At 38.1% G+C, this 71412-nt stretch overlaps 3 protein-coding genes across 3 annotated transcripts; 2 read left to right on the top strand and 1 right to left on the bottom strand.

Annotated features, from left to right (window-relative positions):
• The first annotated feature begins 10247 nt into the window (after window positions 1-10247).
• Window positions 10248-20782, top strand: LOC129266581 (serine/threonine-protein kinase SIK2-like). Its single transcript, XM_064104185.1, has 4 exons — window positions 10248-10562; window positions 13861-13984; window positions 14513-14730; window positions 15288-20782. The coding sequence occupies exons 1-4, from the start codon at window positions 10248-10250 to the stop codon at window positions 17049-17051; spliced, it is 2421 nt and encodes an 806-aa protein (XP_063960255.1). The 3' UTR covers window positions 17052-20782.
• A 4087-nt stretch (window positions 20783-24869) lies between these two features.
• On the bottom strand, window positions 24870-35750 carry LOC129266161 (large ribosomal subunit protein mL41-like). The gene is made up of 4 exons (XM_064103882.1): window positions 35557-35750; window positions 31871-31906; window positions 30373-30437; window positions 24870-28267 (listed from the first exon to the last, which is right to left on the bottom strand). Exons 1-4 carry the CDS (start codon window positions 35654-35656, stop codon window positions 28100-28102), a joined length of 369 nt encoding a protein of 122 aa, XP_063959952.1. The 5' UTR covers window positions 35657-35750; the 3' UTR covers window positions 24870-28099.
• Window positions 35751-46180: 10430 nt separating this feature from the next.
• On the top strand, window positions 46181-70636 carry LOC135155260 (zonadhesin-like). Its single transcript, XM_064104184.1, has 21 exons — window positions 46181-46217; window positions 47144-47377; window positions 49136-49240; window positions 51131-51289; window positions 52005-52220; window positions 52857-53243; window positions 54033-54361; window positions 54804-54959; window positions 57048-57204; window positions 59021-59209; window positions 60315-60517; window positions 61423-61603; window positions 61828-62150; window positions 62443-62598; window positions 63167-63314; window positions 64338-64520; window positions 65147-65346; window positions 65719-65896; window positions 66771-66788; window positions 68322-68509; window positions 69112-70636. Exons 1-21 carry the CDS (start codon window positions 46181-46183, stop codon window positions 69295-69297), a joined length of 3933 nt encoding a protein of 1310 aa, XP_063960254.1. The 3' UTR covers window positions 69298-70636.
• The last annotated feature ends 776 nt before the right edge of the window (window positions 70637-71412 follow it).

Raw genomic sequence — 71412 nt, 5'->3', positions numbered from 1 at the left:
TAATGACCCCTAGTCTTCTTAACCTTTGAATAAATTCATTTAGGGAGACATATTTAATTCCTGCCCTCTAAGGTTTGTTTTCAAATATATGTTATTTTGGGGGTAAATGGGGCTAAGAGGGAGGGAGGGCTGTAAAAGCCTACAAGCTTAAGTGCGGATTTGATCAACATGAATCAGAAATAAAATATCATTTAATTTATTTTTTTCATTCTGACAGGTATACAAATTTGTGATTTAGAATGTAATTTTAGGCTTATGATTCTCATTTTAACTTTAACGAGAAAGAGAGAGAGAGAGAGAGGGGGGGGCTGGGCATTTAGAAGCATATAGACTGAGCAAGAGATGGGAATAAAAAAAGAAGTGCAAAAGACAAACGAATATTGCTTGTAGACAAAACACATTCATACACATAGTCATTTATCCATGTTAAATTTACATGATTCTCTATGACATCTAAGGTCGATCAATGAATATTTTTTCTTATTGTACATGGAATCGTCACCCCGTCACGTGGCCATCTTCTTTCACTGCTTGACAATTTGTGCGATGTGTCGTCGAGGATTGTCCGTTTTCCGGGAAAGCAAAGATTGATTGTGATCGAGGGCAAGGATACCTGGAGAGAGATGAAAAAAAAAATGTTCTCACTTGAAGAGGCTCTTCAGGTTGATTAAATTCTGAGTTTGACGATGCTCCGTAATTTTCCCCAGCTCTTATATTGTCTATTGATTTAGTCAAAATAGGGCATTGTAATATTTGCTCCCTTAAAGCTGTAGCATGGTTAAGCGCAACAAGTTAATGCATCTGTTGACAAAAAAAATATCACAATTACTTTTCATGGTCAGATAAATTGTGAATGTTGTCTAATATCATATAAGACACCAAAAGGAGTGAAAATGAGAAAGTACTATTTTTGGATGGTAATTGACTCATGGCCTACATGTTCAGGAATAGAGTGATCCATGCACAAATCTTGAAAGGGAATTGCAGAGTTCAAACACAATGCTTACAAGCAAAAAGAAAAAAACACACTTATACCCCTTTCATAAACCCAATAAAACCTATCCTCCAATTAGCCGCCTAAGAGTAATACGGTAATTCAATAAAAATTGCGTTCACAAACTCCGAAAATTATCCGCATTATTTTTACGAGCGCCATCCTGAAAAAGGCGGATAATCGTCATGACAACTGGACACGCCCCCTCCGATGCCGTTGTGTTGGAAAAGGGTGACCTTGTGACCGCACCATGGCAATTATCCACATTATTTGGAAATACGTTCATAAACTCAAAATCTTGTCCCGATGCCGCTATTATGCGGATAATAGCAGCATCAGAATAATGCGGATAACTCTTGTCCTCCTCTGATTTTACGACCAAATTATGCTGCTATTAGCCGCATAATTGGGTTTTATTGGGTTTATGAAAGGGGTATTATATTACCTACACATTACCCTTCTTTTTGCACAATTTTAAGGATAAATTTACATTGATCACAAATTTGATGAAATTAGGGCATGCTCAAAATATTGTGTACAGGTTGAAGGATGTTAACCTCATTTATTCTATATATTGTATAATTGGTGTTCATGTAAATTTCAGGCAGGTTTCAGGTTGGTGTACATGTACATGTAAATGTAGGCCTATAGTTGGAAATCTTCTTGGGGGGGGGGATTCCTGCTGCAAATTATGTAGGGACAAACAGTGTATTCACAGTTTATCAAAGTGTGTTCTCTGTGTGTTCACAGTTTGTGTGAACACAGTGTGTTCTCAGTGTGTTTACAGTGTGTTCCCAGAGTGCTCTCAGTGTGTTCACAGAGTGCACTCCGTGTGTTCACAACGTGTTCTCAGTGTGTTCACAGTATATTCTCAGTGTGTTCACAGTGTGTTCTCTGTGTTCACAGTGTGTTCACAGTGTATCCACATTGTGTTCACACTTCACAATGTGTTCAAAGTGTGCCCATAGTGTGTTCCTAGTGTGTTTCACAGTGTTCAAGTGCTTTAAGTAAATAGTGTGGAGATGAAACACACTGCAGACATGCCTTCAGTACTCAGCATTCACATTGTGTTGATTGTTGCCAATATCAGACTACATGTATATCAAAAGGAAAATGTGATTCACACATGTGGTTAAAATCTTCGTATTTACTAGTGATAATGATTTCACATTGTGACACACTGTTGACACACACTGTGGACACTGATGGTCACTGCCCTATCAAGCAGGGATTTTACAATATTTTAGATGTGAAAACATCTGAAGAAGCATCAGAAAAGGCTGAGAAAGAAAGAAAATTATAGAAAAAAAAAACAGAGAGACAGGCTTCAGGAACTTGTTATGTACAGTACTTCAAGAAACAAGCTACCCTGTATGTCTCCCTTGGCGTTAAAAGAAAACCATTACAGACATTAATCACCAGAAGAAATCGTGTGAGCAACATAAAGCCAACAAAAAATGCACAGTAAATAAAAAGAACAACCAACCAGAAAAATGCTGGAAGAGAGAAGGGTGCGAGCGAGCCTCGTCGATGATGTCGCCCTCTGACATTTGCGAGGGTTTGTTCAGGTTGGAAAGTGCTGGATAGGGGGAAATCAATAACTCGGGCGCCTTCTGTGAATATCAGTCCATACCAAATGCGCAATATGATTACTGGCTGTAGTCTGTGGATTCAGACACCTTGTTGGTTATTGCACCTGGCAGTGAGCCTGAACTTCAAGACCACAATGACGTCCTGTCCCATTGGCAATGCATGGAGATTCTGCTATCGTTTGATAGTCTTATCCCATATTCAGTGATTGAGAAAGTTGACTTGTCTAGGCTTTAACCTCTGTGGAATTACTGCATTTCTCCTAGCTAGTAGACTAGCCTTCTCTGCAGTAGTTTATAATTACATAATGCTCGGTTTGACTTTCAAGTGTTACATCACAGCGTTAATTGCACTCTGTGTGAAATTACAGTAATGCAATAGATAATTACATGTTGTCATAGTAATTCAAGAATAACAAGAAACAATTTTTTTCGGGACATGAGATTTTTTTATACGTAAGAGAGTGGGGGGGGGGGGGGGTAGTTGCAATATCAGGAGAGTTAGGTGGTTTGGAATGGAATACAATGATTATGAAATGACCAGAGTAATGTCCACAGTTGAATAAAATCAATCATGATTATGTAAGTGCTTAAAATGGGAGTGAGAGAGAGAGTGAGAGACACACAAAATATTTCCCACTTTCCACTCCCTCTCCCCCCTCTCTATATTTAATTTTGAATAGAGGGTAATCAACTTTGATTAGCCACATTATCAATATAATTCATAGATCTACATGCATGCCACACTCAATTCCTTTAGTTCCCCTCTACAGGATCACATAAATTGTTTAATAAAACAATATGTTCATAACATTGATTGTTTTATATTGATTGAATTGTGTTCAATTTATTTTTGATTTTCATTCTATAAAATCATCTGCTCGTTATGGAAAGCATTGAACACATGGCTCTGAAAATATCACATGCATCGATATTGCACAGTACCTGATATATTAAATAACCCCCCCTGATCAATTATCCATGAAAACTGCCACTCATATCATCAAATATTGGATGTCAACTGCGCCGCGCTGACTCCACAGGACGCTATCTTTCTTCCTATCTGAAAGGATTTCATGCGGTAAGATATGCTACTTTCATTTTGGAGGGATCCTAAACTGCGTTACGGGAAGTATTTCATCAAGTTTGTCCAGCCAGCCAGCCAGTGCCTGGATCCTGTGACGTAAGCTGCGTAGTTTTGATGACATCATTGTTCGTTATCATGGCCTGTTTCCTGAGGGAGAGAGGGGGAAAGGGGGGGGGGTGGGGTGTCGTTGGTAGATTGATTTGATCGTGACGCAGAGTATCTGATTCAGGATAATGATCCTTCTTTGGCGCAAAATGACTCAGGTCAAATCAGTCCTGCAATTTCGAAGTTTGTATAGTCCCATGAAGTCCAAACTTTGTTTGCGATATTGGGGCATTTGTATTATAAATAGTTAATCAACACAAGTTGTGTTCGCAGTACTGTTTTGGTTTGATATTACGTAGGCCTACCATGATCTACTCAGATTTTGAAAGAAATCTTGTTAGAGGGGCGCTTAAAAGAATTTCAAATCAAAATTACAAATACTCTCGTCGATTTCTAAAAAGTATCTATTCAAATTAGAGTAGAATAGGTTTAGAATTTCTGTATAGATAAATGTTTTTGCTACCCAGGATAACCTTACATTCAAAACGAGGACATTACAATGAAAACAACTTTGGATAATAAATGACTATAACATTTTCAGTTACTGCTTTTCCATTATTCATAGCAGTGTCCATAAAGAGAGCACAAAATCAAAGAGTTGTTGTTCGTTCTCCTTTACATGACCCGCTCTGCTATTCATTTCTTGTTTACGGCAGACAGAGCAAGCGGCATTTGTTGCTCCGAAGAAAGATTGACAAATATCCATATCTTTTGCTGTCTGTCCATCTGTCGCTACTGTCTGTCTTTCTGTCTCCCTATCTCTTTCCACGGAAAGGGAGATAGTTAGAGATGGAAAGAGGGGAAGACGGGGACAAGAACGAGAATGATTAGAGTGAGAGGATAGAAGGAGAGAGGGAGAGAGAGGCAAGTAGAGAGAGTGAAGTTGAGAGAAAGGTGGAGGCAGAATGTGAGTCCGAGCAGGACCAAAGAATTTGAGATAAGAAAAAGGAGCGGTTGAAGAACCGACAGGGGAAAGAAGAAATGTTTAAGATGAAGAGAGAAAGAGGGAATGAGGCGGAAAGGGAGAGAAGAAGAGATAGTTAAGAGAAAAAGAAAAATAAAGAGAGAGGGAGAAACTCAGAGAGCAAGATTTAAGAAAGGATGGAAGAGAGCATGGATGGAAGAGAGAGAAAAGATGGAAGAGAGACAGAATGAGAGAGAGAGAGATAGAATGAAAGAAGAGAAAAAACAAAAGACACAAAATGCACAGAAAGAAAACTGGAGCGGGGTGACTAGACACTGCTGGCTGTTTTAAAACCACGGACAATGCGTCATCGAACGCAGGAGCTTATTGATTGAAAATCTCTGGCATTCTCCTCCGAGCCAAGGCAAGGCATTACGTATACCCACATCCATCAAACTAGCCGTTCACCTCCTGCTAGGTCATCGCATCTCTCCAACCGAATGCAAAACAAATCCTGCACTCAATATCACTTTCATGAATTTAATCATTATTATTATAATATTATAATAGCATTTATTCCATCATGGATCTTCTGTTATAACCAATTATCAATGAATAATATTAATGATTAGTGACTTATTTCCCCCATTTTCTATTCTGAACCTCTTTCTAAGAAAAGACTTCTCTCCCTAACATGAAAAATGAACTCGGAGACAATTAATGGATCAAGTATAAAATAAAAGCATGTAGCTTATTCTATTGTCTTTCAAACTGATACGTAATGTGGTAATTTAGACTTTGTAATAAAACAAATTTGGATGTAGACTGAGTAAACAGAATTCAATGATATTGATATCACTTGGCACATGTGGGAGCTATCCGCATGTGACGTCACAAAGTTACGAATAAAAAAAATCTGTAACTCTATACGTCGTTGATAGGTTTTTGCAAAACCTATAAATAAATAAAAACATGCATGCTTCGCTCACATTTCTGTGTTTATTGAAGCCAACTCCATGCCATATGTTTACTGCTTTCGATATAGTAATAGACATATAGGCCCTAAGCTTTTTAAGAAATATTGATATTGCTCCATGGGTGTAAATATATATATGATGACACAATTCACCCCCCCCCCGAACAATTGATTTGCTGCGTGAATTTACACGAGTAGGGTATTACCATTGAAGTAGGAGTTCATAGCTGCAGTGAAGTCCCACCTGCAAATTGGAGAACCTTGCCTTTCCCAATGATAATTAAATGTTCATTCTCATATAAATACCCAAATTATTTCAACATCCTATTCATTCATGTAAACTTCAGCACAAGAACTGAAAACCCAATCACCGAGTTCCCCAAGCTAGACCTTTTTGTTATTTTCCATCAGAAAATGTAGGCACACTTTTTCCTTGGGAGGAAGGGGGTGGAGTATATGGATTAGATACGTGTTTCTCCACCGGATAATCTCACTCAAATGCCCCGGCCCCCTGATCTACTTTTGTCAATCTGACATTTCTGCCATCTTCTCGCCCACCTTGCATGCCCTTTATCCCACTCGATTTACTCCAATTTTCTCCCCTGCCCTTCTCATATGAGTGACCATAAACGTCTAAAGGAAATGTCATTGGGTCAAGTGCCCTACATACAAGTTGATAAATAGAATCCTTCCATGTGTCTTCCCATCCTGGCAGACATTTAATTGATATGTCTTGGGATGCCTTATTTTTCTCGCGCAAAATTATAATGTCTGGCCATAGAAGTGATTTCATTTGCTTTCTAAGTAGAAAATTATTATTAATTTGTGAAGATCTTTAAGGACCTAATGAATTATTATGGACCATTTGATCATATCTCACTCTTCAAACTGACAATGCTTGTAGTTTGTACTGCTATATTTTCATGAAATGCTATGTATACTTTAAATAAAAAAGCATTGAATTGAATGATTTTCTTCAATCACACAGGCATGTTTTACCTGTTTTATTGATCATATCTCCTTTTCTGGTGGAAGCACATAATCCAATACATTTGAAATTTAAATTGATATTTTAGAATATACTTTTGAAAATATTTCAACATCAAAGATGTTCAGGAAATTTTGTTGTTGAAAGGTTGAAAACACACATATTAACATGCTGTGCCACATAAGATTTGAAGGCATTGATTTGAAAGTCTTTAATATCTTATTTCCAATTGGGGGATTTTGAAATTATTGCTGATATTTTCCATGGCTTCTAATGAAAAAAAGAGTCATGAGCAAAAGTTTGCAGTAAATATTTAATATTTTTAGGGATTCTGGATAGAAAAATAGAAATAAAAGATTAAAAAATAGGATTTCAGATGATATTTATTTTTTGAATGTTGAGTAATATTGGGATGTAAACCTACAAGGAGACTGATAAGAGTGCAATTGTCAAACACCTCTGTTATGTAACGCAATGAGATTTTTGAGAACCTTACTGATTTTATCAAAAAAACATCCATTTCATTTATAGATCCAAAACGATGTAGGTTTTGCTTTTTTATTGCTGATTGTTTTTAACATTTCATTCTCCTTTGTAAAAATGCTTGAAGATTCTGAAGTGTACTTATCACTAAGGTCATCAAGAGGTTGACGAAAGCCATCCTGTGCATGAATAGCCATGTGAGAAAGTGCATTGACCTCTATATCGTCATGACACTCTTGCATCTAGATCTTGCGTATGCACAGCTTACATTTACTCAAATCTACCATTTTCTGCTGGCTGTTTTTTAGCATTTTTTTCTCATGCATAATACTTGAAGATTCTTAAGTGTAGGTATGTCCTCAAGTCTTGGAGATGGTCAACCTCATGGACGTGTGCATGTTGCGTCATGATAAAGCAAGTATTCCTTCTGTGTATTGTCTGTTTTCAGCCTTTTGTTTTCTTGTATGAAAAAATTATTGTAGATTCTGAAGAGTCGGTAGGCATCTTTGCACATGAAAGCCAAGTGGACGTTCGTTGACCTCTGCATAGTCATGACATTCCTGCGTATCATGGGCAACGTCATGTAGACTCTTGCACGTTTTATTCCACATGGCATGTATTAAAGACGAAACTTCCTGTTTGTTACATATATTATAAAATCACCTTCATTGTAAAATCCTTTTTGTGTGGATTCCCAAAGCAGGGACGTGAGAGGGAGACACGTCCCTGCCCAAATATAAGCCTTTCCTTGATATCCCGTATGTGTGTGGGTAAATTGCCAATTCGTCTATTGCCAACTCGTCCACTCATCACATGGTCTACCTTCATTTAATCTAATGCCATTGCGTCCATCTACATTTCGTCTAACAACGTATATTTTGCCCAATTAACACTTAGTCCAATTAGACCAAATGATGTTTGGACTAAATGGCTATTGGATCAACTGGTTATTAGGTGAAAGGTTGAGTGAACGGAATGGCAATAAGCTAGTGGATGACCTGATGGTAGACCAAATGATATTAGACGAGTTGGTAATTGGACGAACTGGCATTAATTAGACCAATTGAAAACAAACTTGTGTGTATGGCTTCGGTTTAATTCTGAAGTTCGGTTGGCCTCTTTGAGGTTCACGTCCTTGAGGTTGACCACGAAAAGACTGGCGTTTGACCTTCACTATGACTTGAGGACATATACCTACAGTTAAAGGGATGGTCTGGGCTGAAAGTGTTTATAGCTTAATAAATAGAGTAGAATTCACTGAGCAAAATGCCGAAAGTTTCATCAAAATCGGATAACAAATAACAAAGTTATTGAATTTTAAAGTTAAGCAATATTTGTGAAAACAGTCGTCATGAATATTTATTGGGTGGGCTGATGATGTCACATCCTTACTTGTTCTTTTGTATTTTATTATATGAAATAAGGTTTATTCAAATTTTTTCCTCAAAGATCTAGAATAATTGGATTGACAACTGATTTAGTGCATTAGATATTTATTGCTGCAACTTATTTCATTATAAGGGAAACATATTATTCACACAAGTATGAAATAATGACAAAAATATGATTTTATGTAATAACATAAGAAAACGGAAAGTGGAGATGTGACATCATCAGCCCACCTAATGAATATCCAAAAAGCATGGTCCATGGCTATACTAGTTACTAGTTCTCAAGTACTCGTGACGTATCTTGCCTTGATCTACTGCCAACTGTAGCAAGGTCCCTGCACCCATTCATACTCTGTCAGTTGGCCTTAGCAGGGATGACTAGTTTTTCAAGGTTTTATCTATTCAGGGGGAGCTTTCATGAACAGTTGTTAGTGATTTTCCTCCATGCGAGCCGCGCAGATCCTTGCCTCGGATTGGATGAGAGGGAATTAGAGAGGGAAAATCACTGACAAAGCTTTTCATGAAACACTCCCTCGATTAGCTCAAGTTTCCGAAGAGGAATGAGTGCAGAAAGAAAGAGAGAGAGAGAGAGAATTTAAAAAAAATCCAAGCTTGAATGCATTTATCCACCACCGGTAATTGTTCTGCCATTGGGGATAAGAAGAAAAAATAATGTGCAGAGAATAAAATCTGAACAAAAAGTAAGTTAAACCTTATTGTTGACATAATTATAGCCATAGGTCTACTTTTCAAAATCAGATGTAGAGTCGAAAGAAAGTTATGGTATTTTAAAAATTTGCTTGCATCTTCAGAAGTATGGTGCCACACACTCAATTCACGATATTAAATATCAGATATTCCACTTCTTTTCAATTGGATGAAAAAGTATGATTTTGGCAAACCTAATGCAAGTAAAATATGAACTGTAAAGAGAATATAGTGACTTCCACAAGTACATAAGCATATCTTGATATGAACAGATTACTTATAGAAGCATACAACGCGAAAGTGGTAAATTTATATTCCTTTTTTAATATTTACAAGACTTTATTTGTGCGTAAAAGATGTCCAAGAGCAACCCATGGAACACTACATTATAAAGATGACTGCACGTTCACTCTATTAATCTAGTAGTAGATTTATAAACGGAAATAAAATCTACAGAATAAAAAATAAGGAAGCTAAGTTTAGAGACTGAGTTTTTACTAAAATATATTCTGAGTATATCTTTTGAAGGCTTCCCAAGCGACCATATAATCTTTTCATCAGAGCAATAGGCTTAGGGACAGTATATGCCTATTAAGAAGTAAACAAGTCTTCTACGGAAAACGTGGTATTGCTATTACTTGTTTCACACGAATAGGAATGAGGGCTGTGGCATTATGCCGATGTGTCTGTTGTGTTGTTTTCGTATTCCCTTTAGAGCTAACGCTTGTCTTGAATGGCTTCCATTGAGGAACTGACATGAAAAACATCCTGTAACCGTCATGTCTTACGTAGGAGCCCGCCGTTGTGTTGGTATGAGATCATACGAGAGGATGAAGGCAGCCTCGGACGGTGTCTTACTGAACGACGGGGAAGGATTGATGGTGTGGAGGAAAGGGAAAAAAAACGGAACGGAAGATGAGGGATGATGCTCTTCGAGATGAACTTTGGTATTTGAAGAATGGGGGAGGAAGAAAGACAGGAAGAGGAGAGAAGGGGATAGAGGGGGAGGAGGGCTAGGGGTTATGGAGGGATGGAAAGAGAGAGATGGGAGAGTGGGAGGAGTAGAGAGAGGAAGGAGAAGAGAGAGGGAGAAAGAGATGAAGAGGGGGAGCAAGAGGGGGAAGAAACCAAGGGGGTTACATGGAGATGAGAGAGGGGGAAAGACAAGTGGAAGGAGAAAGGTGGAAAGACGGAGAGACATAGAGAAAGAGAGAGAAAGAAAGAGCGAAAGAGAGTGGGAGAGGGAGGGAGGGAGAGGGAAAGGGAGGGAGAATGGTCTGTGGATAGGGGCAAAGAAAGAACAGCGTTTATTATCCCAAAACCTTGTTTCTTTAATAGTAAATGTCTGTGTGTTTCATCTACATGTATATTGTTTGATTTTCTTTATTGCAGAGCACCAAAGATAATCCAGTTGTCCGAATAGAACCAATACAAATAGAATTGCTATTAAATAAATGGAATGTTTGTGTAAAATAGAAAAAGATGAAGTTGTGGATGATAAATGAGATAGCAATCGTGTGTGGGAGAGAGGGGGATAAAACGTTGAAAGCAAAACACGCAAACATGCATTTAAAATTGGTGGTAAAAAGGACGATATAATGAATAATTAAGGTGAAATAGAGAGATAGAAATTAAGGGGAGTATAGATGGGGGATATGGAATATGCAAATGAGGGAATAAAAAGAGAAGTTGTGGGAGTAGATTTACCCCGTACATCACAATGGAGGTCTTCCGTTCTCTTGCGTCACCATGGTAACTGAGTGGAAGATAGATTTCGCTACGAGGAGGAATATCGCGTGTAACTGAGCTCCGTGGATGGACATGATAAAGCACATTGAAGGAATCTCTGCACTGCACGTGACGGATGCTACCGATTACAACACATTTTTCATTAGATATTCCTTGCTTCCCTCGGCACAGGATAAATTTGTGTAACTTTACATAGTTTGGGGGTAATATGTAGAGAAGCACATTATGTTCTATTTTTTTATATTGAATTCTGGCTTATACCAAGATATATATTACCTATTGGACAATGTCAAAGGGATACTCAAGGCTGAAAATATTCATATCTCAATAAATAGAGTAAAATTCACAAAACTAAATGCTGAAAATTATACCAAAATCGGATAAGAAATAACAAAGTTATTGAATTTTAAAGATTTGCATTATTCGGGTGAAACAGTTCTAGGCAAGTCTTCATGAATATTCAATGAGCAAATTGATGATGTCATATCCCCAATTGTTCTTTGTATTTTATTATATGAAATTCGGTTTATTCAAAAATTTTCTACCAAGAACTAAAACAAATGGATTGACAACTGTAAGTTGTTTATTACTTCATATTAGATAAGTAGATGGAGTTATAGATAGATAGATAGTTAGTTAGATAGATAGATAGATAGATGAGTGGATGGATGGATGGATGGACAGAGGGATGGACAAACAGACAGATAGATAGTTTGATTGATTGTCAGATAAGTAGCTAGAAGCATAGATTAAGAGAGAAATGACAGAGAGAAGGGGCATGAATAGAAAACCCCAAATGAAATGACCACAAGTACATCGGATGGGGGAATGAGAACGAGAGAGGGATGCTTCGGAGATGAAGATGAAGAAAAAGGATGGCAGAGCGCAAGGGAAAAAAGTACTTGGCATGTCGTAATTTCAATTTCACTGAAATGTCATCTAGCAGCCGCACATGTGCACTGTCCTAGTTTTTTTTTTCTCTCTCCCCCCCCCCCCCCCCCGTCGAAGATGTGGAGAAAATTGACATTTAAGGAGGCGCTCTGAGGTCATAGGCATGCAGGCAGCTAGCCCGGCTGCTATGCAAAAAAAAAGAAAAAAAACTTCTCGGGGATGCTGGGGGGGAAAACTTCTTCTCTTTTGGTGCCCTTCAATATGCTAATGATCCGACGGAGCAAACGCTGATATGTTGACATTACGTCATTCAAGTGCAGAACTATGGTCTCCTTTTGCTTTAGGCCCCAAGCACTGTGCAGTTAGCAGGCAGCATTAAATTAATGTGTCTGCACTTTGGTGTGTTGGCTCCGCACAGATTGATGCCCTTGTTATTCAATATAAAGTTAGAGTTTGTAAAACTGTATGAGGTAGCTAGATTTTAGTGATTGGAATGATGGTTTCCTTTTATTCAGCAGACTTCATTGTGTTGAAAAGTGTTCTTCTTATTAAGTTGAATGTTTTTTTTTCCAGTTCTAATCCAAGTAGATGACGTTTGTTTAAGTAAAAAAGAAGAACTCTTACTGATTTCTTCTACATGTACTAACTGAATCTTCTGCTACTACTATTATTACTACTGCTGCTATATACTACTACGACTGTTGCTGCTACTACTCTTACTACTTCTACTACTCTTACAACTACTACAACTGCTGCTGCTGCTGATTCTGCTACTACTCCTACCACTACAACTACAATGAATATGAATATGGAAGAATATTCACTATAGTTATATGTAGATTGTTTATGTAGAAATGAAGACTGAAGAAACTATGAAAAACAATATGTGTATCATAAAACCAAGATCAAAACAAAATATAGTGCAAACTCATAGATAAATCCCGGGGCTTAGCAGACAGTTTTAATCACTGTTCCTTGTGTGAAATAAGCAATGATTGCGTGACATTTGCAAAATGTCATAATACTCAATTTAAGATCATCAGGCTCTGTATGACCTTCAAAGGAGACCTTTTTACTTGCCTGATGGTATTAAGTTTCATTTGTTTGGCATTTAATTTAAACCTAGCTTCTCCTCAGTCATGATCTTTTCTGGGTGACATATAGACAACATAAATCAAAGAGAATTTGAGCATTTTGTTCTCTTTCTTTTTTAAAGTTCCCAAAGTCCCGCCTTTTTAATGAAAAATATTTTTGTTCCAACTGAAAATACATTGAAGAAGAGCTATCTAATTGTCTTTGTTTTGTTTAAAAACAAAAGAACAAGACAGGAAAAGATGCTGGTCTGAACTTCTGCTGATAGAGACATCCCAAAGTTGCTTTGATCTATGTTACAGCGTTTTATAATAATAATAATTATAATGATTATAATAATATAGGATTTGTATAGCGCACGTATCCACCTTGCTAGGTGCTCAAGGCGCTCCTATATTACCCCGGCTAAGCTAGTCTACCGATTCTGGTGCACACAGCTTTTTGAGGAATTACTTCCTGCCGGTACCCATTTACCTCACCTGGGTCGAGTGCAGCACAGTGTGGCTAAATTTCTTGCTGAAGGAAAACACGCCATGGCTAGGATTCGAACCCACAACATTCTGTTTGAAAGGCGAGAGTTAGAACCACTAGACCACGACGCGTCCATAATGAGTATACCTTTTTTCTTTGACATGTTTTATAGAGCCTCGGTGAAAGAGATAGCCCAAAGTAGCTCAGGGGAGCATTTTCTGAAAGAACTTGCCGGACGTTTCATCCGACAAGTCTCATTTGATCAGACAGTTAGTTACCGTAGTATGAGCACTTCTCAGCCAATCAAAATCAAGGAAAGTTGTCATATCTGACAACTTGTTGGACAAAAATGTTGATGAAACACTCCCCGGACATCTTTTATGGTGTCTCATAATTAATAATATATATTTTTTTCTTGATGTGTTTTTGCAGAGCCTTGGTGTTGTGCTATATGTCTTGGTCTGTGGTGCCCTACCCTTCGATGCCAACACTCTACCACAACTCAAGGAAAGGGTCTTGGCTGGCAAGTTCAGGATACCATTCTTCATGTCACAAGGTAAAATAAATCAGAGTAATGTTGATTTTAGAAATGGAGATGAATGGCTGTGTTTGCATGTTTGTTTTAATTATTTTTTATCTCATTTAATAAATTGGAAATGAATACTAAATTATAAGAAGAGTTTTGTCACTTGATCGACTAAAAGTCATCCAACCAGGAATGTTCATCTGTGTATCGAGAAGTTCAATCTGCAGTGAATAGCCAAATATATTGAGGTAGATTTTAAAGTATTTTGAAATTTGAATTTCTCATTGTATTTCATACATGGAAGATTCTGTTTCTGGAGCTTTGATCTGTTTCAGCTGACTTACCATCAATAAAGGTTGCTATAAATCAATGACGACTATGCTCACAGCCGTTGAACTTGCCTCCTTCATTAGCTTGTATCAGTAGTTTGAAACGTGCAATTGATGGCAATTCAATGAATGCAATCAATTGATGGCAAAGTGTCAAAACCGTGCCAAGCAATCTCTTGTGCTTTTCGCATGCAGTGAACCTGACCTCTTCCTGTTCCTCCCCATCCAGAATGCGAGCACCTGATACGGCACATGCTGGTCCTCAATCCGGCCAAGAGGCTGTCCATCGACCAGATCAAGTCCCACAAGTGGTTTGCGGACTGCGGGGTGCCTGCTACCCAACCAGTCAGCCCCGTGACAGAGATCCCCAAGCCCATAGGAGAGTTCAACGAGCAGGCTCTGAGGCTGATGCAGAGCCTTGGAATCGATCAGCAAAAGACCGTAGATGTAAGAATCTTGCTTGTCTTTGGTGGACCGCCCCTTAAATGGGTCGATTTGTAATTTATACCCGTTTAATAGTCCTATCCCCTGGACCTTTTTAGGCAAATTTCATTTTTATCTGCAACCAGTTTATTTAGTAATCCCGAGTTCAAACTGCCATGAACTTCCCGTTAACGTTGTCATATAAAACCTATCCTGTTAGTTTGCAACAAATTCTTTTATCTATAAAGATTAAATGTATGTGGAACATCTTTGTTTTTTAAATGTAAATTTAGTTTCTCTTGGAGACAGAAACTTTGGATTATAGATAGGGCACCACGTACCTTACCCATAAAATTTGTTGCTTTTTTTTAGGGGTGCTAACTCATTATTCTTCACTTCTTTGTGATTAAAAATTATTTTTGATTCTGATTTTTAATTTGTTGGATAAATTCAATTCAGTAGAGAAATATTTAGTTAATCAACAACAACAAGAGATTTGAGATTATAAATGTGATCCTATTCATATGTTACTAGATATTTTAATTTAAAAAAAATATTCAATTCTTTTCTTCTCTTGACAGTCATTACGGAGAGATGCCTATGATCACTACACAGCCATATACTACCTCCTAGTTGAGAGGTTAAGATTACATCGATGTAGTTTTCCGGTCGAAGGTAGAGTGGACAGCCGCAGCCGTAGACCAAGTTCAATCGCGGATCATGCAATAATGAGAACTCACGGTGGCAACCTCACGAACATTACTCCTCACCAACGAAACAGTAATGCACGGAATGCCATTCAGGTCCAACAACAACCTTGCGTCAACACCTCGCAGCAGATGCTCGGATTCCGACCGATTCAGCCAATACAGCAGCCTACGCAACAGATGGTGTCGGAGTCGGCGCAGTGTGCTTTGCAACGGAAGAGGAAAGAACCTCCTCTTCAACCGACCACATGTATATTTAGCGAAGGGGAGATGGTTCCGGTTCCTCCAGCTGTAAGTGGGGCGTTACTTGAGCCTCTGCCAAGGATGAACGTCAGAAAAGTGCGCTCAATGTCCCCAAATCATATGGTGGTGACATCCATCGACGAGGGTGTAGAAGCAGACTTGCCGGAAAGCGAGAATGAAATGGAGAAGGTCGAGTCAATAGAACATTTTAAATCGCAGAGAACGCCCTCGCTCGCAGAGTCGTATGATATACCAACAAGCATGGCACCGAGTTTGAGTGATTTTGGCATTGAACCTCAGGAACTGTCCGCTTCGTTTGATTCACAAGAGGAGATGGAAGTTGCGCAGAGCTTCGCCCATGTTCAAGCGCTCTCAGATAGACTGTTCCCGTCAAATTGCAATTCACCAGATCTGACGCAGCAGCAGGCAGAACCAATTATCCCACCTGCACCACCACAGGCAATGTTCCATCATTCGGCATCGCTCGACCGCTCTGGAAGCCACTCGCCTGTCAGCTTCCGAGAAGGTCGACGAGCCTCTGACGGGCTCATTGCGCAAACAGGACTCTCATATAGACAGGTCAGTACAACTCCATTAGCACAAGGACACACAGATGCTAGTTTAGACAGGCAACTGAAAACAAATGTGAATATGAATTCGTGTAGTCTTGCAGCTGATCATTCTAATCAATTACAAATAGTTGGATTCAGTGGACAGCAGCTAACAGAAGTCAGCAAGGACAATTCTGACTTGACAAATCTTCCGTCCTGCCAGGTGGAACAAGAATCCGTATCGTGGCGCCGCTTTCCGGCTCAGGTCCAGTCTATGGAACGGCGGCAAAACCGCATGCATGCCATGAAGCAAGGGGGTCATACCGAACCCCCTGGACACCTCACACACAGTGCATCCCTTGCTGGCAAATCAAGTCTTGAGGATATGCCCAGAGAGTTCCCGAACCAGGTTGCACCGAATCAACGCACCTTACAACGCACGCTCATGCAGCAAAGGCTAATGCAGAAGCGCCAACAACTCCAGAAGCAGTCGCAACTCAGCCAACAGTTTGGCAGGATGCAGCTGGAACGGCAGCCCAGCTTTGAAGGGCGCCCTCCCGCTCCCAATAGAACCGACTCCTACAAGCAAGCGCAGCAGCACCCCGTTCTTCCACAGTACGCAATCAACGACGATTCCTCGTTGAACAACTCGCTTATTCAATGTCACAATGAGTTCAACCAGGCAACATCGCTGGGCAGCAATGCCCCTCTTCATTATGATACAACGTTAAATCAGGTGCCGCAAAACTTTGAAGCGCCCTCATACGATGATAGCATGGACACCTCGGACGTCACTGTGCCAGCGTCGCAAGCAGGCAACAATTTTTCATTCACTCCCTGCTAGCAGTGACTATGCCACTATTTTGTGGATCCATAGCTCATTTTTTAGATATCATTTTAGAAGTGCTGGCTGGTACAGCGATTTTGTTTGGAATTTTGTGAATCGATGATGATCTTTATTTTTTTGGGTGTAGACCCTCAATAATTTGAGGTATGTGGATATTACGTGTATATGCCCATGTATCCACAGAGTGTACTTATTGAAGAAAAGATTGTGTCGTAGAAAGTGGAAACAATTGCCAGAATCGGTGCAATTTCCAGTAGCCAGGGATGGCTTGAGAAGAGATCAGAAGAAGAAAACATATTTTTTGGTAAATAATATTTTGAAATGTCATTATATCATAGAAATGTTGATAGGAGAAATGTTTTATTTTAACCAAGCAACCATACCAAAGTCAGTGTTCATTTATCTCGTTGATGAAAAAGAGACAATGTATTCCTCAAGAAATTTACTCTTGCCAGGGAAAAATCAAGCAGGATTTTGTCATGTAGGAATTGATTTATTTTCTACGTGAGGTAGAGAATATTTGAATATGTGTTAGCCATGCTAAATCCCTGCCCTATTTGTTTCAGTCCTTTGCAAGAGATGTTCTGCTAGTAGTATTTCATGTTTGACAAGGAATGGGATGGACTGAATTTGCATCTGTAATTAAACAGCCTGTGAAAGTGTCACTGTTATTAGAATTCGATGGGGGTTTGCGAGAATCCGTTGTACAATTCTCAATTGCAAGTCTTGATTGATTTTAGTTGTTGAAAATGAATGAACACTGTCTGTTGCAAAAACAGGCAAAGGGGGCGTTTCACATGGAGTTAAGTCTGAATTATAGTCATGCTTGAGTTCTAACACGAGAGTTAACATCTCATATCCCATGAGCATGGTCTTTGTATTGCAATGGTGCATTATTTTGTGAATCCATGATGATTGCCGTGGTCTCATGGTTACGAGTCTCGTCTCTCAATCAGAGGGACGTGGGTTCGAATTCCAGCCATGGCGTGTTTTCCTTTAGCAACAATTTACCCACATTATGCTGCATTCAACCCAGGTGAGGTGAATGGGTACCCAGCATAATTAATTCCTTGAAATGCACCGAGTGCTCGAAGGCTGCTTGAGCTAAAGCTAGGGTAATGATAATAATAATATTAACAATGCACCTAAGAATAGATTATCTCTATATAGATGGCGCAATATAAATGCCTCATTATTATCATTATTTTAGACCACATGCAATTTCGAATTTAAGAGTGATGATTAATCAGACTTAAAATGGCTTTGTGAAACACCCCCTCCAATCGATGGCAGGATATATGATGGATCCAGACTTGACTAAAAATTTATTGCAATTTTCTCGCAAATCCCCTCAAAGTTTGAGAATGGCAAACGTTACTACTAGAGTAGCTCTAAACAGTCAGCAGTCAACCGATGTGCAAAAGCTAGCTCTTTGTTTGTTTTGTGAAAAAGGTGACCCAAATCATGCTGGCCAGCTCATCTCAAAATAGACATTGCAGAAATAAGGAATAGTCTGACTTAGAGGCAATTTCTATTGGACTGTTGATCTTCTTGAAAGTAGCGACCTACGGAATGAAGATTCATTATTGGTCCTCATAAATAAGTAAGACTAGTTTACTTAGCAATTTATGTATGCTGCCCAACTAATTTCCACACTGCCTGCTCAATATATGCATTAGAGCTGAATATTTGTCAGCACGAAACACATTTGAAAAATACAAGTTTGTGAAGAAAACAGTCACATTGCTTCCTATATGAATACCATATTTTAGTATCCTGCTTAAGCAAAACAAAATGAGAAAAGCCATGTATTATTCAGTCTTAAAGTTTCTGGGGGATCCCTTGTGAGGGCTTAATTTGCCTATAAAAGGCTACCATATATAGGAATATGTATTGCAAAGCTACGTATGCTGAAGCTGAAATAGTTTATTCTATGCATACAATTACAATATGCGAACTGCACTCTATTTTTCACTGCTCTATATTATGTTCACATATCTGTTTACTAGACAATAGGCATTACTATATCCTTTTAATGGTGTTCATAGTAAGTTATATTACCCGAAAGTTTAGTAAAGTTCCTCTTGTTAAAGATAAGATCACAGCTAAGCATCGTCAAAGCTTGACTTCATTGTCTTTGAATTTTGAGAGGGGGGTAGATTTTTTATCATACTGTGCCGTCCATTGAAAGTCCCATATTCTGTATCACTGGATAAGTGATGCTTCACCATTTCAGAGGACTCAGGAGTAATTAGTATACAAATAATACACATCTTGAAGGGAAGTAGTAAGAATTATGGGCACAAGGCACCTTCGGAACAGTTCCAACACGCCCGAGGCATGGCCGAGGGCATTTAGACTGTTTTAATGGTCGCAAGTGTGAGTAATTACGGTAATGCCCAAGCAAGATGATGAGTATGAGATGTTTTATTAGAAGGGGATCTGGATCTTCTAACAACAATCATTAAATTTCAATGGCTCTTGTTAAAATAGATATATCAGGCCCCCATCTGACAAAGAGACGGGATCAGTCACAGCCATTTGCGAGACAGGGCCTAATAGCAACCAGCTCATCCACCGCTAGCCAATCAGCATCACGTATTCTGATGTAGCACAATAAGAAAGTCTTTGATTGGGTATAGTTTTAATGTTTGATTTTGGGATGATAATGCACTCAAATACAACGTTTAATAGGCACAGAACATTGACCTGCCAGTAAGAAACTCATGCAGTTGCTGTCTGTTTAAACCACTTCATTTCCCATTATGATACGTTGATACCATGATGAAATGGATTCGTGTAAAAGTTGCATTTTCAAAATGATAACTATGTTACACTGCATCTTAGAAGAATATCGTACATCTGTTTCCAGGCCCATTTGGGGGCCACGGAACGAATTAGAAAGTTGGTGGAGTGGTTGACCATGAACATAAAATAAAAATTTGATGGTTATTTTCATCTTCATGTACATGGTTCCCATCGCGTTACCTACCCCCCCCCCCCTTTTTTGTTGTGCTACCACTGCTGCTCTATCATACACTGCACCTCTATGGGTGTATAGTATAGATAATAGTTTATCCATCTCAGCCCCTTAGTTGTTTAGACACGCGCTTAGAGACGGCCATTCGGGATTATATACCAAACTTTGTGACAAAGACAGAAGACGTCGTTACTGATAGCATACCGAGAGGCAACAGATTCTTTACATTGATGTTCGTCATAACGGCTATTTTGGTGCTTTGATTTTGCTGGAGTAGACATATAGCTTGCTCGAAACAGTTGCCATTTTATTTGTAACCAAGAAAAAAACGATGATTTATTTATTGATATATTTTTAAAGCGAGAGAAAGAGAGAGAGAGAGAGAGGGGGGGGGGACTTTGAGTTCCCATGTTCATAATGTGTTATATTTTTGTGTGTTGTTTGTACGAGTATGTGGTACAGCTTGTCGATCGGTTAGAAAAAGGTCGGCGCGAAAGGAAAGTCTTGTTTTTTATATCTGTGCTGCAGTTTTATTGTAATGTTGTAGGTAAAATAGGCCTATTCTGGGGAGTGTTTCATGGTGCATATTGTCAGTGATTTTCACTAATTTAATTACTCTCAGCCAATCAGAATGCTTGGATTTGCAGTAGCTTATAACAATAGTCAGTGAAAACCACCCATTTGTTTCGTGCAACCTCCCCCGATTTCAAGAAATTCCACGTTTCCACCTTTAGATCAGTACTCGTCCAAAAAAAAAAACTCTTTGTGAAACCGGTAACGTGGAAAGCTTGGATAGTCATTTTTATGTTTCGTTATACGTCTTGCTAATAAGCTACATGTATTTATGAAAAGATGATATAGGTTCTGTGAATTACCACAATGTTCTATTCATTGCTGCAGATATGTTGCCTATACGCTGTGTTCTGCATATTCTTTAGCAATGATTTGCGAGCCTGATTTACACGATAAGTTAGTCAACTGCGAAAAATAAGAAAATAATATTTATGTTTTGTCTCGACAATTTCGATGGTAGATATGTTGTACAAGCACTTATCGATGCAAGCCACACTACCATGTAAATAGGATTGTACATTTGACGAAATGACAGGTATCTATGTTATAAGACCTCTTTTTCGAGAGCCAAAGAGTTTATGTATTCAGAGGTCAAACGTTCGATATGCCACATCATAATTTTGCATAGGATCGCTGTTATTTTTGTTTTTATTTGAGATTGAATTCGACAAAATTTATTTGAAAACTTTGAAGCTACTGCAGTTATAAGAAGACAGTTTTTGTGTCCCTTGAGTTGTATTTCTCATTGAATTTAATTACTTGCTCTAAAATATCCAATGGGACCATGGAAATCCGGTCAACACATGAATTACACGTTTTGCATAATCTTGTCTCAAAAATTGCCTCCACGAATATTTGACTTAGGAAAGGTCAACTTAAGCAGGTTAACTTGTACCTCTTTTAAGTTGAACTTCTCCTAAATCAGTCAGATTTATATCATCCAAATGCGAGTAGACTCGACTAATAAGGCTGTCACAAGAACCTTATGTCATTTTTCTGATGAAAGGAAAAGCATGAGTTGATTATGATTATAATTGATTTACAGAGCCGAAAGACACTGGCAATCAACAACAAAAAAATGGTTTCTTATATAAGTTCAACCTTCTAGATATCGCAGTGACGTAAAAGAAAGCTATTTTTGTAATGAATTGAAAATAAGATGATGGAAGGGTAATTGTATGTCTTCATGGCATAATCTTTTTTTATGAACAAATTGTTGAATAACTGTGAAAAAGAGAGAAATGTGATTACGTGGAAACAAATTATTGAAATTTTTAAAAATATTAAGTCTGCTCTGTGAGAGAATTTGACAAAAATTCAATCTATATTTTTCGAAGGGTTATAAAAGAATCATATTTAATTATTGTAGTATACAGTATTTGGCTTCTCTAAGATACCATAATTAATATTCAGAGATCAGTGTATCACTGCCACTTTATTGGCCAGAATTTTGATTGAAATTACTTTTATTTTCATGTATGTTTTGTGTCCTTTTTGTAGGAACAGCTAGCTTAAAAGCAACTCAAATTTAGACTATTTTCCAGTCGTATATTGTGCATTAATGTACTTAAAGTAAACATAATTAATTGAAATTGAATTGTATTTGTTGAAATTTAATACTTGAATAAATCGCTAGTTTATTTGAATAGTGAAATATTCTTGTTGAAATTGGAGATGTGTTTGAAGCCCTGCAATAGTATTTTTGAAGCAGATTGTTTAATATTTTGACTCTCTGCTATGAATAGTTGTAGAAAAATAAAATAACTACCTGAATTTATATTATATAGTCTTGCCGACAAAGGGAAGTGGTTCAATTCAGTGTTAGTGAGTGTAAGTATTGTACACATGATATTTATTGTTCAGAGAAATAGCGTGTTAGAAAAAAAAGTGGATTTAAATGTTAACCACAAAAGCAGCTTAATGAATTATTGAAGAGATGGAAAAAAGGTGCACATATTTTGAGAAGAGGAAAACTTTTATTTTGATGTTTGAAAAACAGTTTTCTGTTCTCTTTGAATATTTGTGGGAAGGAGTCGATATCTGCGCGTGTTTGCCTAGAGAAGGCATTGTAAATAAAAAGAGGCCCAGCCGCTCGTAGGAGGGGGTGAAGGGTTTGAATTAACTTAAGAACTATTTGTTGGAAAATCACAAATTTTGTGCGCAGAGTAAAATCAAGTAACAAGGCAAAAAGATTATTTATGTGTGGAAGTAAGTTCCCTAGGGCTGTGCATTATTTTATTAAAAATCTTGTGATTTCAGTGAAATTTTAAGTTTGTCTGTTGCTTTTATAGAAGTGTAGTTTATTTGTTGTTGGAGGTGGAGTGAGAGTTAGGGCAAAGAGGCAAGAGAAAGAGGTTGGGTGAGAGAGAGGGAGAGAGGTAGGGGAGGGGAAGAGGGAAGGGGAGAGAGAGAGAGAGACTAGGGCGAGGAGACTGAAAAGATAGAGAGGGTAATGGGAGGGAGAGAGAAAGGAGAGGGGGGGAGAAAGGGCAGGGGGAGGTGAAAGGATGACTAGGATGCGAGAGTGAGGAGGAAGTGGAGGGGGGGGGGGGAGAAAAAGACTGGGGAGAGATAAAAAGGGGTAGAAGGGGATCTGGGCCCTCTCTTGCAAAGATTTACGATTGATCCAATCAATCTCAACTATATGGATATCCATCAGTCATAATTTTTTTCTTCAGAAAGTTTGCAGAATGTACTTTGTGACCAAAGAGAAGCACACATAATTGTCAAGTAAACAATGAATCTATGAATATGTACGTCATATCTAGAAAATAACATGCATTTTAGATGTAGACGTTGTTGGCTTTCCATAGTTGTTGTTGATCGGATCAATCGCAACTCTTTTTAAGACGGGGCACAGAAATAGAAAAAGAGGGACAGAGAGAGAGGGAGAGAGACATAGGCATAGATGGAGTGAGCGAATGGGACAGTAAAGAGGAGGAAAGGAAAAGGGAGAGGATGAGAAAAGGAGGAGTAAAGGATGAAAGAGGGAGAAAGGTGAAAAATGACTAAATGCTCGGACTCAAAGGGGGTGTCGCAGGAAATATTTGCAATCAATTGCAAATATTCCGTTCAAATTTTACAGTTGACAGATCAATTTTAGCTGCAGCAAATCAGATTACACTCCTTGTTTCAAGAAGGAGATTGGCAATCAATCGCAAATTCGCTATTAATTTGAAAAGTTATGATTGATTTAGGGATCAAAAAATAAACTTGCAATTGATCGCAAGTTAAGTTTCTTGCAATTGATGACAAGTTAAGTTTCTTGCAATTGATCGCAAGTTAAATTTCTTGCAATTGATCGCAAGTTTCTTGCAATTGACCACAAGTTAAGTTTCTTGCAATTGATCGCAAGTTAAGTTTCTTGCAACGCTCCATAAGAGAGATCAAGAGAGTTAATGAAGAATGAAAGGAAGACAGAAAGGATGGATAGAAAGAAAGGAGTACGTGAAGACGGAAGTGAGAAGGACAAGGGGGAGAGTGGAGAGCTGGACAGATGAGATGAAAGGATGCCAGAGTTCAATTTGCTGTAAGTCTTGGTGAGACAGTTTGAGGGGTCTCCTAACCCATTGGCCCGTATTCTGAAGTCAGGTTTAACTTAGACCATGGTCTAACTCTGTGCTAAAATTATGGGAAGCCAAAAGTGTCAAAATTTTATTAAGTTGTATGTTTCTTATGTTTACTGTGCTCTGATTCATCGATGGTGAAGACAACCATCTTTGTATACTTCCTAGACAATTATGAATGATATGAGAGCCAAATGAGCTGAAATATGATATCGCTACTGTTAGTGATTTATGTAACATTTGGCTATCCATTCTTAAACCACAACTTTAAACCTGAGTTTAAGTTAAACCCGACTTCAGAATACAGGCCATTGGCTCCTAGAACCGGGTGATCCCTGTACAAAGCCTACAGGATGTACAGTAACCAGTAGTCAACAGGTTAAGGCATCGTCTTCTATGACCAAGTGGTCCCATCGATTATTCTAGGTTCCAGGGGCGAAACCAGATTCTCAAATAGAGCGCAAGAACACAGACCTTGTATATAAAGAATAAAAAAAAGGGGGGGGGGGGGGAGGTCAGACCTTTACAAATTTTTTTTGACAATTTGATTCCATGTAAAGTGTACTTCCTCTTTAATCTATCCCAAGACCAAGAAAGGCATTACGAATGTATATAAATATCACAAAGAATTTCACTGTAACCCCCTCCTCCCTTGCGAATCACACAAACTGAATAACACAAGGTTAAGAACACAAATACATGTTTCTTGAATTTCATTTGTCCCTCTCGAGTAAAAATAAACAATATGGGACTTGTACACATACTGATATGCATTCATGGTGCTTAGACATTGTCTCGCTCATCAGATTGAGCAACCAAAATTAATGGTAAGATACAAAATACACTCAGTTTGTCTGCTTATCTACATTTATCTTCTCCCGCATGACTTTATTTGTCTCTGAACTCGGACAAATTGCTATTTAGCCCATAAACCATTCTAATATCCAGTAAGGCTAGACACATTTGGTCTAATATCCAAGTTGAGCTATCACCATTTATATGACACCTAGATGGATCCTTATCATTTTTTTTTTTTTTTTTGTTTTTTTTTTGACCGATTGACTGTATATTAATATAATCTGCCAACCTGTGCGCTTTGAAACACCAGTATAAAGCGCCCTACAAATGTTATTATTATTATTATTATTATTATTGTTTGTTTATTGATCATTCCGCCCATTTTACAATGAAGTCCTCACAGGTGCAATTTTGGACCCATTCATCGTGCAATTTTTGTATCCATACAATCTTGTCTATTGCACCCACGCATCGAGACCGCAGGCACCACAAGTAAAAACACTCGTGTTTGCAGCGCACGTGTTGTACGTACAAGACTATCTACAGACCAAGCTTGCACTGCATGGGCATATTTTGCATCAAAATTCATAAATTTCATATGACAAAGGATCCATTTGTAGGTGTCATATAAATCAAGTAATGAATACTCTTTTCATTCGTGCAATGGATAAAATACTTCATTCAGTGAAAGATGAAATGAATAGTCCATTAAACTCGGCTACGCCTCGTTGAATGGATCATTTCATCTTTCACCTCATGATGTATTCTGTCCATTGCACTCATAAACATTCAGTATTTGTATCTAATTATATATGGTTAGAAGCACGACGTATGATTCAAATTTTCATTTTACAAAATGCAAAATTATCAAAGTGGAAATGAGACAATCTGGGCAATAGACTAAATGAAAATTAGAAAAAGAGGGTATTGAAGTGATGACCAAAGTGCAAGTTAATAGTATACAAATAGCGAATAGGCACGAGTGCGATGGTGCGAGAATTTGCATAAGGCGTCAGAAAGAAGCTCTATTCAACAAGGCATGCCAAGTTGAATAGAGTGTCTCTTTCTTTTACCAAATGCCAAATCTCGCACAATTGCATGAATAAGTACATTCGCTGTCCGTCTTGTACAATGCCTCCGAAGTTAGCGAAAAAAGAACAATAATCATTCTTTTTTCCTATGTTAATCAATGAAATTAATTATAGAAAGCAAAAAATCAAAATCCCTCAACACGCATCTGACCTGCAGCAGCAATGCGTATTTAGCCAGCATATTGTACCTGCATTTACTAAGCGCAATGCATTTAATCATAATTTTTATATTGACGTCATCTTGTTCCTGACCATGCAATGGTACATTATGGACGTTACGTGTGCAACGGTATGAATGTTTGACATTCAGCCACTAGCGTACCTAAGGGGGGGCAGACTGCCCCCCCCCTGACGAATCACAAATCATGCAAAGGACGTATCCCTGCCCCCCCTGACGAGTCAAAACTGATCCCTGATGAGCCACAAGTGGCCCCTCCTTTGAACTTGAAAACTTTTTTTTTTTTGCTTGTCAATTTTTTTTCGGGTGCGAAATGTCCTTTACTTGTGGTTGAAGACCTTTTGTTTGTTTTTGCTTGTCACATTTTTTGGCGGACAATTTGCCCCCCCTTTGGAAAATCCTAGGTACGCCACTGCATTCAGCCTCCAATTTGTTCACATACAACAAGCTATTAAAAGTCAGCGTTGTACAACAGACAAAATGGGTTTAGCCCACGTGTTATTAGACTGAGAAATAGACTAACTGCTTGTATACCAAGTGAATAATAAACCACATCTAGCATTCAAAATGCTCAAGAATATCAGGTACCCATTTAGACCGAGGTTGAGAATATCAATTATGGACCATTATATGGTTATATATTATATGGACCAACGCGTTCTTAGCTTGTTGTACGCGAGCAAGTGGGAGGTTGAATGTCAAACATTGGCGACGTCACAATACGATTTAATTCACTGCGCTCAGTAAAAATGAAGGTGCAATGCGCGAATAGGCTGCTGGCTCAATGCGCAAGGCTGCCCAAGGTCATGTGCGCTTGTGGGATTTTGGTTTTCGCTTTCAATTTTTTTGCTCACTTTTCATAGATTACTGCAGGGAAAAACTAGTTTTTTCATATTTTCGCTAAACTCCAAGGCGTTGTACAACACAAATAGCGAATATTCTTATTCGTGCAATGGTGTGAGATTTCGCATTCGGTGAAAGGAAGAAACACTCTATTCAACTCGGCTAACGCCTCATTGAATAGAGCATCTTTCTTTCACGGTCACCTGATGCGAAATCTCGCACCATTGCACTCATGCCTATTCGCTATTTGTATACTGTCTTTCCAAAGGACATAAGCATCACGGTGGGGTTTGAACCCTGGAAATTGTGTTCAAAGTCCATCCACAACAAATTCCAGTGGCCATAAACATTCTTATTCTGTCCCAAGGAACAAGAGAAAGTATATCCGCTTGAAGCTTTCTTATACCATATTAATACATTTGTAATAAAGGAGGTTTTCTCATAGAAAAGGGGTTTATTTTTTTTTAAATGCCATTTAATAAAAAGTACACCTTAACAGATTTTACAGCAGGAAAGGGGGCCTTGAAGTTTGAATCAATTAGAATAAATACATGTACCACATATAGATTCTGAGGAACAAAATGTGGGACTGTCATTGCATACTCTTTCAAAAGTTAAATCCTCTTTGGATATTACAACTGTATAAGCAAGGGCATCAACCAGTCTGCTGTGCAAACCTTTCACTGAAGTTAAGGGTCTGAATGTGCAAGACTATAATAATGCCTTATGGACTGAATGCCTGAATTGAAACAGCAATTTTTATATGCGATAGTCTTTGTCTGAAGACCCACTTGTTGATCAAAGTTTCAATCCGGGTCTGTGCCTGCAGACTAGGTATCAGCCAGTCCTCCAAGGAGAATTTGTGAACGATACAAATGCTCCGATTCCTTTTCTTTTCTCTCTGTAATTATGGTATGTCTCTAAGAACAATAATTTAAAGACAGCTCCACTCTCTATGATTACAAGCCTTCAAGCCAGGCATAACTTAAACTGTCTATTCATCAGCTATCAGGCTGTCATGACTTGCCCTCACTCGCCGGCGATGACAACAATTTTTCACTATCGTATTTACCGCTCTCCAAATCTTCAAGCACCTTAGGGGCTACACACTTGTCGAAGATGTCGCGGGGGGTGATAGGGTCTTGCTGTGTGTCCGGGCACTTGTAGGACACGTAAGCCTTCAGCTGCAAGGAAAATAATAGGATTAAAATAAATATGAACACGAAACATTATTGGTGAGATCAATACAAAGACAGTCTTCCTGTATGTATACCATATTTAACAGCAGAGAGCGCATTCAACAATATTTATAAGCTACTTTGAAATTGTGTTATGACTTAGGATTAGGAAAATAACAGGATTGAAAGCAATATGAACATGAAAAACTATTGGTGAAATAGTTACAAGGACAGTTTTTCTGTATGTATATGTGTCATTCCATGGGGTTGGGGTAACAAAATCGTGTGATGTCCATGTAATGGTGGTATCGGCATTTTCATTTCACAGAGAATATCATTTGAAATGGGGTTGAGTTTTGATGTGTCAATTTAAAGATGAGGTCCAATCATAGTTAATAGTAATTCAGCTGGAAATTGGGGATGTTTAAAGGGATGGTCTGGGCTGAAAATATTTATATCTTAATACATAGAGTAGAATTCACTGAGCAAAATGCCGAAAATTTCATCAAAATCGGATAAAAAATAATTAAGTTATTGAATTTTAAAGTTTAGCAATATTTTTGTTTTCTTATGTTATTACATAAAATCATAATTTTTTCATTATTTCATACTTGTGTGAATAATATGTCTCCCTTATAATGAAATAAGATGCACTAAATCAGTTGTCATTCCAATTTTTCTACTTCTTGGAGGACAAAATTTGAATGAACCTCATTTCGTATAATAAAATACAAAAGAACAAGTGGAGATGTGACATCATCAGCCCACCTAATGAATATTCATGACGACTGTTTTCCCCAAGTATTGCTTAACTTTAAAATTCAATAACTTTGTTATTTGTTATCCGATTTTGATGAAATTTTGGGCATTTTGCTCAGTGAATTCTACTCTATTTATTAAGCTATAAATACTTTCAGCCCGGACCATCCCTTTAAACATCCCCAATTTCCAGCTGAATTACTATTAACTATGATTGGACATCATCTGCTGCAGAACAAATACAAAGTTTTACCACCATTACATGGACATCACGTTGGTATAACATTGACAATAAATTCTCAGGTGTGATGCTTGAGAAGTAAAACTTGGTGGGACACTATTTATTTTTGCAGGTAATTTTATGCGCACATTCTGCAATATCAGCTACTCTGAAATTGGAAATGACTTATGATTAGGATTAGGAGTTAGGATTTTGAACATGAGTACAGAGTATGATTAATTATATTAACACCCAATAAAAATTATGTGTACAATAGTATAGGTTTTATAACTAATCCTATGGTTCCTCTCATTAAAAAATAACCATCCATACAAAAAAAATTACATGTTTCAAACAAAGGTTTAATTATGAAATTGGAAATGACTTATGATTAGGATTAGGAGTTAGGATTTTGAACATGAGTACAGAGTATGATTAATTATATTAACACCCAATAAAAATTATGTGTACAATAGTATAGGTTTTATAACTAATCCTATGGTTCCTCTCATTAAAAAAATAACCATCCATACAAAAAAAATTACATGTTTCAAACAAAGGTTTAATTATGACTTACAAAAACCGTCCGTCTTGAAGAAAGTTGTGCGTAGAGTAAGTAAAATAGAGTATTATGAAACACTCATCTACGCCCTGTATTTTGTAAAAACCTACAACCAGATGATTTCGTTTTTACAAGACTATTTTCCTACGTTATAGTCAAAGGCAGAAATTTTGTGCTAACCTGTTTCAATTACTAACAGACTTTTTTTTCCTCAAAGTAATGGTTGTTAATCTTATAGCAGTGGTATGATTTTATCCTAGGCTAACTTTGGCTGCACTTTTACAGAGTGCCATTTGCCACCTTATTCATCAATATTTTTCAATCATGCGGTGAACAGTTCTAAAAAAAAAATATCAATTTTGTTATGAAATGTGATTAATATGATCAGGCAACGGCATCCAGCATCAGATCCTACAAAGCATTTCATGGGCCCCATTTTCTGGGGGACAATAGTGACTCTATTATGCTTGTGCATGGGCCCATACATTAATTCTTTGTCAGAGCTGATGCTGGATACACTAGTGATGATGATGATGTACAGTAAATAAAGTTGTTTTTCAGCATTATTACCGGGAAATCGTCTAGACTGGGCACCACAATCTCTGGAATCATTTCTTTTACATTCCTCCAAGTAGCTGTTAAGATGAAAAAAGAACAAAACAACAACATGAAAATAGGCCTGTATTCTGTACTTGGGTATAATTCAAACTCTTGTCTAAAGTTGCGGTTTAATTATGGTCAGCCAGTTGTGACACAAATCTCTAAGGCCCGTATTCTGAAGTCAGGTTTAACTTAAACCATGGTCTAACTCTGTGCTAAGATTATGGGAAGCCAAACGTTTCAAAATTTTGTTCACATTGAATGCTTCACATGTTTACTGTGTTCTTTACTAATTCTTTAATGGTGAAGAAAACTGTCATACTTACCCTTCCCAGGCAGTAAATGTTTTGGGAGTCAAATGAGCTGATACATTGAACCTTTATTGTTACAGATTTATGTTACAACTGGCTTTCCATAGTTAAACCACAACTTAAAACCAGAGTTTAAATTAAGCCTGAATTCAGAAAACGGGCCTGAAAGTACACCACTGGCGTAAATCCTTGCGTCACACCTGTTGCTCGGGGGGGGGGGGGGGTGATCTATTGTTCCACCACCCCCCCCCCCCCCCCCTCTTGAATAGCATGATTCATGCCTGTGAAGTACAAGCTCACTTTATGAGCTCATTTGACACTTGAAATAATTTGTGACTGTCTGGGAATAAAAACTAGAATATTTTTATCCATAAAAACATGGAGAAAGAACATAGTAAACATTCATGTAAGAAATATGTGTAAACAATGCAAACAACATACACAGGTAGGCCTATCTGATGTTTCTGGCTACCGTACGCATGATTTTAGCAGAGAGAGTTAGACCATTGCCTATGTTTACATTGTAACTAGACCACAAACTTTGGAATTCCTGACACATACATTCAAGAGTTAATTATGTTTGCAAAGTTTTTTATCATCGTGTCTGCTTCTCATATTGAAGTCTCTATCGGAGCCATTTACTATGAAACCTTTAAAGTGCCCTTTCTAGGGGTGATTTGGGATGTGATGAGGATTAAAGAGAAATGCCAGTAGTTGCAGTAAACACTGATTTCATGAGAAAGTCTGTAAAACCAGGCTTAATTGTCAGTATATCGTCGAGGATCTGGATCTGGTACAGTTACATAAACTAAACTTTGTGAAATCTTGAAATCTACGCTGAAAAATGTTCACGCTGAAGATCACTAACACAGATAAGCGCACGTGGGACAGTGTATTATTATTGCTTTGAATGTCGGCCCGACGCTCGACCCAAATCCTGTGCTTATTTGCTGATTTCTCAGCAATTACACAATTTCTTCCAGAATCCTTTGGCACATATGTTTTATTTATACAAACAGACACTTTGGTGGTCATTTCATTGGATTCTGTACGAACTCATTTTGATATCGTTACCACAACTGGAATTTACCTTCAAAATTGTCTGTATACTCTTATGTATTTCCAAATATTTCAAGCTATATAGTTTGTTTACTTACTTCTGACACCATATCCAGTGGGCTGTATGCGAGAGGCTGTTGGAAGGAAAATGGGGAAGAATGAAAAGATTAAGATTTAGATTTTTTTTTCCTTTATTTTCTATCAGCAAAATCCCTCCAAAAATACAAAGTCAACTATTTTTACAGAATTTTCAATCAAACATAATAATTGATTAAATCATATTCATTTCAAAGCCTATGTAAGTTCTCCTAAAGCTATGGATAAGAGCATGTTTTTTTTTCAATTATTCCTGATCCTGCATAGAACTATCAAAATGATTGGATAAAATGACCTGAAATATAAACCATTTTATTTCATTATAATTGTATAATCATTGCCATTGGGTTGATATAGCCAGACAGACAATTAAACAATGCAGCATTTTGATGATCCCGCAGACTGATCAGCTCGTGATATAACAAAATTGATTTCCACTATGATAAAACTCAAAAGCCAATATGGAAGCGTGCCTATAATAACCATGTCGTCATCTGCAAATTTTCTTGCAGCAATGCAGTTCCTACAAAAACAATGCAATAAGCACGTCAGTGCCAGTGGAATCACTTTAATTATAAGAGCCTCCAGGCTAGGTGGCCAAGAAACTTAACGTTTTCACATAACGTTAGTCTTAATAACGTTAGACTTAGAGAGGTGATAATATTACACAATAAGAATTATTAAGGCCAATGTATTTTTAGCAAACTGTCCAAACCGCATAGCCAGGATTTAACTTTGGAGGGGGCAGTAAGTGCATGTGAAGCGTGGTGCCAACACTTACAGAGCGCACTCCCTAGGGGGGAGGGTGCAGGGAGTTTTTGATATCTCAAATTCAAATCAAACGAAGGCGTCTCTAACACCCTTATCAACTCAAATTCAATTAACCTGCTGTGATGAAAAAACTTGTTTTCGAAAAAAAAATAGGCGCCCAAAAGTGGAAAAAGATGAGGAATTTGAAATAATACTTCTTACCCCCTCCCGCGCGAAGCGAGAAGTTTGTGATATCTTATAAAATTCAAATAAAAAGAAGACATCTCTAGTACCCTTATGAACTCAATTTCAATTGACTTGCTGTGATGACAAAATGTTTTTGGAAGAAATTATGGGTGCCCGAAAATGGGAAGATTTTGAAATAATTTAATAAATTCACCTTACCGCACAAAACCTTTTATAAAAATTGAGAACAGAAAAAAATGCCTATTTTTATCACATCAGATTTGTTTGTAAAAGCTTTAGCGACATAAATTTCTTTAACTCGCAAAACAGAGTGCGGGTATATGCAGGGAGGAAATATTCCTTCCCGCGAATGGCGTTGAAGCTCTGAATTTTACAAATTTCTAGGAAACTTTAATTTCAACCTGCTCTATTATTTCTTGGATTATAGGCCTCTAACTCAATTACGAAGAACAAAGAGTTTAAAAGCACAGAAACCTCTTTGATCTATTTTGGAAGAAAAAAATTTGTAATTTCGCTCATTTCTCGCTTCCTTTTGTATGATTAAGAAATTTCAATGATATTCAGAATTTGAAATCAATGGCGCAAAACAAGAGGGGAGATGGATGTGCAGCGATATAGAATGAAGTGTCATATCGTACATACTTTTTTGCATAGAGCACGGCACAAATTATTGCCTCCCCCTTTAGATACTTTGACAAAAATTGCTTGCTGAAAAGCGGAAGAAATAGCATTTAGCATTTTAGGGATTGGTCATGTTTACCCGCTCCAAACAGAAGAGCCGAAGTTTTGTGACAATGCAATTTAAAAAAATAACACATTTCATACTCTTTACACCCATGTAATAGTTTATACTTTCTGGCAAGAATTTACCGAGTAGAGAAAAGGTGAGGGGAAACAAATTTGGAAAAGCAATTTTGATATTTTTTCCTGCGCGGAAGAAAAAATTTGTACGACATGCATGAAGAAAAAGGAGTAGATCTAACGTTAGAGGTCTACGTCTCCTCGTCTCATTTAGGTTTTTATTCTTTTGACACAAAGAAGATAGAAAAAACAATATAGGCCTACCCTTCTTCCCTTTTCTCTCTTCGCTTTTTTTTTCTCCTTTCCCCTTTCTTTTTATATTCTTTTCTCGGGGGCGTGGAGAGGCGCCCGTCAAAATTGTCAACAATATTTTTCTCGACTTGTCTGCCTTTCGATAAAAAAAATCATTCAAAGGACAAAGCCGATTCTTGTCTGTTTTTGTCTCGACATGCTTATTAAAGTTAAAGTTATAGATCCTGATTCCTAGTTGAAACCCGAGTTGAAACTTGAAATAGGGTGTCTGGAGAAAAAAAGTATTTTTCTTATTTCAAGAAAATATAATATTTTCTTTGTGAATTTGAAGAGAAATGACCTTCAGACTGACAGAAATGTAACATTTTTGAAAAAAATCAAATTATTGGCTGCAAAAAAGAAGAATGAAATTAGGTCAATTTTCAGCATTTCTCTGCCATAGACTGTGTAGACTGTAGTAGTTAAGAAATGGACACACACAAATCCAAATTTTTAGCTTCCGAGAGCTGTTATAAATTTATTATTAATGCCAAAAACTTGTCCATAAAGAGTCCAATATGATTTTTTATGCTCTATCTGATGGTATGATTTTTATAAAGATTTGGAAACCAGATCACAATGAAAAATTGCGACAAAGTGAAAAAAATTGTGCAAAACAGAAATTTCATTTTCCCATAGAAAATGCATGGAGAAATGGCAATCTCAACACACACGAAAATAAGGGTTTGCAATTTATCTCTAAATCCTTATTTAAAATGATCATATAAACTTGTCCTAACTGTCAAAACTTAAAAAGAAGCCCCTGAATTTTCTCTTTCCATACATGCCAAACACAAGTTAATAATCAATTCAGATCACATTTTTCTAGTAGCCTGAACTTCCCCCAAAAAATATGCCATATTTTCCCCTAAATCAGCCTGTTTTATGCTGACACTTTTCAGTGTGGCTTCAGACACCCTAGGCCTAGGGCTAGGCCCTACCGTAAGGGTACTAGTATTCAACCCGTTTGGAGAGTTTCTTCAAATATACAGAAATATGGAATTTTCCTGAATTTCAGACCTGTCTTATTTCCAAGAGCAAATGCTGGTTATTCTTTTCCCGTTATTTTTTTCTTCAACCCGTCAACTGCGTGCGCAGGCGATCAAATTTTACGGCGACGGTTTTTGGTACTAGTATTCAATCCGTCGGTACTAGTAATAGTATTCAACCTAGTGATGAAAGATGGCCCTGTCTCTCAATCTGCCCTTGTCCCATCCGACTAAGGACTAGACCATTTGAGATGAGACCAAACAGGGAATTAATCAAAGCCAGAGACTTACATAGATCTAGATCTAATTTAGCAATCTAAACCCTTTTGAAATTTGCTATCAATCCTCACTAGGTTGAATACTAGTACCATTCAGTGCAAAAAAAGGCCATCGCCGCATAATTCGATCCTCCGTGCATACAGTCGACAGATTGATAAAGAAAATACCGACAACAGATTACCCTGGAAATAACAAAGGTATGAAATTAAGATAAATTCCCTATTTCTAAATATTTTGGGGAATATGTCAAAATCTTTGAATTATGCCGGGTTGAATACTAGTGCCCATACGGTACTTGAAATTGGAAATGGAATTTGGATTTGAATTTACGCGTTTTGAAGAAATGTGAAAAAATACAGTTTCGTTCTTACTGTTAGGATGAAAATTCTTATTTCCGCGTTTACTCGTCATCTCCTTGTGTCTGTTGGCCCCTCTAGTAAAACCACGAAGTAAATTTCTTAAAACTGGCATTTTTATGTCGGAAACTTCCCACGATATGAGTTGATGAAGGAGCCGACACAATTTTCGGTACGTGGGGCATAACTTATGTCATTGCGCGCAAGCGCAGTAAACTCAGAGGTCTATACACATCACCCAGGCTAAATTCGAACCCCAAAGCAACCGGACTCGTCGAATGCAAAAAATACCATGGAGATCATCATTTTCCATAGTTATTATATCACAATTTAAGAACATGTAGGCCTATAAAGATCAACATAGACAGTACAATAAGTTGAATTAAAGAAGAGAAGGCCATCTATCAGATGGTCATTTTACGTTTTTGTAAACACCTAATGAATGTGTAAGGGTTGAAGACCCAGCTAGACCCCGCCTAGCTCCGATTCCGCGGCTCCTGACTGTTCTAGTAGGCCAATACAAAAATATCAATATTTCCCAATAAGTAGGCCTACAGCAGTTAACTTCATTGATGAATGAAAAATCTAGTATCCATCTTTGGGTAGCCATTCAGATATTCAAATGTTTTAAGTCTTCATTCTTTTGAACTTGTATATGGCCGTACGCAATGGGGGGGGGGGGGGCAGGGGGCAACTATTTTAATGAAAGTTTTCACAAAATTATCCACTGTCGCTTTAGCAAAAGCTCAGTCACTAATTATTCCCTCACTTGCAAGTCCCCCTGATAATTTTTTTTTGCGTACAGCCACGACATTATTTTGTGTGTATTGAATTATATTGAATTTCACTTGTGAAATAAATCTTTAGTTTTGGACCAATAAAAACATCTTTATAGCAAGAGATGATGTTTCTCTTCAGTGGTAACTAAAAAAAGTTTGCCTGGCGAGTGAGAGGCAAATTTGAAAACCTTTATATAATTGAGAGACAAAGGGGATTGCAAGGTCGATTGTAAAGCTTGTATGTATCCAAGCTGAACATCTAATCGTATAGGCCAACAATTCTTTAATTTAGAGTGTTTTGATATTGAAAACAAAATAAGACCTTTTTGTAGGTGCCCTGCGAAAATCTGCGTTATTTATTATATGGATAATTCTCTCTTTATTTTTCCCCTCTCCACAATATACCCTTCACCTCTCTCTCATAACTCCGCTCCCACACCACTGCACATCTTCAACTGCTGCCCGGACCAAGAACTAAAACCAACTACGGTGACAGATCCTTCTCAGTTATTGCCCCGAAGCTCTGGAACAATCTCCCCTTTAAGTACGTGAGGCATCATCGTTAGAACTGTTTAAGTCCCTCCTTAAAACCCACCTCTTTTAATAAGTTTCACTTGCCTATTTTTCGCTTGTTTTGTTCTGTATGAAATTATCCCCCTTAGTTAATTGGCATTATCATATTGTGTTCAGATTTTTTAAGTCGAATTGTACGCTTAGTTATTAGGATAATTTAAATTTACATAGTTTTTTTACATGATTATCGACCCAATATATTTAAGTTGTGTATTCACCGATTATCTCTTTATTTGCAGGTATAATTAATTTTTCGTAATTTTGTTTTCACTTTTAGTTCCTTTGTTGATCTTTTTCTGAGATATCTTGTATTTTCCCCCTTCTTTCTTAGCGCTTTGAAACTTTTGTATAAAGCGCTCTATAAATTTTGTATATTATTATTATTATTATTATAACTGCTAAACTGCGCCAAGTTTGACATCTTTGATAGACATATGACGCACTATATAAATGAAGAGTTTGGTTGCAAAAGGTCCACTTTGGACCATTTCGAGAAAAATCATGTTTTTTTATTTTCACTTATTGCAATATTACTCTTTAAATTGTCACGATGTACTACCCTATCATGTGAACATAAAATTGGGTATAAAAGAAATCTACCTGTCTTCAATTTTTTTTATATGTATATTTTTTCAAAAATTATCATTGTGGACCTAACCCCTTTTGCAAGCAAACTGAAATTAATCCAATCTCTTTTGGCACTTTTATTCACGTTTTAATGTGACTTTCAAATTTTCTTTGGTATCATCAGAGCGACTAAAAATCTATAGAATTGAGACAGAAAACAATACAGTTTATGAAAAATGGATCCCACCCCTTTTGACAAAATTAATGAGCTCTTCAGAATAGTTTGGTTGCAAAAAAAAAATCATTTTTTTTATTCTCCCATTTTGCAATATTCTTACTAAGAATAGGGGAAACTAAATTTTCATGATACCCTACAATGTGAACATAAAATTGGCTTAAGAAATGTACCTATCTTCATAAAAAAAAAATTATTTTACCCCAAAAAATTCTTTGTGAATCTATTACCCCTTTTGCAACCTAACTGAAATGGACCTAACACCTTTTGAAAAAAGGGGCTTTTTCTTTGCCATTTCAAGTGTCCACTTATTTGATGGGAAATTCAACGTTTCTTTGGTATCATCTTATAGAGCTACTAAAATTCTAGTATATATTGAGACCCCCCCCCCCAAAAAAAAAAAAAAAAAAAATCAAATTTGTTGAAAAACCCCTTTTGCAACTGAGCTCAGCAAAATCAGTCAAACGACGATCCTTGTCCCACAGCGCTGACCCCCTCCCTTTCCCGTGGAAAGAGAGGAACATTTTCTTTTAAGAGAGTACATGTACATAAATCAGAATTTGATAGATGATTTAAATTTACTATGAATGAATGAGTATAAGGCCCATCTAAATAGCCGATGACCTTGAAAACGGAATGAATAAAGGGAGTTAGCTATTCTTGAACACTTTACGAAATATGTGCACTTAGTTAATTTCTGCGTTAAAAAAATCAGCAAAGAAAAACTGTATTACATAATAAACAATTTCAATTCAAATTCAATAAAGATATAGGCCCCCATGGAGAAAATACTTTAAAAATAAATAAATAAATACAACATGAACGCATGAAACCATTATTGTCGTGAGCAACAGTTCAAGACCCTTTCACTGCCAATAAACGGCCAAGGTTGGTTTGAAAGCCATTCAAGTTTTTGTTAACCATGCAGAAAAGGGAATAAACCAAAAAATGAAACAAGTGGAAACGTGAATCCCGGTACCTGTATTTTCACCCTCTTGAGTCGGATCGTTACTCGGTTTCAATGCCGGATATCCACTTCAAATCAACATTCGACTCATTTAAGAGCGGATTGTATTGCATCCTATACGGATGTACACGTATTACACGAGTATTCCCATAATTATCAGTATTACTCTTTATAATAGGCATGGCGTCAGTTCGGGGATAAGGGTAATTATTAATTATTTTTTTTTAAATTCATGAAGGTAGAGGCCGTTTTAGCTAGCGCCGTGATAGATTGAGACTTTTAGTAGGGCTTATGTTATTCTAAAACTTCGACTTAACCTATCCTGGAAAAAAAAATCACCCTTCCACTCCCAGGGGGGGGGGGCACTCGACCAAAAAAGTAGTGGGTATGTGCCGCGGGCGAGACAAAAAACGGGGGCTTTGGAGCGGGCTTATTGTAAAAAGGAGGTAATCGAAACGGCTTCGGAACTACAAATGTTTGTGAAAACGGGGGTCCTTGGAACGGGTCGCCTGCGTGTGAGTGCGTATGCATCCCTATGGAACGTGCATGCAGCTAGCCCGGCGGCACGACTGCCGGGTGCGCTAGCGCAGAGGCGACGGTCGGACAGCGCTCTGCGGCCGCTTTTCACCAAAATTGCGACCGGAACTTCGTAACGGAAAATATGCGAAGCTTTGGAGCGGATTTCTTTCTTCTTTTTTCTCGATAAGAAGAAAATGCTATGCTTTGGAGCGGCTTTCTTTGTTCTTTTTCTCAATAAGACAAAAATGCTATGACTTGGAACGGAAATTTGAGTGTAAAAATGGGGGTCCCCTCCGCGGCACATACCCACTATGCATTATATACTGAGTGCCCCCCCCCCCCGGGCTTCCACTATTACAGTAGTTCAGGGGCCGCGGAACGGTTTTTAAAGTGGGGGACGGATGTCCATACAAGAAATCACAATCAGTTCTGATGGTCATTTTACGTTTTTGTACACGGTTTTAGAAACAAAGGGGGGGGGGGGCTATATAAGTCCAACCAGCTCGCCCCCTTCCCCGTTTCCGCGGCCCCCTTTATAGTTCACATTAAATGCACTTAGACAGTATACAGGCATACTGATTCGCGGGTGGGGCGCTGGACACCGCCCAAGCTATTTTAATACTAAAATTTTTATATATTTTCATTAATACAAGTTTAAGTTCAATCTACATGACCTTACAGCATGAACATTGCATGATAATGTAATTTCACTTTTTTGTATTATTTCTCCTCGTTATCATTGAATTACCTGAATTACTGTATTTCATGGAATATTTTCAACTGTAGTTCATGGAATATTTTAATTAGAGGACTTTATCTTTGCCGCTTGAGTTCAGAACCTTATTAACATGATAATGTGATTGCTTGATTTCTTCGATGGCTTCACTCGCAGGTTTAAAACTGTCCAACATAAAGCAACCGGGGGGGGGGGGGTTGTTTCAAAAAGATACCCGCAAGTCACGTCTTGCACGGAACGACTTGACAGAGCCATAAGTCACACTGAAATCTTTGTGAAACCCCCCCCCCGGTTCCCGTTACAGTAAGCATACAAATAGATCGTGGGGCCAATCGCTTGTATCTATCATTATGTATGAAAAATTTAAATATAACCCATGATAAATCGCACTGGCGTACGGATGGGGGGGGGGGGCTATAGGAGTCTATCCCCCAGAATAAAATCACGACTAAGAAAATAACAACAACAAAAAAGGTGAAATATGATACAAATTTCGAAATAAATATGTCCTGATCACTGTTGAAAAAATAAATTTTCTTTCTTTGGGGCCCAAATATAATTATCAAAGGAAATAGAGATGTACTGGAAATATAGATAAACATTACCATTGCAAAAGCTGCAGAAATATAAATAACAGTAAATAAAAAAGCACCCTCGGTGCTTAACGGTAAATATGGTAATCATTGCATTATTGGGTTATTTATAATCATTACAATAGGTTACTTCCGCGTCGTTGTTATGGTCCATTTTGAACTTCCATGTACGAAAATGGTGTCCACCTTATAAATGACAGTGGTCCCAAGGGAAACGTGCACCATATTTCCTATCTGAGTGTCTGAGGCTGAAGAGAATGAAATGATTGTCAAATTTAGCTTTACTTTGACGCAGGGAATTGATATTGAATTTTTACATAAAAGAGTAAAATTGCAGCATATTCGGTATACACTGCAATGTGACAAGCATTGCAGGGATTAAGAGATTAAAAAATGTAGACAAAGAAATACAAAAAAAAACGCCGTTAGAAGTGCAGACGAAGGTAAAATTGTTTGCACACGATACTAGTTGCCGATGATACTTTTTTTGCACACGACACTATTGAAGAAGACAATTCTGGGCCACGTAACACGAAGGTTATACCTTGGTCACATTTGCTCTACGGCGGCCGTACGGCGAGTCAAAAACAGCCGTTTTGTTAATTTCAATTCAAACCACCTATATGCAGCTGGTACAAAAATGTTAAAACGGCTGTTTTCAACTCGCCGTACGGCCGCCGTAGAGCAAATGTGACCAAGGTATTAGCAATTAATTGCTTTAATGAAATGGCATATCAAGATCGTCGTTGCATTCGCATTCTGCTCAGTAAACTGATAAGGAGCTAATCAGAACCGTTCTTTTAAATTAACGAGTATTCGCAAACCTTTGTGTTACGGAGCCCTTGTATCAGTTCCTTTTCAAGGGCGGGGGGGGGGGGGGTTATCTTGGTAGCCTGCAATATTTTTACATCTTTGTAAACCTAGTTTGATTAAACCTAAAAATAACGAATTTCTCAGATATCTAAGAATTCAAAAGCCTACTAAAAAAACAGGGCATGTGTCGTGAGGATGATGAAACTGAAGGGGGAGGAGGCGCGGCCCGCCTCCGCGCCCTGAACCCTTGCGCTCAGGGAGCTGCACCATCTTGACAAGGAATAGACCAGTCCGGAGTTACCTCATGGGCAATTTCGGTCAAATGACCTTTCATGATTATGATAGGCATATTTCAAAGCAAGGTATTACGTAAGCATGCCTTACATAGCAGGGTGCAGAAATTGCATGGACCAGGTGATAGGGCTTTTTCACACGTGAATCTTGAATCATCATTGTATTGATAATTGCAATTCGTCTTCAGAATCATCGGACCTTTTCACACGCTCACTCGAAAACTGTAATTTGATTTCAAATTCCCGAGTGAATGCGGTATGTGTCCTTGGTGACTTGTCAATCAAAGCACTGCATCGCAAATACAATCTAAGAGGAGTGCATGACAATTGTTTTATCTCCGGAAGTGCTTGAAAGGACACGTTAGCTCCGCCCCCCCAAAAAAAATGATGTTTTGGAGGTCAAGCCTTTCACACGTAAAATTCGTACCGTAATTTGAGTGAAACTTAACTGGTGTTCACCTCCGGAGTAGAATTTGACTTCGTGATTGTGATTAGCGTTCGTAATACTAGTTTGGTTCCACACGTGCTGAAAATTCGTCATTAATCATTTAGCCTTATTTTTCACTGGAATCAACATTTAAATTACGATTTTCTTACCGTGTGAAAGGGCGGTAAAATAGCACACAATGAACACTCTATAGATGAAGGTATTTTTTTTTGCATTTCTACTTTGAATGCTTATTATAGCATGTTGTACAATGTAGCCCCACCCCCTACTAGCCCCTAATGAACGCATTGTTGTTTTTGTGGATCTAATGAAAAACCAAATTCAAAAGAATATATATATAATCAAGACATCAAAGTTGGTGCTAATCTCATTAAATATTACATGTGCACTGCCATTTCTCTAAAGTACAAATTACCTTCTGATCATGCGCAGAATGGAACTCCGAACTGGCTCATTGAGGACAGACTTTTCACTTTTCACTTAAATCAGTGCGCCGTTAGAGGTTTTTGTCACTTGCTGTCTTAGCAAGCAAGCGTGAAGTTTCAACACTAGCTAGCAACAGGCAACGGAATTCAAACGAGGACGGATTGATTTATTTTCGACAGGAAAAGTAATTTCGAAGTTCGAGAAAACGGAAAGAGCTAAAAACCATGGCGGGCAACCTCCATCTACTTTTCTTATCTTTAATCTTCGGAAATAAAGGGTGAGGTTTTTCTGTCCACAATCTTGGTAACATTGGAATTGAAAATGTTTTAGCTTACTACTTTTAAAAACCTTCAAAGTATAAAATTGTATAATATTTTCGTGATGCCAGCTTTATTTTTTTTTCAAAGACCTGTTCTTTGGAATAATTTACCGCATTCTTTCAAAACATGCCGAACCCTCAATTCATTCAAACGTTCTTTTTAGTTTGTATTTTTAATTTGCTTACAAAACAGTATAATTACGCTATTTTGAATGTACGTGTTAATATTTGTTTTCATTTATGTTATCTGTTTTTTTTTAATATTCATATTTTTTGTTTTAGATGTTGGGTCAACGTTCAATAAGGATATCTGCTCTTTTTTGTTTGCCTCTCATTCTCATAAATTTGTTTTTTTTGTATGTTGAGACTATGTTTTACTTATGTATTTTATGTATGTTTTTCATATATTTTTTTTATTGAGAATGTAAATAAATTGAACTAAATTGAAATTGGTGTACCTATATATTTAGAGCATTGTATCGCTGCAGACACAGTAATTGTTCCTTTCTTTCCTCTTAGCCTTTCCTTTTCATGCTTTTACTGGATCTAGATTTGATTTGATTTGATTTGATTTTTTTTCTTCTGCATTCATAACGTTCGTATACAATACAATTTTCATTACGTAACAAACACAATATATTGGTAATTGATTCTAAACTGGGTAAGTAAATTATTATTCTAAACAAGTATGATCTACTACCAATAAAGAAAATTTAACATTTACATTTACAGTTTGCAGGAGAAGGATTGTCATTATAAGCAGATTATTTGAAAAAAAAAACAACCCCGGAATAAAACTCATTAAATTAATACATACATTTATAAAGCAGAATGAATTTTTTTTTGCCGCAATTAATTATTTAATCATTTAATGTTAATGCTAATTAATTAATTGAATAATTAATGTTAATTTGATGTTTCAATGTTATTTAGATCACAATTAATTTCGATCAGTTCTTGTTTTCTCCCTATAATGTTCATTGGTTTAAATTTTATGCTATTCTTATAAACATTTTTATATAATGTAACTACTTTTGCATACAGGCGTGAAAAAGGGTAAGTTCCAGGTCTGGGCACATGCGATTGTTTTCGTTCAAAATTTCTTACAAGCTAGAAATGAAATTAATGCCTCATGTCCATTGAAAGAAGACAGGTCAGTGTGCTTTTTATAGGGCTACTTGTAAGTTACGTTAATCAAACGATGCTATAATATAATATAGGGTATTTATATTGCGCACATATCCACCTTGTTAGGTGCTCAAGGCGCTCCTATATTACCCGGCTAAGCTAGGCGTTCACAGCGCACACAGCTTTTTAAGGAAATACTTCCTACCGGTACCCATTTACCTCACCTGGGTTGAGTGCAGCACATTGTGGATCAGTTTCTTGCTGAAGGAAATTACGCCATGGCTGGGATTCGAACCCACGACCCTCTGTTTCAAAGTCCGGAGACTAATCCACTGGGCCAAAACGCTCCACATATACCTATGTGACACTTACGAGTATCAAAATGAACGATAAATTGAGAATTGTGAGACACCGGGAAAAAGTTTGATGAAGGACGTGTCTGACGTCATACACTGCAATACTTGTCATGTACAACTATAGTGTCAGTACTTCTTGGCCTATCAAATCAAAGAATTGTCAAACCTGAAAACTTTTCGGATAAAAGGTTGATGAAACACTCCCCTAAGAGGGCGTTTAATGAACATTTTCTTGTCTGACAAGTTGTCGGCTCTTATAACTTTCCTTGAATATGATTGGCTAATGAGAAGCACGATAAATGTGGTAACTGTCTACTGTAAAAAAAAACATTGGGTGATTTTTGTTACCACCACGAGGGTAATTATGTGTCCAACGAATTTTGGGCAGTATCTTACCCAATGCGGGAAGCATATTGTCCTGTAAGGTTAAATAATAAGCAGCTATTACTTTAGAATGTGCACAATTTTCATAACACTGGATGAAAAGAAATGCCCAATTTTGGTTGGACACATAATTACCTTCATGAAGCACTTTTACCCAATATATTTTAGAGTATCGGATAAACATCGACATCAAAGTCGGGGGGTTCGATCCCCGGCCGCGGCAGCTATGCCCATGAGCACGGCATTTAATAGACAGTGCTCTTTTATCCTGTATTCAAATAAATGGAAATGCTATATGCATTATTGGTAACTAGGTGTGAACTTGTTAAATATATATATATATATATATCTATAATTTCCAAGCAAAATTAAAATCTCAAAAAAAAAATCATTGTCTATCCATTGTGAAAACGGTCCCCATAAAATTGTGTTCCATAAACTTGTGTGAAAAGTCAAGAACAATTTTACCAACATATTCTCTATTTATATCTGAGTAATTTTCTATTTTACTACACTCATTACAGTTTTCTAGTTGTAGCACAGGGAACAGCTAATGGTAAGTAATAATTTATTATATTGAAATTTAATCATTTTAACGTATGTATGATCACACAACCTAGAGATACTGTATTGTAAATGCAAAAAGAGCTAATCTGGCTCCTAATCACACTCCTCTAAGAGTGGTACGAGGGACCAGTCGTTTTGGAGTGGGATTTACATCTTTTGAGAGTGGATTTACCTCTTTTTGGAGTGAAAATGTCTAAAACTATATACTCTTCACTCCAGAAGGAGCTATAAAGCACTCTCGAAAGATCTAAATCCCACTCTAAACTGACTGGTCCCTCGTCCCACACTGAGAGGAATGTGGTTAAGGACCAGATTAGCTCTGTTGCATTTATAGGTTGAATATTATATCCAATTTGAATGACAGTTTCAGTGATATACTTGATTGACTTTTGTTCAAATTAACTTTACGTTGGGGTCGATCGGACAATTGCTAGTCAAAACCGAAACTGAAACGATTGGCCAACGTGATTGAAAACAGCCAACATTGATGATTTTGATAAGTTTGCCTGATTTCCTGGTATAAATGAGCAAAAATTCGTATTTCGTGATGGAATAAACATTCAATAACTATACTTTCACTAACATTAGTATCATTACCATCACTTTCATTATCATCATCATCAGTATCCTCCCCTTAATTTGCCACGTTACTTTCACTACCATCGATCAACATCATCATCATGATCATAGAGCACCGAAGCGATGACGTCAGTTGCCATGGTGTCATGTCGACCTGGTTCTAAACAAATGAACCCGGGGGCCGTTTTATGAAGCTGTTCGTAAGTTAGGAGCGATTGGCGATCCTTTCTTACCCGCTAAACCATCGCCAATTTATTATAACATTTACCACAATAAACCATCACCAGTCGTTCTTAAAGTTGCTCTTAAGTTACGAACAGCTTTATGAAACGGCGCCCTGTTATGACTCTCAGAATGATGGTAACAACCAGGGGGCCGTTTCATAAAGCTGTTCGTAAGTTAAGGGCGACTTTAAGAACGACTGGTGATCCTTTATTGTGGTAAATGGTATATTCATTGGCGATGGTTACGCGCGTAAGAAAGGTTCACCAGTTGTTCTTAAAGTCGCTCTTAACTTACGAACAGCTTTATGAAACACCCACCCGGGACAAAACACATCACCATTTTGCAAATATAAATGTGTATAGACGATCGTGCAGCTGCGACTCAGTTTAGAACCAGCTGGTTCGTTGTCATGAATGACATCGTGACGTCACACTTTGGTCATCAAAATCTTCATAATTGTGCAGTTTTTGCTCCACGACGCAGAACATAGAAAATTTATTATAAAATTTTCTTCATGACAAAGAGCAACCAAGAAGTCTTTGTCGAAAATTGGTAAATCAAACTAGCAGTTTAAATCGACCTGGAATTCGGACAAACGACACATTTTGGCAAACAAAATTGCAGTTTCGTCCTGGACTTTGGACACGACACATTTCCATTTTTTTCCATCAGGTCCGAAACTTATGACGAAACTACTGTTCCAGTTAACCAATTTTCGGCAAAGACCGGCTCTCAGCTGTTCACTGTGTTTTGATGGACATTTTCAATACGTTCTGGGTGGCGATGCGAAAGCTCGCTATTTCCATTATGTTTCTGTATGCTGTTTATGATAACTCCCGTAGGAACTCGGCAGGACAGCATTTTGCTGGTAAACGCAAAACTTAACTGGTGTATAACAAATCACTTTGGAAACATTTTACGTCTTAGGTTAATCAGTCATAGTGGCTGACCTTATAGACGACATATATTACTCTCGGGCCTTAAAAAAAAAATCAAAGTGAAGACAATGGCAGAGTGGGGATTCGAACTCACAACCTTGCGATTGTGAGTCCAATGTCCATACTAATTGTTTTTCTGTGCATGATATCCGAACAGCTTTGCCTCAATGCAACGGTTTCGGTAACCAGTTGATCGTCCCTCTGCATACAACAAACCTAATGGAGTGTGTGTGGCAGGTGACCGCCCCTCCAGGGCGGCACGTCAAGCTTAATATCTTCTTCATGCAGACAGATGAACACGAAGAGATCGCCGTCTACGACCACGGGACGTCGACCGATGACCAGTATCTCGTGTCTAGTATTCGAGGTGAGTTTAGGGTTCTCGGACTGTGTATGGCTTATCACTGGCCGTCTGTTACAATTAATAGCTATATTCTTAAAAAAATATATATTCTTTGAGATAATTACTGAAAATACAGAGAATAAAATTAGTCCATAATTTTGATTAAATTTGGATACAGAAAGTAATTTTTTTGAGGAACCTACTTGTTTTGCTACTTGATTAATAGTTACTACCGTATGCATGTATTGAGTATCGGACCTACTGAATTACCATGTTGTCATTTAAGTGGGCATATATTACAAGACTACCCGCCCTTTCACACGGTAAAAAAAAAATCGTAATTTAAATGATGATTTCCAGTGAAAACTAGAATCACGAACACTAATCACAATCACGAATTCAAATTCTACTCTGGAGGTGAATTCCAGTTAAGTTTGACTCAAATTTCCGAACGAATTTTCTGTGTGAAAGATCCGATGATTCTACATGTAAATGCGAATTGCAAATATCATTACAATGATGATTCAAGGTTCACGTGTGAAAAAGCTCTTAATTGCTCAGAATGTTGCATTATGGGTGAGGATCATGGCAGGTTTTGAGTTGTTGAGGACTTTTGGCTCCTATCTGGTGACACGACATTTACTCCTGCGACATTTGCTCCTGTCTTGATATCTCAGAGGGCAGAGGGTTAGAGATAGAAGTGCATAAGAGTTTTTAGTTCAGAAGAATGTAAAGATTAGGATTAGGTTGATTTAGTTTTGGAGGTTAGGTTTTATGTTTGGATTAACGTGCATATTTTCCATCAGAGCAATTGTCGCCGGAGCAAATGTCATGGAACCACCGAAAACCTTCCCTGGTGGGTGTTTCATAAAGCTGTTCGTAAAGTTACGCACAACTTTGCGGACGACTGGAACATGATCTTAGGTCCTAACTCAATTACATAGGGATATATCACTTGGCATGAGAAAGGGTTACCAGTTGTGCGTAAAGTCATTTGTATCTTACGAACAGCTTTATGAAACACCCACCAGGTGACTTATTTTTGGTTTGGGGATGGTAGGTCACTTATTTGGGAAAAAAATCATTATGATCATGGTTTTAAATCAGATAAACCTTTCTCATGCCAAGTGATATATCCCTATGTAATTGAGTTAGGACCTAAGATCATGTTCCAGTCGTGCGTAAAGTTGTGCGTAACTTTACGAACAGCTTTATGAAACACCCACCAGGGAAGGTTTTCGGTAGACTCTAATAAGCCAAAGTAGCAATTTGGTCTTCAAAAAGCAAGAATTAGAAAACTGTCTTATCTTAAAGAGTGATATTTCTTCACACTGTCAAAATATGAAGTTGTAAAGTTGAATGAAAGATAAGATACAAAAATTTCTTGTCACAATTAGAAGTTTCGCTGAGATTGTACATTCAATGCCCGAGTGGACACTAAACTTTAAACTTTGTTTTCTCCTTATTTTTTTTTTCAAGCTGTCGATTATTACTGTTTTTTGCATTCCAGAAAGAACTCGTGAAGGTTATTTTTTTGTTCATCACTTTTGACAAGTTATATATCATTTTGAAAGCATAGCATGTGCTTTTTCAAGCTCAGTGAAAATCTCACAATTTATTTTGGGTGACTTATTGTTGGTTTTGGGGAGGCTGGTCTTAACAAAGTAGGCCTACGTCCCCATTTTATATGTGAAATGAAATGAAGTGAATATGGGAAATGAAAAATACTAATGAATTGACAGACGAATGAGATAATTATCTGCGATTTTCTTTCGTACAAAGGGATGCTCTTAAGCAGCTCGTCAGGGAACATGGTGTCGTCAGGAGCAGGGCTGACGGTACGATACACTGCCGACCAAGAAAGTCTAAACCCAAGAATTCGCTTCTTCGCCCATACCACGTTCGTATCAGGTAGGCTATAAACCAGCATATCATTTCCAGTCACACCAGCGAAACGACTCCAAAGCGACCGATGGCGTGCCACTGATAATAACGCAATTTGATTGGTCTGGAGGGTAAATTGCCAATTCGTCCACTGCCAACTCGTCCACTCACCTTCATTTAGTCTAGTGCCATTCCGCCCATCAACGTTTCGTCTAACAACCATTTGGTCCAATAACCATTTGGTCAAATCATCACTTTGTGAAATCACTATTTCGTCTATTACCATTTCGTCTAATAACCAGTTAGTTTAATTAGACCAAATGGTACATGGACTAAATGGCTACTGGACCAACTGGTTATTAGACGGAATGGCAGTAGACTAAATGAAAGTAGACCATGTGGTGAGTAGACGAACTGATGATAGACCAAATGGTAGTAGACGAGTTGGCAATTGGACGAATCGGCATTAGACGAATTGGAAATAAACTGTCTGGAGTCGCGGTTTCGTTGGTGAGGCGGTAGCCTCATGTCGAGGATTGAAGAGTGAGTCCAAACTTCGCGTCTGTCCATTTTTACTTCGCGGACGGTCATTATTTAAAAAAATGGCCAATATTCTTAAAATCTGACATTCAATTAACGTGACCTAAAATTACACTTTGGCGTAAGTTCCTTTAGGATGAGTTCAGCATTCATGAATATATTGACGAAAGATCGGCAAATTTGTCACCGTAAAGCGCCCGCGTCCGAATAAAAAAATCAGAATTTCTCAACACGCATCACGATATCATCATCTTGCAACAAGATATCATAAAAAATATGAGTCTAATGTGGTAATGATTGATTCTATAACATTTTTTTGTCAATCTGATATAAATATCTCACCATTTGAGCTTGAGTTTTTGTTTAAATCTAAGTTAAGACATTATCTATTATACTTCTGACTATTTTCCCCTATCGCCTGCTGTAGTTTCATTAAAAGGCTTCGTGGCTTTAAGTGCAAAGAACTTTCTGAAGTGTTTCTTTATCTATATTTCCTTTCTAAAATAAGATCGGTCCCGTAGTTAACGCTCACTTTCTGTAGGGTATCCCTCAATATTATTCACTCGGGATCATAATCGACAGACAAGGAGCAGTCGCCGCAGGGTCTCGGCAAGAGACAAGTGTGACGTAAACAATAAAAAAGGATTGATCTAAAGAAAATAAACAAAGAAAATCGCATTTCTAAAAGCTTCAATAATATGGTATGTCATGTATAAACTTGATGCTAACAATGAGGAAAATTGAATAGAGATCATAATGACAATCACTTTCCACCTCGGAAATGATAACCTTCATGGAAAACACTTTGAACGGACCTGTGCATTTTAGTGGTGTCCATATTAATTGGATCTCTATGTAAGAAGGTGACCATGCAGGGGCAGGGGTCGCGGAACAGTTTTTGCGGGGGGGGGGGGGGTGCAGGGCCCTGGGAACGATTTTGTAGAGGGGGTGCAGATGTTAAATTGAAAAGAAAGAAAAAATTACTACAAAATGGAACTCGAAAATGAAGGTGATTTTTGTTACATTCTTCCATTTTTACACAAATTCCATAATACATATGGAGAATAATACAATAATACACGCAGCACCCCCAATTTTTTTATTTATTTATTTTTTTTTTTTTTGGGGGGGGGGGGAGTTCAGCAACCCAAGCAACCCCACTTCCCAGGGCCATGGGGGGTGACCTGAAAGCGCGGTGGGGGAGGTAATGACGAAGTAAAAAATCACAAGCAGATGGTATTTTGTTAAATAATTTTTTTGTTTTTGAATTCTTTTGTAAAGAAACGTTTGAAGGTGGGGACTGAAGCCTCCGGTCCGATTCTTCGATTCATGCCCTGGTTATATGAATAAGCCTTTATTTACTATCATTACATATAGATATCTCGGGAAACGAGCTTGGTTGCGGAGGGCGTATCGAACTGAACGGAAACACCGTACTCGAGGCCCCTTACAACAACCACCTAAGGCCCTTCATAGGAGGAGGATACATGTCTTGCATGTGGACTGTAGTGGCACCAGATAACCGCAGGGTCCGAGGTATTATCTAGGAGAAAATTTTCACCTTTTTTGTTAAGAGTCTATGATTGCTGAGGGCGGTAGATCCATGTAGGATAGGGCAAGAAGAAAAAAAATACAGTGCATATTTTATTTCATTCATGCATAATAAACCTTTTCTTACAATGGCGTTATTGCAGTACTTGATTTTTTTCAGAGAAATTGTTCCGAACGCGTTTTGCCTTAATGAATTTAAAAATATATGACTGTGTTTTATGAAATACTGTAACTGATACATTGGGTTAGTATTGTGATAATGAACGGAGTGATTAAGGTGAAACGATTGGGATAATGTAAGAGGACCCTCAGCATACTCTCTAAAAGCAAAAGCGAATCTAGTCTCTAATCAAACTCCTTGGAGTGATGCTAGGGATCAATTCCTTTGGATTAACCTGTACATCATTGTAGAGTGCATTATGACTCTTTTTGGAGTGAACTGCATGTTCATATTGACATATACACTCCCCTATAGGGTAAAATCTAGTTTCAAAAGATGCAAATTTCACTTCATAAGGAGTGAAATCGTCTCACACCGAGGCGAGCGTGATTAGAGACCAGATTATCCTTTTTTTGTATTTTGAGAGTAACGTGTTATATAATGAAATATTACATGTATTATTATAAATGTGAAACGGCGAAAAGATAAAGATGCAATTTTGTTTAAACCGATCACAATTTCCACTTTCTAAACACGAAGCGACGTGGACAAGAGTAGATACATTGGATGAAAGAGTCGGCATCTTCGACCATGAAATGCTCTCCGAGGACCACGAGGTAACGCGACTTCAAGGCCTGATCGACTGGCGAATGCCTGCCTTCACATCGAACGGTAATGTCATCGTCGTGTATCTTAGGCAAGACGCCTTCCAACTCGCCATCGGAAATGGATTTAGTCTACAACTAGAACCAACAGGTAATTCAGTTTCTTGACAAATTCGTAACTCCCCCAAAATGAGTTAGCAACTAGTCATACCAAACTAAATTACTTTCGTTTGGTGTGACTAACCGACCGATGGTATGAAGTATTAGATTTGGTTGGTCTGAAACCGGTTTCGCCGGTGTGACAATTCCATTAGAGCAGTTATGAGGATCCGGTATCTTTCACAATTGAAGAAAATAAACCTACTGGAACACTGCCTCAAAAAAACCCTGGCTTAAGCCATGGACCCATCATGCCAACTACGATGTCCTTTTCATATCTGTTGACCCTTTTGACCTCAGGCGACAGGAAAAACAGATATTGGAATCAAAAGGATATTCGTTAAGGTTTCTATATCTAGAGGAACATAGTATGTGTCTTATATGATAAGAAAAATAGGACACATTTACCTGTCACTGATCATGAAAACCTTGTCAAGCGGGGGAGGGGGTGGGGGGGTGCATCAATATTTTTTTGTCACTCACTTTTCTGACAGTCATAGAAAAGCCTCCAAATTCATGGATATGATATCCAGGTGTCGATAGCTTGAAATGATCGATAGATATTGAAAATAATATTAGACCAGGTGCAACTCAAGTGCATTTATCCAAACGATATTATGTTCCTCAGACGGTAACAACGCCAATCCTGGCTGCGGTGGCTCTATCGTTCTTGCCGAAGGAACTTTACCAACAGCGAACATCCGCTCACCATATGACCCGAATCGTCCGGAGACTACAGGCTGTAGCATAATGTGCTGGTGGTTTATCTCTGCTCCGTATGGCTCACAGGTCCAGGTCGACATCAATGACCTCACGACGACCACAAACGAGAGAGTGAGGATCACCGATGGGGCGACGCCTTCGGACAATCCTTCGTTCGAGCGTACTTTCTCGGGTGCTGGTATTGCAGGAGAAACACTGTTCTCCCAGGCTGGAGGCGTCACCATTGCCCTTGAAGATCTTTCTCCTGAAGGGCCGAATGGACGTGGGTTTTCTCTGGATGTCTCAATTGCAGGTAGACGACATCATCCAGTGGGTTGTGTTATCGCTTGTCTTGTTTTCACACAAAAACTATTGATTTGCAGCGGTATGATATATAAGACACATGACTAAATATTATATATTTTATATGCTTTCGTATACCCTCCACCCGCTTTGCGTAAGAACACCAACCATGCTAAGCAGTAAAACCATTTGATAGATCGAAATACTCATTTGAATCCATAACATATAATTTCATGTTTTGTGATTGTACGTACAGTTCTTGAGCAGCACAAACCATAACATGCGTTTATGGTCCTATATTATGTTGTATTGTTATCGCGCCAGACGCTGATATAACCATGGCATGGGTGAATGATATTGTCCAGATTTTGACGGAAATTGCTAGATGTTTTGTAATGATGATGGAGACTCGCATCACATTCAGCAACCAACTGAGTTAAACCACAACTGTTTCATTTCATTTCATTTATTGATTCCACTTTTAAAACAAATAACATAATATACATAACAAATGTATTCGTAAACATAGTGTATCAAAGATCAAATTAGATATCTAACATAAGTATTTAAACATAAGGTACACTACAAAATGTAAAAAAAAGTGAGGAGCCTAAATAAAAAGCAGAGCTTGTAGAAAATTAGGCTCCCATTGGGAGAAAATATCAGTTGTTACTTTGGGCGAACAAATGTGGAAACGGAATACATATTTATTACATTGAATGTTTACACAAAATATATCGACCACAACTGTTGACCATGGTTTAACCATCATAACATTTACATTTACTTTTTCATCAAGGACCGGGATACTGCGAGATCATGGGTGACCCCCACTATACATCCTTTGACGGGAAGCGATTCGACTTTCAGGGCGACTGCGAATACACCCTGCTGAAACCGTGCTCTCCTGAAACCGACGAGTTACCCGACTTCCATCTCTATGGGAACAACGTGAGATCAAGCCCTTCATCAACAGTCTCCATCCTCCGGCAGATTTTCCTGACGTACAACGGTACGACCTTCTCCATCGGTCAACCTTCGGGGAGGACTCTTCGTGTTGATGGCCTCCAGGTCACGGCCCCTGTAAATCAGAATGGCGTGTCCATTACCTACGCATTCCCACTTATAGTAAGTGATCAAAACTAGAATGAAAAATTATGGGTGTTTTCATAAAAAGCAAAGTGTCATGAAGTATTGTGCTTAAAGACCAACACGGACATTGGACATCAAACAAGTGTCATCATTTATAAATAGGCCTACGCAGTTGTTCTGATTCGTATTTCATACCTTGTCCATCATTATTACGGCATTATGGTTTTCATTTTTAAAAGCTCCGAACATATCAGATTTATGAGTCTACCAATGTGCTATACATGTATTTTTGTAGGCCTATTTATGAAGACTGCACATTTGACCACGTTCAATTCTTCCATAAATCGAACTTGATAATAGTGTGCATGACCATCAAACACGTCAAACTAGATATTCCAATAGCTTTCACAGTCCTTTAATTTTGCATCCTTATTTTAAACATATATGATACATCTTTAAAATCTTAATTCATAAACAGATCATCGAAACAGAATTCGGACTCAGAGTAACATACGACGGTTCTCACTTCGCAAAGGTTTACCTCAGTCCATCCTTCTACGGTAAGACGTGTGGCTTGTGCGGAAATTTTGACGGCAACCCTGATAATGACTTCACACTGCCAGATGGGACAGTGGTGAGTTCTAAAGATGTTAATCCACTTCGTGCCCTGGGCCTCGTTGCATAAAAGTTACTATTATTGTAGATTTACCATTCAATGGTAACTATTGGTAAAGTGTGTGTTCACGGGGGCCCGTAATATGAAGTCCTGTTTAACTTAGGCCATGGTCTAACTCTGTGCTAAAATTATGGGAAGCCAAAAGTGGCAAAGTTGTATTTATATCGTGTCCTCTTTTTTCTTGATTTTAAATGTGAAGGAAACTATTATCAATTTTCAACGCAGAATGCTTTGAGTGTCAGAACATCTGATAAATTAAACATATACTATTAGTGATTTGTGTCACAATTGGCTTTACATAAAACTTTTTGATTACGGCTCTCAAGGGGGGGGGGCGATCAATATGCCCCCTCTTGAATCCGCCACTGTCTACAATATAGGGCGTTGTCCTCTCTTTTGTGTTTTTCTTCTTTTTATAGTACATGCATAACCTGATATTTATCTGCTGTAGATTCTGGTGTGGAATTGTTTACATAGACGATGCCAAGAAATATTTTGCGCCTCAACACGGTTAAACTTTTGGAAAAAAGCTTTCAAATTTATACTGCATAATCCAAAAAACATCTATTAATTATAGAAATTGTTATTATACTTGTTTTTAAAAGTTCTTTGTTAGAAGCCTCTGTGCTCTGCAATGCAGCTTCATTACCACCTTGGCTTTAGCGGAGAACCTCTCCGGGGACGACCCCCCCCCCTTATCCACACCTGTAGCAGTTGTAACATAAATTGTCCAAAAGGTTGGGAAAAAATATATAGATATCATATGTATCTCTACTTTATACCATGGAAACCAATATAATAATGTAGTAGAAGATCATCGTCGACGGTAAAATGCCAATTCATCTACTGCCAACAAATCCACTCACCGCATGGTCTACTTTGATTTAGTCTAATGCCATTCTGTCCATCAACATTTCGTCTCACAACCGTTTTTGCTCCAATAACCATTTGGTCCAATCATCCCTTCGTTTAATCCCCATTCCATCTACGACCATTAAGTCTCGTAACCAGTTCGTCTAATCATTTTATTTTTATTCATTTTGCACTATTAACGCTTAGTCCAATTATACCAAATGGAACATGGACTAAATGGCTTTTAGCTAACTGATTATTAGACAAAATGGTGAGTAGACGAATTGGAAATTAGACCATGTGGGTAGTGGACGAACTGAGGGGTAGACGAAATGATAGTAGACGAGTTGGCTATTGGACGTATTGGCTTTAGACGAATTGGAAATAAACCTCGTCAACTAGGGTATTTTGTATCAGGGGTAGATATGAAAACATCATTGTCTTTGTCTAGACTGTAATAAATCGGAAGAACACATGGATATATACATATACGTCGTAATAAACTCGGATGAATGGCTTCATTCCTCTTGAAAGCTTTGGGTGTAAACCGATCGGAAGGAGACAATAGGCTTAACAATCCAATATCGGCCTTCTCCATCTTTGGTGCGTAGTGCATAATGTGTGTTTGTTGTGTGTGTGTGGGTGGAAGAGCGAGTGTGTGGACGTTGATGTGTATAGGAATATGAAGGTGTGCGCACTTGTCCATATGTAATGCATATCTATGAAGTATGAGACATACAATATGGGGCAATGTGGTGTGGGTGTGGACGTGCGTTGGTTTGCGAGGGTGCTCGTATGTGCGTGTTCTTAATGTGCAGGCCTACGTCGTGTGATTCAACGACATTTGCTCCGGCGACAATTGCTTCGATGGAAAATCTGCACATCAAGCGAAACATATAACCTAACCTCCAAAACTAAATCAACCCTAATCCTAATCTTTACATTCTTCTGAACTAAAATCTCTATTGCACTTCTATCTCTAATCCTCTGCCCTCTGACATATTAAGACAGGAGCAAATGTCACAGGAGCAAATGTCGTGTCACCGTCCAGACTATGAGCATGATTTCCACTTTACCGTGATATTTCAATGCATGAGAAACTGACATTGCCCAAAGTGGCTAACCTAAGGGGTTGAAATACTGATACAATATTAAAGTAATGAATTTCGGCTTAATTTGGTTACCCTTATATAGACAGATGACGTCAACCTCTTTGGGTTCAAGTGGAGTACAAACGAGGACTTCTGTGTCTTGAGTTCTGACCCAACGGATGATCCTTGTAAGAGAGACACTGCCCTAGCCAACCGGATAGAAAGGACTTGTTCAATCTTCGATCCCGAGCGGAATGAAGGTAGGCGAGCTGTGAACGCACTCAATGATTTTTACAAAAATACAAAATTAATTGTAATTTTCTTGGATATTACTCATTGATATCTACAATACCCAATGAATGAAAACATTTTCGTCAACATCTTGTTGAGAGTAGAACAACTCGAGAAGATTTGTTGTATAATTTAAATAATGTTTTTAAGGTGTGCAAGTTTATCCATAGAATTTCTGTTGATAACATCTTAAAGTTCCCGACTTCGCAAACAAAATGGGCATCATTTTTAAAATGAACCGGTTAATAATTGGAATAGATTGTATTGATTCCCTTTAAATGCTGTCTTTCAACAAAACTCCGCTACTTTCAATATAAACTTTTCAATCGGATAATGGGGGTGAACAAACATCTTTACGATATTGGCTTGTCTGAATCTAATTCATGTACATTTTGTTCTTCCTCTGTTGAAAGTATTTCACATCTGTTTTGGGACTGCCCTGTAACTCAACAATTTATTCAAAAATTCCAAACCTCTTATTTGAACAATGACGTGTATTTGAAAAAGATTTTTTTTTGTTTGGTTGCCCTGGCGCTCAATACTCTACTGTAAACCGTTATATTCTTTACGCTAAATATTTTATTTTTTCGACACGTTGTAAGATCAAGGGTGATCGGTTGTGTTTTAGCTCTTTTAAGAACGTATTGAAACGATATTGTGAAATTGAAAGGGTTCTCAGTCAAAAAACATCATAATTTTGTTTTATCATTAGAAAATAGTACGCATGTAGAGTTGTTGTAAACATGTTCGCTTCATGATTTTTCTGTAAATTGAATTGCTTTCGTGTTTGATTTTGAATAAAATCTTTCTATGAAAGAAAAAATAGTAAAAAGATATGAAAATATGAAACGGGGAAGTTGAAAGAACAACATAAAGAGATAAATATTGGTCATATATTAAACTTTACATTCAATCGAGAAAAAATAGGTCAGTCTTCTTACCACTATCAAAATAGCCTGCTGCCGCCCCAAATGTTACCACAGACAAAAGTCTGTATTACACCAGGAACCAACCAAACGGATTCTCTATCAATTTTCATCTTCTGTTTTTCATGTTTGCAGGTGCAGGACTGTTTCATGTCAATATTTTCAAACGAGCAAGGATGGAAGGGGGGAAATATCCTTATTATTTTTATCCACCAGAATATCTATCAAGAGTTCTAATTATGCTAAATATAGTGAGATAGTAATCCAAGAGAGTGTTCTATAGGCTTTATTTCTTTTCCAATGCCAAAATCTTGCTAAATTCTCAAAAGATCAAGCTAGCTAGATTTTAAAGAATAATGCGAAGAATGGCTCTACGAGGGTAAAAAATATGATAAGAGTTAAAATCATACTAAATGTGGCAACCTTGACTTTGCCCCGGACCTACAAAGAAGGTTATAATTACCTATGGTAGAAGTGGGTTTAGACCGTAGAATGATCAGAGGTATTCAAAAATCAACGAAAAATTTAATTGGAGGAATTTAAGGAAAAAAAATAATTTCTTTAGCCACCGGACTTGGTGGCCAAGTGGTAGAACGCCCGTATCATGAACGGAAGGTCGTTGGTTCGATCCTCGACCAAGTAATACCTTGTACCTACATACATACAAATGTGACCTCTTGCGTTCTTTTCAGGCGCTCGGTGTAAATTAAAAATGGAGAGGGGTATAAATAATTTATCCTCTTATGAAAGGCCTGCTGGGAGAACAGTTCATAAGTGCTGAATTGGCTACCCTGTGTAAATGAGAAGAATTATTATTATCATCATCATCACCATCGACGTTTTTATTTAATATCTACAGGTATCTTCGGAGACTGTTCAAACTTCGTTGATCATTTCAATTTCTACACCTCGTGTCAATTTGACCTCTGTTACACACACGAAATGAACAAGGTCGTCTGTGCCAGCGTGCAGGAATACATAGTACTCTGCCAGGCCAGGAACCCTGGTGTTCTTATTGGCGAATGGAGAAACTGGATTCAACAATGTAGTAAGTCAAAGTTTCATCCAGGGTCAATCGTCCCTATTACATTTAAAGAAGTGGAAAAGCGAAAAAAGAAGTAATAGGTGAGAAGGTATATTGCTAATTCCTCTATTGCCAGCTCGCCCACTCATCGCCTGGTCTACTTTCATTTATTCTAATGATTTTCCGTCTATCAACATTTTATGTAACAACCAATTGGTCCAATAACCATTTGGTTTAATCGTCTAACCACCAGTTTGTGACCATTTTGTCTCATAACCAGTTGGTCTAATATCCATTTTATTTTCACTCATTTTGCACAATTAACACTTAATCCAATTAGACCAAATGGTTTATGGAATAAATGGCTTTTAGACGAACTGGTGATTAGACAAAATGATGAGTAGACGAATTTGCATTGATGAATTGGGAATAAACTGATGAGGGTGGGTTAGAAGAAACAATGAAGCGGAATTTGGGTCGTTTTAATTTATAATACCTCTATTGTTAAATTGAGAAAAAAGAATGATATTTTGTCTGGTCATCTTGACCCCAATCAACATATTCAGATTATTTCCTACATAATCTGTATGTTTTTATTCGGTAACGAAGGGGGGGGGGGGCATTGGCTTCCAGTTGAGCCAGCTCGATGAAGAACTTAAGACCTTTACGCAGATACTAAGGGCAAATATGACACCAAAGTAGTACTTTTCTGTTTTAATGATAAGGTACACGAATTGAACCCATTTTCAGCTCTTAATTTAAAGATCTCTTTTATTTTTTATTTTATTTTTGCATATTTTCCTGCGGGGGGGGGGGGGGTGGGGAGCAGTGTCGAACAATGTGTTTACAGTGTATTCTCATATTTTGAAAGTGTAATTATATCCACACTGTAAAAAGGCTCAAATTGAAGACAGTTTCACACTGTGGACATCTCTACAGTGGAGTGTTCACAGTGTGTCCCCATTGTGACTATGTGCAAATGTGATGCACACTGTTAAAATGCTCAAATTTGACAGTGTGACAATGGCCTCACACATTGAACACATTGCTAACACACACTGTGGAACACTGTGTTCTTTCTAGCTGGCAAAAAATTCCTTCAGAAGTAAATATTTTCTCTTCATTGCAGCTTTTGATTGTCCCGAAGGGACGGGATATCGGATGTGCGGAACGGCCTGCCCCAACACCTGTGCCGACCCCACCGCGGCCGACAACTGCCCTCGCCCCTGCCACGAGACCTGCCTATGTCCCGATGGCCTCATGTTGGATGGAGAGAAATGCGTAGAACTTGCTGATTGTGGATGTACCTTGCCCAACAATGTCTACATTTCCGTAAGACTGGAAAGAGTCCTGTTTTTCTCTTCCACCCCAATCCCGCCACATTCATTAAACCACTCGCCTCACCATCATCCACTACAGTAGTGGATGAGGGTGAGGTGAGTGGGTTGAAAGATATCTCCGTTTTAAGAAAAGGAGAATTGGTAGTGGTGTTTCAGTCGCATTATACTCGTTATCATTTAAATCCACCCATGGCCAAACCCATTCTGATTCTTTGCTCAATAAGAATCCTTGTTTCTATGGGTCTTAACATTTACGGCATGGTTACCATCCACAAAAAGAATTAGGCTTAAAATTGTCAGTAAGTTAAAGCGGCTTTAAGAACGAATGGCGAACCTCTCTTACACGCTTAACCATCTCCAATGAACATTTTGGTGTATATACCATTTACCACAAGAAAGGATCACCAGTCGTTCTTAATGTTGCTCTTGACTTGCAAACAGCTTTATGAAACGGTCCCAGGTCCCTTTTCCGTTCAACATTACATACCGATTGCTCGCAACTCTCCATGTATTTCGTAAATATTCTACCGAATTCCTTGATCATATCGCATCTGTCTGATTTATTAACAACCCATTTTTTTTTACTTTACGTTTAGGTCACATGTACGGCCACTTACGGTAGCTGCGGATGCTTATACCTACTTTTCTCTGTAACGATTTACGCCACTATTAAAACGGCGATCTTCATCGTGGAGTAATTGTAGTGATCTTATCAGATCAGTCGTGACAATCGTATTCATCGTAGAAATTTGAATGGTTCAAAAAATTTTGCGGTCAGTTACGAAAGGCAAATCATGGCATAAATCGGGACAGTGGCAACTAGGTATTAGCATCCGCAGCTACAGGAAGTGGCCGTGTGACCTAAGCATTACGAACGTGTATTTTGGTATTTCCAAGTCTGAAGAAGTCTGGATCACACCGGACACGTGCGAAGAAAGATGCGACTGTCAAGGAGGGATCTTGACGTGTGAACCTCTAGGCTGTGGGGATAATGAGATCTGTGCCGTGAGGAATGGAGTCAGAGGATGCTACTGTCAAGACAACTACATTCTCAATCCGAGTGGGGAATGCGTACGAGGTATTACTCTGATTAGTTCTTTACGATTTTAACTGAATCCCTTCCGCCGAGCTACCGCATTTTCCCGCGCGTAAGCCGTGCGGGGAGGTGGTCGTGAAGAAGTATATATATATATATATATATATTTTTTTTTTTGGGGGGGGGGGTGATAGATAATGTACTTTCTTATATTGCCTCAATCCGATCATTGTTGAGTTAATTTTGAATATTTATTGACTTATCAGCTCCCGCTGTCTGCACGATCTCCGGTGACCCACACTACCGGACCTTTGACCGGTTCTACCACCACTTCCAAGGTGACTGTATGTATACCCTGGTAAAACCCTGTCAAGCCTCCGACCTCTTCCCGGACTTCCACATCTGGGGTGACCCGGTCAAGACCCACCCATCTGCCACTGTCTCCTATCTGCGGAAGGTCTTTCTGCTTCTAAACGGCACAACGTACACGCTAGGACAAGGCAAGAGTTTCCTTGTGGACGGCGTGGCCCAATCAAACATCGATTACCAGGACGGATCCGTCCACGCTTGGGCGGATCCTCGGTATCTGGTAGGTTATTCCGAACGTTGTCCGGGTCAATATAGTCTTATTGTTTTCTCTACGACATTTTCTTGTAGATGTGCGTCAGAAAAGGTTTTATTGTGTCAGTAATATTGCTATCAATAATATGATGATAATAACAACAATAATAATAATGATAATAATACTAATAATAACAATAATAATGATGTTACTTAATAGGTAAGTGGTATATATATTGTGATTTCTTAATTGGCGCTCGTTTCTGACAGATGTAACATAATGTTCATTCTTTTCTAACCTAACACCAATCCTTTTGTAGACACTTGAGACGGAGTTTGGAGTCAGAATTAAATTTGATGGAGGATCTTTGGCAGAAATATCGGTTTCTTATGATTTTTGGAACAATACCTGCGGACTCTGTGGTAACTTTGATGGTATCAGTACCAACGAATACACAACAAGTGATGGAACATTGGTAAGAAGTATATAACTGACGTAAAAGATTTCTAGGTATGTTGATAGGAGCGACATGAGGGAGCTTTCGCAAAGCCAATGTGTTTTCAAGGGCCTTTTATGATAAAGAGTAACCAAGAAGTCTTGGTCGAAAGTTGGTGAATTAAGACAGCCGTTTCTTCTTGGACTCTGAACATACGACATTATTTGCAAAATGTCTTGAGCTCGGAAACTTATGACGAACTGCTATTTTGGTTCACCAATTTTCGACAAAGACATCTCAGCTGTTCATTGTGAGTTGACTTGCATTTTCAATACATTTACTGTGTTCTCAAATATGTTCCCTGTTATAATCATGTAGTATTAACAAGCGTATTATGCCATTATTTCAATCAATGTAGTTGGATTACAGAGGATTTCCTTTTTTAAACCTACAGAATAGGTTTAGGTTACCGGGATATGTTATCACACGAGATATACATTTTCACGTTTATCTGTAAAGTTTTGATGACTATACTTATTCAAAATATCCATAAATGTTCCTTAGCGTGCTCTCTCTTTCTCCCCCTCTCTCTCTCCCTCTGATGTAGACAGGGAATGTTGATGAGTTTGGTAATAGTTGGCAGACGGGTACCGAGGAATGTCAGGGCATAGATACCCCTCAGAATCCGTGTGACGTTGACCAAGACATGAGAACAGCAGCTGCCCGAGCTTGTAGCAACCTCCAGAATATAAATGGTAGTGATAAATTTTGCCATAAGCTCGTTTACTTAAACTACCAAACTTTATATCTAAGGGTAGCCAAAACTAATGTAACTCAAACTTTTAATAGACCATCAATCTAAGAGATGACGTCAGTTGACAAGGTGTCATGGCGGCCTGGTCGTATTAAAGCGCGTGTTTCTCATAAGAGAAAATGGCTGCTATCAGAATTTGATCGCTTGCAACCCATTTTTAGACGAGCCAAAGTCATACAAAATGTATAAAGACGATCGTCAGCTGCGACTCTCTTTAGAACCAGCCCGCCATGACTTCATGGCAACTGACGTCACACTTCGGTACTCTATATCACCTGAAATTGGCTCTAAATGCCCGGTCCCACTGCACTTATGGATGCAGAGAGGATGTCAAACGGAATAGAATCGTGCCATCCGTTGGAAAACGTTATTTATCCGTTGTATACTCTTTGCATATACGTGTTTCATACGCTTTATATCTATCGAGCATCCGTCCACTGTGATTTCACAGTTCGCCCATTTTGTCCATCGTATTGAGCGCATGGAAACGGGTGGAAATTTGCTTGTCCGCTGTATCCGTTATGAATATGTTTTGTGTCGGTCGGCCAGTGGGACCAGGCCCTTAGCTGGCTGAATATTGAAATATGGGAACAACTGCCGTGTGGAATGTACAAACAAATTATTGACACTTTTATCAGGGAATTATAAGAAAAGATCTAACCAAAGTCTGTATGGGTAGCTATATGTGAAGCAAACTTTTATTAACTAGTTATTGAATCTAAAATAAGATTTCGCTCTAAAATCATTACAAACTGTCTGGAAATAATACAATATGACGGGAATTTTTTCAGTTCTCGCATTTTATAAGCCTTTATATTGAACTTTAACAAATGAGTTATATATCCTTACTTTATAGGCCTCTAGAGCCATCTAAAGATTTGAATGACCTAGAACATCCCGATCCCAATGGCTTTTTCCTTTTTTTTTATTCTGATCGTCTTTATTTCACTTTCCAAAACCTCAGGGCCGTTCCAGAACTGTTTGGACTTCGCGGATCCGACGGACATTTACACGTCATGTCTTTTTGACGCATGCGTGCTTGGTGCCGATGATGACGCAGTGTGCGACCATTACGATCAGTACACAGGGACTTGTCAAGCACTTGGCCAACAGCCCGAAGACTGGAGGAGTTCTCTTGCACAGTGTGGTATGGTGCCGTTCTGCGTAGCACCTTTTACGTTTCGCTCGTGAAGTGATTTTAGAAACAATTGGAACGAAACACATTAAGCGTCGTAATAAGCATAATAATACCATTATTCTAAACAAAAATAGACATAGAAATCAAACAAACGAGTAGCCACAGATATATAAAGTCACATATAGGGCCTGTTCAAAATTAAAATAGGTAATAGACTTAACAGTCCAGAGGCTTACAGTAGCTCTCGGTTTTGGCTCTATCCATATTTGCATGCATCCTTTGGCAACGTGGAAATATTAATCATCGGCCATGTTCAGCCCACTGCAAGGCAAAAGCCTCCTCAAATTGGTACCAAAGATGCTTGTGCTTTAAGAATGATAGTAAATATTAGCTAGAGCGAAATGTAGAGTCCCAAATTCCCTTGTTCAATGTATGTATAACACGAGTGATATATCATGATCATGACGATGGCAAGGAGAATAGGCCTACATGTATACAGGTTCTAAAGTGCGATTTGGCTTAGGGATTTTACTTTGATTTGACATTACTAGCAGGTTCATCGATCTCTCTGTACAAGCCCTAATCTTTTTTTTTTCTGTATATGTCTCTCTTTCTTTTTGCACTTTCTCACGCAGCCTTCCCATGCCCGGAACCCCAGCTATACAACCCATGTGGCTCACCGTGCCCGGCGACCTGCGCCAATCCGACGGCCCCAGAAAACTGTCAGGAAACATGCATCGAAACATGCAGTTGTCCAGATGGGTTGTTGCTCGACGGAGATAGTTGCGTCGAACCAGATCGATGTGGCTGTAGCTACGAGGGGTCATACTATCCGGTAAAATGGGCACTTCGATAAGAGTTTGGAAAATGCAATAAATGCATCGACTACTTTATAAGGGTGGTGTTCCACCAAAATCTAAGTCTGACAACATAAAGCTGCTTGTGATTTAAACAAAAAGCCTAACCTCATGGTCAGGCACTGAATGTGCGCTTCCGCATACATTGTCTATTTATCAACGGTACTACACGATGGTTGGACGAAAATATTGGATATCTATGATATCACACACTTATTTTATTATCCAAAGTTTGTGATATCTAATGAGTTTTATATCAACGGACACGAGATTTCAGTCCATACAAAAAATGTAATATAGAGAACCCCGACATACTGACAAATATTTTGCTCTTCATTTATCCGAAACAGAATGGTGCGACCTGGACCAGTGAAGACTGTTCGTCATCGTGCTCCTGTGTGTCTAGGGAAGTCGTGTGCAATGATAACTATTGCCATCCCGGCGAGGAGTGTGTCGTGGATGCCCAAGGGGTACCTGGGTGTTACTGCCGTCGGGGACTTAGCCGCGTTGATGGTGCTTGCGTAGGAGGTAAATAGTGTTTAATTCAAACGGTCACTTTTGCATCCCATAGGCCTACAGTAGCGTAAGGAGTAGAATATTCTTTGACAGCCAGACATTATGGCTATTGGGACAAAAATGTAGACCATTTATAATACACACATTGATTTTATTGAAAGAGAGACAGATTTTGACATAGTATCCAGAAAAAGATTTCTCACTTCGATCACCCTTCATGCCCTCTTTGCATTTTTTTCTCGTTTTTTGTGTCTTGGTCGAGAAACATTTGGGACCATGGGCAGTGGCCCGCTTATCCCCCCCATATGTATGCCACTGATCCGAAGTTGGGGGGGGGGGAATCATTTGAATAAACTACACTGATACACTGCATCGAATTTTTAGCTTCAGCCCCCTGCACTTTTTTTTTCAGGGACTGTGTACAAAAATTAGAAAATGACCATCAAAATGTGATTTTATTTATGCCCCCGTGACTTCGGGTTGGTCCGCGGCCGCTGAAATATATATATATATTTCTATTCTGTAAACCTGTCCTGCTGTAAATAACCCTATGTTCAAAATCTGGAACGCACTGTGAGATCATCTTGACACGTAAAGTTTAGTACTTCAGCAATATGGATCACAATTTCACATGGTCGACTATGTGAACCAACATTGAACATGTTCTTTTCATACAAAGTTTATTTATATTATAGCCATGTGGCAGTTTCGTGTGAATGTAATTTTGTATTTCTTGGCGTAGTTTCTACTTTCAAATAATTACTTTACTTTTTATGTATCAATTACTGAAAGTTGATAGAAATATTTAATTAGATAAATGAACTGATTTGAAAGTACTCGTGTGATAATGAGCTATTTTATTGTCTTCTTTACTCTATTTTGACAGAGATTCCACCAGCAGCAGGTAAGCTTCAAAAACTAAATATTTTATTTATTTATTAATGAATTGATTACTCAATAATCTTTACTCAATAATCTATCTGTCTGTTCATCCATTTATCTATCTGCCTCCTTTGTTAGACACAATCTTAGAGCTTTCATTCTGCCGAGGATGGGCAAACGTAAAAAGGTTTCAAACAGATTATTTACATTAGGTTCAACATCCTCTTGCATAGCCAGCTCATCTTAAATGTTGCAATATGAACGAATATGCGTTGTAATGTGATTTGATTAAATATTTGTAACTGGTAGATCGTTTTCCAAAATGATTTCCTTCATGACCAAAGTAGTTATGAGTTCATGGTTACAAGTGCAGGCTATTTACCAAGTTAATAAGCGTTGCAAATATAATTTCACAGCAATAACCGAAAATCAGTGCAGATTATCCATGACTTAGGTGCACAGGACGGTGTATCCCTTCGCTCTCCAACGGGTGAATCTTTTCCACTCAGTTCTACCTTTGTCTACCCTGTGCATCACTTCCGTCATGGTTCCTCCATTTGGGAGGGGATTGTCCTGTGTATCTTCTCTTTTCATGGTCATTTCTGCAGGCCAGGGGGCGTTTCATCAACATTTCATCTGACAAGTTGTCAGATACAACAAAATTCCATGAATTTGATTGGCTGAGAAGCACTGATACTATGGGAACTGTCGGATAAAACGGACTTGTCGGATAAAAAGCGTCTGAGAAGCCATTTCATTAAACACTCCCCTAATCCCTGGAACACAAATATTCAGCGATAAATTGCTAAATAAAATGGCCTATCAAGATCGTCCTTGCATGCGCATTTTTACTTAATAGACTGACTAGGAACCAATCAGAATTGCTCTTTCCAATCAGGGAGTAATCCCTAACCTTTGTACTACGGGGCCCTGTTGCATAAAAGTTACTACGGTATTAATTTTGTTATCCTTTGCCATCTTCAATGAAATCCTTGATTTTGATTGGTTGGCGAAGCATATGCACCTCGGGCCTTTGATTATAATCAGTTGTTTAGTTAACACTTTACAAATGAATTGAATTTTATTCAATGATTCAAGTAAGTAACCAGCAATCTCTGTCCAAGTCTTGATTGGTGCTTGCTAAACTGGGGAACATAAATCTCGTTAAGGTGATATGGAATGAATTACTTTTATCCCATAATGTTGCAAATGATATTGATTTGGTCATATAATTCTTTCTTATTTTTTGTTTGTCACTCACCGATGATGATTTGTTGTATTCTATTTGTTGTTGTTGTTGTTGTGGGATTAATTGTTGATCTATGGTTGCCGTTCTTCTTCCTTATCCCTTTATATTTTTTCTTTTCCTCTTCGTGTTCATGTCGACTCCTTCGTTTTCTTTTTATTTTCTTCTTCTTCTTGTTCTTCTTCATCATCTTGTTCTTCTTGTTTTACTCATAGAATGTATGCCTATTTCCCCCTTATTTCAAGTTATTTCACATGAAACCACAACGCTTAATCATATTTCATTTGTTGCCAATTTGACAATTCACAGAGATCCGGGTCGTGTGCGACAATGCGGTGATGTCCGCCGGTGTGAATGGAGATAATCTTAATGAAAACATTCAACCCAATGACTTTCCTGTTGGAGGAGCGGTGTGCGGTGTGTTCACGTATGGACCAACCTCGTTTACATTCGAGAAGTTCTTTGAGTCCTGTGAGGCTCACATTGCTGCGATAGAGGTAAAAAAAAAGATTTATTCATTTATTTATTTATTTACTTATTTTTTGTTTATTCATTCATTTCTTAAATATTTTCAAACAGGTAACCCCGCCAGTAATAAAATACGGTTTCACCTGTTCCTCTTTATAACATAAGATAAAACAGAATGGAAATAACACTCATCACAATATCCAGTTTATAAAAGAAAGCTTAGATTGTTAAAATTTGTACACTGTAAAAAAAACTTGGTGGCATTAATATTATAAGTTGACTGACGATCAATGAGGACATTATTATTGTTCTTCTTCTTCTTTTCTTCTTCTTTATCATTATTATTGTTTTTGTCATTATTATTTTTATTGATAGTGTTATCATTATTGTTGTCGTTGTTGTTACTATGATATTTAAAGTTCTGGGGCCCGTTTCATAAAGAACTTGCAACTGTTGTAACTTTGCCATTATGGCAACTACCATGGTAACCTTGATTTTGATTGGCTGCTAAGCAGCTGTTGCCATGGTAATTGACATTATGGCAAAGTTACAACAGTTGTAAGTCCTTTATGAAATGGGCCCCTGCTGGTTATTGTAATTTGATAATGATTCGCTGTTCTCTATTCTGCAGGGAGAAGGGAATGACATAATCTTCGCTGATGTCGCCACTGCGCCTCTGGATGTAATCACTGTTGGAGCAGCGAACCCGGATGCGCGTACAGTCATCTTCTGTGAATTCCGACCACAGGAACAATTGCTGCCTCGTCTCCTCGTACGTGAATCCCGCCAACTCAGCGTAAAAAGTGGGCGGAGCTAAATCGGATTTTCGCGCCTAGCAACCCTGTTAGCAACGCCTGTTAGCATTGTTTTGTTTAATCTTCATAATGTCTGCGATATTAAAATCCTAAAAACCAATGAAATCGTTAAAATTTAGTAAGGCTGTGAATGTTTATCATTTACATTGACTATCGGTGTACAAACTCATACCGAATTTTAAGACAAGTGTCGGTTATATTACGAATTATCAGTCATTTTGATGAGTGATACAAAGTGCCAAAATTTATGAAAATATATAGTAAATTTTATACAGCATTTCAAAATCCTTATTTTCAATATCTTCATAATTGTTTATTGTTTTAAAAACATCTTATTACATTTATTATAATTTTTGCGAACTGATAACGTTGATAGATTACTGTTTCCTGGCTTTATGAGGAAATGGCAGGCCTTCAAAATCAGGTCAGTTAATTTTTGTTATGTTTCTAAAAGAAAATTGTTAGATTCGAACTACTATACCAACTGTTCGCCCGAAGGAGGGTTATCATCTCATATTGTTGTGTAAATGATACATAAGAGTGTAGTAATCCATGTTAGATAACATTTTTTTCACGATGAGTTTCGTAATGAAGAGAAAAAAACAAGTTCATTCTTAGCACGCGAGCCGCCGAATGATAAATTTTAGCGTGCGCAGACGGGGCTGATCCCTAGTGTGTCGGACGGGATTATCTAGTCCCATACTGGTCATGCTGGTGTCGGGTGGTATATTCCACCAACCTTTTCCCCTTGCGATGACCACTGTGCAGTTTTATAGTGCTTAATGTTGATACTCAATCTGTGAAATTAATAGTTTACCGATATCTAAAAATGCTCGGAATATACCTGACGAGAATTATTATTTCTTTCCTGCATGAATTACAAAAAGTCAATCCTTAGGTTAAGAATGTGTAATATTGACTGCATATTTTTAAAAATGATAGAACTGTTAAGATTTGGGAAATATTCTGTTAAGTTTGCCCAATGTCATGAGTATCTCACTGTATGTTAAACAGATCATAAGACAACTATATTTTGTAAATTCCACGGCCGCCTCCACGAACCTATGGGACATGAAGACGACCTGCCGGCTCTAGCTGATTTGTTAAAATCAAAATAATGGCAATATTTACAACAATTTGAATCATACAACTGCGATATTACCAGGCTCTCGTGATTCGGTGGATAGGCCCTATAACCATTGCAAGAAAGCAAAACATCGGATTTCGTATAATTACCCGGGCTGATGGCCACTTTGCAAGAAATTTCTCGTTATTAGACTTTCGGCCATGCAATTTAAGCACTTTAAAAAAAAATCAGTAGTTTATTAATTTTAAGAATTAAAAAAAATGTAGTTTCTGTGTTGAAAACGGAGGGAAGATTGGAGAGGCCTTTCGGCTCTTATCACAAGTGAGGGGAGAGGTATCACCATGCATGCACTTCCGGGAATACGCCAATGCGTGGACTTCCCTCCAACAGGCCCCTGAGGTCGAGGTTATTTTGAAAGAGAGTGGGGGAAAAAAACACCCCCTTCTCCGGATCCGCTTGAGACACCTGAACCCGGCTCCTCCTTCTTCCTCTTCTTCTGTATATACCATCTCTTTATCTTCCTTATTTTTAATAGTAATTCCTGTTTTTTATCGTGTGAATATTAAGATTTTCCATTTTATCTTATTATAATCATTATGAGAATCCTACTATAAGCTTTCGAGCTGCCCTGTTCAAGATAAGTTATTTTAATGCTACTGTATTTTGTTTTGGTGACTGTATTCAATACAGTCAATAAATTGATTTTATTAGCCAATTTGGCAAAAAAAATCAATTTATCAACCAATTAGTCAATTTTCTGCTGGTCCCATTAGCCCTATTTTCATCAATCGAGTATCTGCTCGGGGTCTCTGCTACCAAGATTGACTAGGGAGGGGGGGGGCATAAGTTATCATCACTCACACTTACCATCACTCACTGTTGCCCCAGGCAAGTGCCTGTTTGATATATTTTTATTGCAAGGGCTTCTCTTTTCTTCCTATATCTCCCTGTTCTCTCTTTCTTTGTTTTTGCTTTCGTGCCATTTTATATCTCAAAGATCAGCACTCCCTATCTAAATTTCCATCGTCTT

The sequence above is a fragment of the Lytechinus pictus genome, chromosome 8 (genome assembly GCF_037042905.1).
Source record: "Lytechinus pictus isolate F3 Inbred chromosome 8, Lp3.0, whole genome shotgun sequence".
NCBI lineage: Eukaryota > Metazoa > Echinodermata > Echinoidea > Temnopleuroida > Toxopneustidae > Lytechinus > Lytechinus pictus.
This window is presented reverse-complemented; position numbering and strand designations above follow the sequence as displayed.

Coding starts and splice junctions, on each gene's coding strand:
- LOC135155260 (XM_064104184.1), top strand. CDS start 46,181: ATGGTAACAACCAGGGGGCCGTTTCATAAAGCTGTTC. Junction 61,604..61,827: donor GAGTGGGGAATGCGTACGAG/GTATTACTCTGA, acceptor TTGACTTATCAG/CTCCCGCTGTCTGCACGATC. Junction 62,599..63,166: donor CAACAAGTGATGGAACATTG/GTAAGAAGTATA, acceptor CCTCTGATGTAG/ACAGGGAATGTTGATGAGTT.
- LOC129266161 (XM_064103882.1), bottom strand. CDS start 35,656: ATGCCAGTTTTAAGAAATTTACTTCGTGGTTTTACTAGAGGGGCCAAC. Junction 30,438..31,870: donor CACTGGATATGGTGTCAGAA/GTAAGTAAACAA, acceptor TCATCTTAACAG/CTACTTGGAGGAATGTAAAA. Junction 28,268..30,372: donor CCAGTCTAGACGATTTCCCG/GTAATAATGCTG, acceptor TTTTCCTTGCAG/CTGAAGGCTTACGTGTCCTA.
- LOC129266581 (XM_064104185.1), top strand. CDS start 10,248: ATGGAGGGATGGAAAGAGAGAGATGGGAGAGTGGGAGGAGTAGAGAGA. Junction 10,563..13,860: donor AAAACCTTGTTTCTTTAATA/GTAAATGTCTGT, acceptor GTGTTTTTGCAG/AGCCTTGGTGTTGTGCTATA. Junction 14,731..15,287: donor ATCAGCAAAAGACCGTAGAT/GTAAGAATCTTG, acceptor TTCTCTTGACAG/TCATTACGGAGAGATGCCTA.